At 31.6% G+C, this 72,089-nt stretch overlaps 2 protein-coding genes and 2 long non-coding RNA genes across 4 annotated transcripts; all 4 read left to right on the forward strand.

The window, feature by feature from the left end:
* The first annotated feature begins 9,149 nt into the window (after positions 1 to 9,149).
* On the forward strand, positions 9,150 to 18,543 carry LOC122599537 (DEAD-box ATP-dependent RNA helicase 28-like). Its single transcript, XM_043772063.1, has 19 exons — positions 9,150 to 9,553; positions 10,170 to 10,355; positions 10,434 to 10,502; positions 11,120 to 11,226; positions 11,692 to 11,773; positions 12,368 to 12,541; positions 13,056 to 13,204; positions 13,306 to 13,401; positions 13,632 to 13,734; positions 13,839 to 13,901; positions 14,028 to 14,089; positions 15,496 to 15,592; positions 15,694 to 15,812; positions 15,887 to 15,929; positions 16,388 to 16,489; positions 16,597 to 16,686; positions 16,763 to 16,837; positions 17,422 to 17,690; positions 18,263 to 18,543. Exons 1-19 carry the CDS (start codon positions 9,236 to 9,238, stop codon positions 18,276 to 18,278), a joined length of 2,220 nt encoding a protein of 739 aa, XP_043627998.1. The 5' UTR covers positions 9,150 to 9,235; the 3' UTR covers positions 18,279 to 18,543.
* Positions 18,544 to 39,342: 20,799 nt separating this feature from the next.
* On the forward strand, positions 39,343 to 46,995 carry LOC122600007. Its single transcript, XM_043772636.1, has 5 exons — positions 39,343 to 39,622; positions 40,380 to 40,509; positions 40,601 to 40,815; positions 44,705 to 44,878; positions 46,675 to 46,995. Exons 1-5 carry the CDS (start codon positions 39,437 to 39,439, stop codon positions 46,759 to 46,761), a joined length of 792 nt encoding a protein of 263 aa, XP_043628571.1. The 5' UTR covers positions 39,343 to 39,436; the 3' UTR covers positions 46,762 to 46,995.
* A 14,349-nt stretch (positions 46,996 to 61,344) lies between these two features.
* Positions 61,345 to 62,394, forward strand: LOC122599116. The gene is made up of 3 exons (XR_006323870.1): positions 61,345 to 61,374; positions 61,942 to 61,997; positions 62,380 to 62,394. It is a non-coding gene; the product is annotated as an uncharacterized LOC122599116 (long non-coding RNA).
* A 1,321-nt stretch (positions 62,395 to 63,715) lies between these two features.
* On the forward strand, positions 63,716 to 65,740 carry LOC122599050. Its single transcript, XR_006323851.1, has 3 exons — positions 63,716 to 63,775; positions 64,677 to 64,740; positions 65,700 to 65,740. It is a non-coding gene; the product is annotated as an uncharacterized LOC122599050 (long non-coding RNA).
* The last annotated feature ends 6,349 nt before the right edge of the window (positions 65,741 to 72,089 follow it).

Here is a 72,089-nt window from a genome sequence, read left to right on the forward strand (position 1 = left end):
GAGACATTCACATGGCTATTCCGGTCATCGCTTGCGTTTATGTATGGACGACCTCCTCAAGCCATTATCACAGATCAAGACCAAGCTATGAAGAACGCAATACAAAATGTATTTCCTGATGCACGTCATAGGTGATAACTATTTTCCCTTCTAACTAGCTGTATACTTTTTCTATTTATAAACTACTTTAATTTATAAATAAATGGCACTTAAAAGGTCGTCCTTTGAGTAAGAGACTCAAGTCCAAGTTGAAGAAATTATTACAAAAATGCCGAAAAAGAAGAAGGTATGTTATTAAATTATATACATTTCACGTTTTATAAGAGTAACTGTATGATTATGGCTTATTGTGATTTCAAAAATTGACTGAAGCTGAAGATGGAGAAATTGGCTGTGAAGTTGATAATGATTTACCAAAGAAAAAGCGTACAATGAAGGAAAAAACGGTAATCATGTTACACTTATATTTCAGTTAAAAAGTTCTCTGATCACTATGTTTGATATTTAATCAATAGTCGTTTCAAGTATTTAAGGTGTATGGTTTTTCTTGTAGAAAATCAGAATGAGGACGTGTACCCTGCTACGGGCGATACAAGTCATAGCGGGTACGCTAATTTCCAGCCTCACTATGGTGGATTTCTTCCAAGTTATCCTATGCAACATCATCAGTTTCATGTGCAAACTGGAGGCATGTTAGCCAAGTTTCTCCACAGTTGCAATATGTAGGATTTCAAGTGCAGAAATCATCACAAGTTAGTCTTCCTGATGCATCATTGAATCCTTCAAATACAACGACCAGCCCTCCAAATAAGACAATTAGTTTTCCATAGCCCGTTTGGATACTTTTTAATGTCCAGTACATTTTTATATGTGTATTTCATTATTTGGTGCATTTGTTTGGTTTGTTTTAGAAATTGGAGTATTATCTGAGTAAAAATGGGGACATATTGTGTGTGAAGAATTTGTTTTTGTTTGATTATTAAACTAGTGATGTTTCATAGTATTGATATTTTTTTTTACTGTCATGCTTTACTTTTATTTACAACTCTTATATGTAATTGATTTGGTTGCAATGCTTCCCAGAAAGCTTTGAAATGTATACATGGCTTCTAATGTTTGAGCCAACCAGAAATGCTACCCATTGGTTGAGAAAAATAAAACTTATATACATATAACGAGACTAAAATGGTCTCACAAAAACGTAAACTCACATGTACATGAATCTTTGTAGACTAAGAACTAATTTCAGTATATATACAATAGAAATGGCTATCTGATAATAGTCTTGATAAACTTTGTGTTCAGCACTATCCTTCACATCACCATATGGCAGCAGCATAACCCTTTCCAACATCGGCAATCACAACATTGGTGGCTGGCTCTTATCAAATCTTTATGCTCTGCACTCGTATACGTACTGAAGGACGTGCCAGGACATAAGAAGTTCCCGTTTATCAATCAACAAATGAGTACCATGATGTGCAAAATCGAGCTTTAATATTTGTAAACTAAAACTACCAAAGAACTAACTTCTACGCACTCACGGGCAGTGGACCCGATCGTTTGTAATATAGCAAAGAGATAAGTCTGAGTTCGTTCTCAGGGACTGTAAAATGATTAGTTGCTTGTTAAATGGTTTGGAAAACAGGTGTTGCTCGAAATTCCCTTTTACAATTAAACAAATTGATTTGCCAATTGATTGCATAAAATTAAAGAAAGATTCAGACGAAATAATTAAAAGTCATCCACCTTGACTTCCCTTGACTTCAAATGTGATTGCATTTGATGAGGAACAAATTCTTAAGAGTTTGAAAGGTAGTCGTGACAAGATTAAACTATTCACGTGGTACCACCATCCATGAATAATTTATCAAATCACCTAACTACTAGTTGAATTACCCAAGCCGGTACCACCAAGACCAAGACAATTCTCCTAACAATCAGTTTTTATCTACTTATCAAATTATCAATTAAACCTATGTGACAATAACGTGGTACCACCAACCGATATCAATCACGTTGACAAATTTAATCTTTTCTTAAAATGATATTCACTATCATACCATGAACTAGTGATAATTACTTATAGACAAGTAACCGTTTTAAAATCACATACACATTCGACTGGTACCACCAACGAAGAATCATATGCAACCAATATCGATTTTAATTAAATGAAAAGAATTAAAACCATCAAGATCACGGAACAATGATAATTAAATAAATCCTTTTGAATTAAATTATAGCAATCACATCATCTGTCTAGTTTCATCAAGGTGGATGATTAAACAGTTAGCCGCTCATGATCAATTCACAATAATCAAAGAAATGGAAAAGAAACATGAAGTACCAATTGTTTGAAGAAAATAAATTGCAAGACAGTAATGTAGATACGATCTAGATGGGTGCCCGTAATATCTTTGATGAGTCCGCCTAAGTGAAACACTTAGATTGGAGAAGAAAGAATCCTGATAGAGCAGCTCCTAGAAAAAGTTTTAATGCCTTGAAATTCGTGCCTAGGGTTTATATTATACCCTTTGAAAAATAAGGCTTTAAGTCGGCCGTTGACTTTTGTTGACCAGCCTCCCACTGCGGCGCAGTGGTCATGTGATGGCCTCCACTGCGTCGCAGCCAAATATCTCTGCCAAATCTTCGCGTGCAAAATGGGTGACTGCGGCGCAGAGGGCTCATACACTCCGACCACTGCGGCGCAGTCGTGCCCTACGACTTGTCTCTGTTGACTTGCTTGATCACTGCGGCGCAGTGATCCTCGATTACGACCACTGCTGCGCAGCCAAAACTCACTGGACAAAAGTCACTCGTGCATGAATAACCACTGCGGCGCAGTGAGCAAATGTGCATCTCCACTGCGTCGCAGTGGACACATAGACTTCGACAACTTCGTTTTCAACTTTCAACTCTCCACTTCCATCATTTCTTTTGCATAAATCAACTCTCGACTTCATGAATTATTGTATTAGCCAATAGTCTTCCAAATGTGAGCCAAATGACTACGTAACCTGCTAAGCGCCTAAAACTACTAACAAACACCATAAACGCGCCAAATGCACACAAAGTAGACTTAAAACATATAAATAAATGGCCAATAATGATGTGGGTAATGGGTATAAATTAGTCACATCATACCACAATCATGCTAGCAAGCACGGTTATCAATCAACAATTAGTTTTTCACTGTGGCTTTTAGTCAAACAGTTTGTGTGCATTTTGTTCTACAAGAAGAATCAAGCTAATTATCTAATGCATCCAGCCAAACACTATTACAAATGAAATGTTATACTAACAATTACACAAACTGATTTTCAACTCCGATTCAACATTCAAATAAAAAAGAGCAATTACGAACATATAAGCATCTATAAGCATCATCTTTATCAATTTATAACAAAATCACAGGTACATAATAAAGAGATTGTACCGCTTTGAAAGAAATTGTAACAAGATGCAAGAAATCGATAAACAGTATCACAAATCTTGAATGAGTTCTATTATTCCAGCCGTTAAATGACGAGTTAAATCTCTTGAAAACTTCAAAAAACAACAATGGAGGATAGAACTAACGAGAGAAACACAACAATTTTGAACCCAAATGAAGAACCTAAATGGAAAAATGACTGTCCCGAAAAATTAAGCAATCCTGGAAATATAAATACCCAAACGCTAATTCTTTGTTTACAGAGGATGATTTTGTGGATCTGTGTTTTTTAGATGAGATAGAGGTATATAGAAGATAGGAAAGGTTGACTTATAGCAGTTATGTACAATTTTTTCAAACCATGGTTGAGTAATGCTAGAGGATGTGTCTTGCCACATCATAGTCCACGTTGGTTTGTAAAATTTTTGTTAGTAAAACGTTAGTCGCTGTAGCATACCTCATAGTAATAAAGTTAGATAGCCATACAAAAATATTTTTAGAAAATCTCAGATCGAAATAAAAACCGTATAAAATAACCTAGATCCTTTACACTTAATTTTATTTTGGCAAAGATATTTTGTACGAATATTATCAAATCATTTATTAATTCAATTCAATATACACTATATAAAAATTTGGTTCACCTAGCTAACCATGTGCAATTGTGCATGATTATCATGATTTTTCATCTAAAAGTTGATCCGTGTCACTTTTTATTGTTAATATATCCTCTTAAAATTGATTTACACGGCCACAAAAAAGCACCGCCGTTATATATCTACTACTATACATTCTCCAGTCCGCTTCTTCTCTTGGATTTTCTAAACAAAAGGTGTGTTTTGTTTTATATGTTGTGTTTTCTATCTTTGTTAACATATTGCTATATAATATTTCAATTTATATGAAGTTTGCATTTTTTTTATCTTCTATATTACAGGCCTTCACAATCGTTCGCATTCCCACTTATTTATTTTATTTGAGGTATGATCCTTTTTTTATACATGTCCCCACCTCTGTGTTTTTACATATCGGATCGATGTTGTCATGCTTAATCATTTTGATCTTTATCCGTGGGGATCGATGTTTATTAGTAAAACATGGATTGTGGATCATATTGAGAAGAAAATTGAAAGACTACCATGATTCGAAAAAGTCATGGCGAGGTAATTATTTGTTAAGTAAATATTTCATAATATAACACAATTAGAAACAATTGACTAATGTGATAATTTGTATACTTTGCAAACTAGTCATTAAACAAGAATATAATGTCATGACTTTCTTCTTTCTTTTAACTTTTTGGATCGGCCACAAGGCCATGACAAATTTTGAGTTACACTAAAATGATCTTAAAGATCTCTTGAATGACCACACATCTCATACTTGAAAGACAAAAGTCTTACACACTAAACCTAAACCATTAAACTACTAACCTAATGTCCAGGGTCGGCCTTTGAGGTATGCAGAGGGTGCTAGCGAGCAGGGCCCGATATTTTTGGGAGCCCATAATTTTTAAAAAGTCCGTTTATATATTCTTTCTCCTATATAGTAAATGGTTAGATAAGTATTCGTGGGCCCATGACTGCAATTTGTACAAGCTTTGTCAAAGCCTTTTCAAACAAGTTCCTGACAACTTTGACTTTATTGAACTATTATCACTATATAATTAATTAAACAACTAATAACCCTTCTGTCAAATATAATTCTGCCGTGCTTTAGAGTCAAGATTCCCAAAACCCCATTTGTAGCCACGCAAACGCAGGTACGACCTATCACCCTCAATGTCCTATCACCCATACCAGCTACCCTTTATGAATATCCTTAAAGGTGAAGCCCGTTTCGAATCACAATTTTTCGTTCAACCTACACATGTATTCTCAGGTTATGTGTAACTATCAAAAAGAAAACGAAACTAAAAAGTCGTCAAAAGTATATCCAATTGCATCTCTAATGAAAGAGGACAAATTTTTAAGACTACTCATACTTTTTTTTTTATCTAACGATTTACGGTTTGTGAGATAAATCATTTTGAATGATTTGGATGAGTTTTCTTATTTAATTTAATAGAGAGAAAGGTATGGAAAATATGTGGTCCATAATTGTTTTCGCGTTCTTTTTTATTTGAGTTCTTAAATAACTCTTTCTCTGTTAAGATATGTATAAATAACAAGTCTCAATTAAAGAAACAGAGTCATGGCTCGCTCAACCGGGTAAGAAACCTTTTTAACATCAATTTCAAGCTCTCATCGAACTGAAAGTATGTAATGAATAAACATGTTGATGTTTTAGGACAAACAAAGGATCAAAAATGAGTGGTTTACAGTTTTTTTTTATTTAATTCAGACAAAGTATCAGTATCTTTTATTAGCCAACTGGTTCTGATACTTTGATTTTAAGGCATAAATCAAATAAGGTACTTCCGAATAAAACGTGTCAGAAAATTTTAAAACGTTGTAAAGTTGTTCGTATGAGTTGGATAGAAGTTGGGTAAACAATATGAAAAGTAATTATTATGCGTGATTCAAGCTACGTATACTGCTCAATTGGATGTTATTGTGATGTCTCGAATACTAAATATTATTTACCATCTACTACCTCGCTATTAAAATAAAATCAAATGATTGCGTATTAAATATAATATTGAATGGAGAATGTTAAACAAAAATTAAAGGTAAAAATTCAATAATAATATTAATTATCGATTTTAATTCGAAAGTATTAAAGAAAATCTCTATCCTTAATAAAGCAAGGTTCCTTGCATCTAAAATGTTTTAAAAAGTTGCCAAGTGGCAACCTCCCCCTTTCTTTAAAAAAAAAACTCCCCCTTAATTTAACTTAACAAAATTTACACGGAGGCTTTAAACAAAAGGATATTGGAAAATAATTCAATGTTTTTTTTTCAGGGATGTTTCTTCTTCACGACTTTACTATTTCTTCACCTTTCTCATATTTAGGGTTTCAATTTGAAGATGTTTTTTGCTCTTGGCCGGACGGAATTTGCACGGAATTTTCCCCGGAAAAATAGGTATCGAAAGTTTCAAATTAGGATTATGATTTGTTTTTCTTTTTGGCTTATAGTTATTTTTTTATATAAAATGCAAATTTAGATCTATTCTTTGTTCTTATCTTATTTCTAACTAATTTTTGTTGATTATCTGTTCCAAGCTCGCCTCCCGTCAAACGTATTTTTTTTTTATATAAAATGCAATTTTAGTACTATTCTCTGTGGTGGTTTTGTTGGATGAGATATTTGGGTTGCTTGGGATTAACGACATGGAGTTTTGTTGGATAAGTGTATTGTCAAAGGCTTTATTAATTGCAACCACGTCAAATTATTGTGTTTAACTTGTGTTTACCATCTGATTTGGCTACCCATATTTTTAATGTGAATGACACAAAAATCTTGCTAGGTGGACTGCAACAATATTAGATAACCTTATATGGTCGTATAATGTATCCGATCATATGTAGTCTATGTAACAATTCAAAATTGATCTTACTTATCACATTATGGGTTAAAACAACTTATTTCCACTACTGAGGGCATACTTTCTATTTGTGTATAAGCAACATACAAGTTGAACGGAAACCAACTTGTGGTTAGTGTTAGTCATTTCTCATTTCACTTATTTTGAATGTAAAGCAATTGAAACCTAAATCATTCGCATTCTTTCTTTGTAACTTTTGTCAGACTATTCCTACAAGATTTGTTTGAAGATATCAACTGAATTCATGTCTTCCAACTTTTGTGCCGTAGGGTAAACAAAACTGCGAGCTAAACAATACAATGACACTAGACGCTAATACTATTAAAAATATATAGTCAAGCACAAAAGATTTCCGCCTTCAGTAACACTTAACACCAATTTTATGCATTTGAAGGTGTTGACACATTAAGTATAAGGTCCATAAGAAAACTTGCTACCCTCTTTGTCTTGTCTTATGAAGTGTTTATTATCATGTACGATGTATGCATCTAACTCAATAATGTTGATTTATTTGATTAAATATACTACACTTTTAGCTCTCAATGGATATGTCGTAAGCAACATTTGTTTGCTACTGAGATTGTATATGTAATAAGCTGATTTTACTATAACATGATTGCCGATAACCAAGTTGTATGATTTCAGGAGACGCTTGATGAGATGAGAGTATAAGCTCATACAATTAATTAGTCGATTCTAGTAAACTCGGTGACAGTGTTGAGGTAAACTTCAATATGAACTTGAAATGTGTTGGAATTTTATTTATTGTGCTCGGTAGCTTTCATTTTTGAACTGACTTTTATTTTTGTTGAAAAGATCACTGTTATATACCGGCCTATGAGTGCGAGGATTGGTCAAACTCAGAGGATGTACTCAGAGGATGTGAACTCTTCAGCTTATTTAGGCTACTCTTTACAGGTGGATTCTGAACTTCATTTGCATCTACCTACATACGTACCAAAGGAGTTCTCCCTGAACTCTCCACTAGGTAAGTACATGACTTTGATCATTATTCATTAGTGACACAATGGACAAGTATATATCAATATGATTGTATCTTTTTCGTGTAACAGCTTCTTGAGCAAATATCTATCTTTTTTGGAGTAGTTGATCTTGGCGTTTTTCCAAATACAGCGGTTAAAAAGGAAGTCTCTTTTGGTGGGTATTGATCATTATTAATTTGTGTCCTAAACATGTTACTTCTCAGTTGACTTTTAAAAATGAATGTACAAGAATTCCTGTTTTTCCTGGGATGCATGGTGTAACCAAAGCTTCCGATATAACCAAGGTATTCCATGACTTTCATGTATTCAAATTAGATGGGTTAGGGTGGTCATGTCAGGCTGACATGATACGGGAAAGTGATTCCCATGCTCGGATTCGATTCTCCAAATGGATTAAGAAAATATATCTAGAGGCTTTCCGGCTTCTTGAAGTTGCCCTGCAGTAGCACATCACGCTACTGGTAAACATTGATTTTATAAAACAAGATATATATTGCCTCTACCATTAATATTACATGTAATCTTTATTTTGTTGTGAAAAGAGTGCTCTTTCAAAATAAATCTCTTCTGACATGGTGGTTCTCTCAACAGGAACCATGAACATGGACCCCATTACGAATGGTGTGTTAGAAAGTGAAAGAATGAGAAAGGATGCAAGTGAAAAAATGAGAAAGGACTATTTGGTTGGTGTATAAAAAAGATGCAGCTAGGAGGTTGATATATCATATATATAGTTTATTAAATGTTTTCTTTCAATTTTAGCAACATTGCGAACTTGACACAAAAAATGCAGATATTTTTACACTGTAATTGTTTTAGGATTCATGATAATAGATAAAACATTTTCATGGAATTGAAGTTTTGATATCTAATATTGAAACTTATTCACATGGCTATTTTTATATGAAATTAATTTTGATTCACTGCTTTCATATCAAATTCCCGTATAGCCACGACACATATAATATATTTATGCTTTTAATAAACGTATTTTGCGTAACTTTTATATAAACGTCCGGGTTGAACCCAGGTTAATTAGCTAGTTTTCATATATAGTGAGCTTTGTCAGATGTAGGCTACCAAATTTTTGGAAAAAAAAAAATAGTAAACTATCATTTTTACTTTTACATTTTCTTAGAAAGTTAAAACCATAGTTGATTTTTTGTTTTGCTAGTGGTAGAAAACTAGAAACCGAAACCCTAATGCAAATAAAACCTCTTTCTCCTTAAACCCTTTTTCAATATCACATATATGATATATATACATACACATTAATTAATTGTTTCAAAATCCAGACCTAAACAATAATGGATTTAGACTTCGAATTCGAACCTCCAAGCGACGAAGAAATCGACTACGAAGATATCGATAACGGCGGCGGAGACGACGAAAACAGCGATGTAGAAGAAGTTGAGAAAGGGAGGCTTCAAAAGAAGACACAGTCTCCGTGGGATTTTTCTTCTTACACGGAATCAGTTGCAGAAGAACACGCTCGCAGGAGCACAACTTCCATTGATGAAAAGATTTCGAAGTTTCGAAGTCGTGCCGTGGATGATATAGTGCCGGATAAGGAGAATGAAGAGGTCGTTGATGACGGTTCGTCTGATTCCGAACCTGACCGGCAGGTATACATATAACTAGTGTTGTTGTATATATATGTATATATATATATATGTTATATATGTATATGCAAAGTTGTATGAAAATGCGAAAACTAGCTCAGACTTAGTAGAACTTAACAAGTAGGATGAAAGACTTGTGTAATTTTTATCAGAATGTTAGAAAGGTGAAACCTTTGTGGTTCAGAGCGATTTTTATATACAGAATATTGAAAATGAGTAATATTACGCTAGTTTCTCAGTTCCCGCTTCGTGATCTGGTATGTCACTCGTGACTGGTAGGAGAATGATCTGGGTACGAACTTTACTATTTAATATTTTGGAATGCTTTACGAATGCTGATTGAAACAATATCTACTGATGAATATTAGACTTTGTAAGTATGGGCCTCTTTTGCATACCTAGCTAAGTACTGTAGTGCTATTTTATCTTGTAAACATATTTAATAGATTATGAATATGGAATGATGTAGTTATTAGATTTGGAGGTCTGTGTTGCTTAGTCATGAAATCATGATATTTCATTCAAGTATTTTGTTTATAGATCTCTTGTGAAAGAGTATTAGTATTGTATAAGGAGTATAGAAGGCACAATATTTGAATTAATTTACTGCAAATTATAGGAAGACTTTCAACCTGAAGAAGACGATGAGGTTCCTACTACAGCAGCTGGTGGAGATAGTAAATCATTTTTTTCAAAGGCGGATGGTGTATCCTTTCACGCAAATTCCTTTATGGATCTTCACCTTTCTAGGCCATTGCTTCGAGCATGTGAAGCCTTAGGATATACCAAGCCAACACCAATTCAGGTTATTATCATCTACTACTACTAAAATCGTGTTACATTCTTGACTCATCTTTCATAACCCAAGTGTTTACAATAATAGGCAGCATGTATACCATTGGCGCTTACTGGGCGTGACATATGTGGTAGCGCAATTACGGGGTCTGGTAAGGTATGTTACAGCTATGTCATTATTGAGGTGGCAATTTTTACCCATTCTCTTATGAATGGGTCAAATTTGGATGATGTTTTATCATTAATGGGCCAAATGGATAGTCAGACATTTTAGCTAGATAGGGAACAGATCAAATGGGTCAAATGGGCTGACTGTGACTTGCATTTTAATGGCATTTTTCGACATTGTTTTTTTTTTTTAAGTTTGTTTTATTGTTGTAATCATATTTATCACACACTACTTATATATAAAAGAAGTGCCAACTTTTTGTGTAAATGGTGTTTCAGACTCTCGGTTCAACCTGTACCCAATTCACCTCTTCCGATCTGGACCTGTTTTTAACTTCTACTTAACCTGTCCAATCTGCCTACTTTACCACTTCTAGTCATTACTTTCTAATAACAGTTCATATTATTGGTAGCTTGGTGCTGCTAATTTGTAAAGTAAAATACTTAATTTTGATATAAATAGAAGTTGCTAACTTTATTTTGTCGAGAGAATAGCTTGACTAATTCTTAGATTGCCTACATAAGCTAACCACTTAGTTTTATGTGTAGCAATGTATCTTTGATTGAAGCTAAGATTATTTTTTGGTTCAAACTTTGCACTTGCAGACAGCTGCCTTTGCCTTACCAACATTAGAGAGATTGCTGTTTCGTCCAAAACATAGACCTGCAATAAGGGTCCTCATCCTTACTCCCACGAGAGAGTTGGCTGTTCAGTAAGTATACTGTTTTTCTTTTTAACTACTGGTTGTCTTTCTCAGATTTCTCATTCTTATATATTCAAAAGTATTTCAGTTTTTTTAATCTGATAAATCCTGTTAGTTTAGCTGAGGAAGTTTTAGTTAGGATAATATTACACTAAATTTGGTGCATTGTAGTTTAAGATTTTGAGTCATATGTTTCCATTTATGCTATAATACTTGTAATAGGTAGAAGTTATGTGACAAGAAGTATCATGTATTTTGCTACTTCACGATGTGTTTTGTGTCAGAAGATCTTTAAATACTTCTAATGCTTGTGAGACACTTGGAAACTTGGGTAGCGCTTATAAGGTCTTCATTAAAGCTACTTCATTACTTTCCGTTATGGATGATAGTTATTCAAGTCATATTCCGTATAAACATCTGTACTTGGTTGTTTGATATTGAAATTGACTTTAACAAAACTGTGTTGACTTGCAGGATTCATAGCATGATTGGAAAACTTTCACAGTTTATTACTGACATTAGATGTTGCCTTGTCCTTGGTGGCCTTTCAACAAAGGTATGTTAACCGTCTCATATTTTCAGAACGAACCCACATCATCTGAGATCAGTAACAGGTTTCACTTGAATGATGAATCGCATGCTTTTATTATTTATTGATATTCAATAAGCACATGTAATATCATTGTTCATATCTGCCTTTTAATATCAGAAAGATGTTAAAGGAACACTTATATATCAAACCCATGTCAAAATTCCACCTTAGTATGCAACAAATGAATAACTTCTATAATTTAGAATAGGAACAACAGTAAACTGCATATTAACCTTCAAAATGTAAAAGTAAGCACACAATCCCGTCTTCCATGGTTTTTGGGTCCCAATACCTTGACAGTGTATGGGGGAGGTTAAGATGTAGACAACATTACCCCTACCATGATGGTGTAGAGAGGCTGCTTTCAAGTAAGATAAGTAAGGACCTCCAATCTTGCAAGGCATGAGGATAGAACCCTTGATCTCTGTCCCGAGAGACGAGTGTTAACCACTTATCAAACCTTGCTATTTTAACCTTAAAAATGTGAATGCTTATAATATTTTATTACCATTTATGTTTAATTTTGCTTTAGTTTGTTTAATCTGAAATACATATCAGGCTCAAGAAGCAGCATTGAGATCCTTGCCAGATATAGTGGTGGCCACTCCTGGACGTATGATAGATCATTTACGCAATTCTATGTCTGTGGATTTGGATGATCTTGCAGTTCTAATCCTTGATGAAGCCGATCGTCTTCTTGAACTTGGATTTGATGCTGAGATTCGAGAATTGGTAATTCAATACCCCTCAAGTTTCTTCTTTAAATGAATGGGTCTGTTTGAGTTAGCGAAAAAAAAGGCTACTTTAAAAGTTCTGACAAGGTCAAAGTCACTTGAAATGGTAGTTTCAGTAAAAAACCTTTCAAAAATTTACCCTTGAAATAAAGAAAACCCTATATTTTTTAATAACTTAAAAGGTCAAAGTTGCAGTTCAACTCTCGCCGACCGTTTTGTTCAATTATTGGTTTTCAGCTTCAAATATTATATTGAACATGTCCTCTGTGATTCAGATCTTTGGAGTAAGAAATGGCTTTTTTGATACATGGAAAATGGTTAAAAGTAAATATTGAGAGAATGTCAATCTGAGTATTAAGAAGATTTTCACATGTATAGCAAATATTAAAAACGTGCTTATTTATATCCATAGGAGGCGAGAAATGATAAAATTGATAAACATCTCACTAACTTCATAGGCAATGTTGTAGAATTTGGATTTCTTTTCTCAATCTTTTTGGTTCTTATTTTAGGTGAGACTTTGTCCCAAACGTAGACAGACTATGCTTTTCTCAGCTACTATGACGGAGCAAGTTGATGAGCTTATTAAACTATTGCTCAACAAACCCTTGCGTCTTTCTGCTGACCCGACCACAAAGCGTCCATCTACTTTAACTGAGGAGTATGTGCAATAATCTCTTCCATCAGCAGGATATATAGCTATTACATATCACTAAGGAAGATTTTTGATAAAGTTTGCATTTTTTGAAATGTCACTTACAGGGTTGTTAGGATACGAAGAATGCGGGAAGGAAATCAAGAGGCTGTTCTTCTTGCATTATGTTCCAAGACATTTACTTCTAAAGTGATCATATTCAGGTGAGTAAATAGGTCTGACACGGTGACACAGGCTATTTTGACTTTCCGAGTGACTAGTGAGTTAACATTACTTTCTCGCGAGAAATGTCAAGACTTAAGAGTTAAAAATTCAAATTTAAAATAATAAAACTTGATGAATTTTGCTTTTGAATTATGTAGAACTTTACCCTATGTATATTAGGTTGTTTTGCCTTCATTCTATGGACTGATATCTCTTGTTCTATTCATAGTGGGACTAAACAAGCAGCACATAGGCTGAAGATTTTATTTGGTTTAGCTGGTTTTAAGGCTGCCGAGCTTCATGGAAATCTCACCCAGGCCCAGCGTTTAGATGTAAGTTTTGAACCATTAGGCCTTATTGGCTTACTCTATAATAAATAAAACAGAACAAACAATTGATTAGTTGGTTACATGACTTGAAAATCTTGCTGTCACAGGCCCTGGAACTTTTCAGAAGGCAGGAAGTTGATTTTCTGATAGCAACTAATGTTGCTGCTCGTGTAAGTTATCATTCTTTTACTAAATATTTGTCTGATTGTCTCTGTATATGCCACATAAAAAAATCTTGGGAAAGATGCTACATTATGCTAAAATGGTGAATATTTATATTTTAATGGTACCTACAGGGGCTTGACATTATTGGAGTCAAAACAGTTATCAATTATGAGTGCCCACGAGACCTTACTAGGCAAGTTTCTCTTCTTTGCTGCTGTTTGGTGACATGTTTATGCAGTCTACCTGATTTCCTATACATTATCCTGCTCAGGCGTGTTTGGTTTTGCAGTTTGAAACTTATTTGTGTTTGTGTTAACAGATCTGCTTAATTAAATATCTTAATGTCTTCATTCATATAATCATTTTTGGATTAATAACTTCATACTACTTGCAAAGAAATAAAGAATCGGATTATTTAAGGATCAAACGAAATTTACTCATTCTCTAAAGCTAATTTCCCTTACTCCGGGGGTCCCGGTTCACATTATATCTCTCTTTATTCTCCTAAGCATGGAATATTTGGATTTATTATTTTTTTAGCATTTTAGGAACTTATTATTGCCAAAAACACAAACATCACCAATCAGATGACACATCACCGTCACTTCCCTTATTAAGAATGTGACTCATAGGCCTCTCTTTTGAGCTGTAACATTACCACACCCAGTCCCTGCCGGCCATTTATTGTGCCACATCACAATATTTTCCTAATAAGTGACTCACCGTCCTCTCTTTTCCTCTGTAACTTTCCCAATACCAGTTACCGTCAGCCACCGATAACTGTGCCACATTACGCTCTCTTCCACACCTGGTACGAATATGACAGATTGTTTTTCTTATCCTCTTTCACATTGCTGAAACTGCCTAAAAAGCAAGAAATACTCAGGGAACTTTTTGCTAACATCACAGTGCGTGGGTACCTGCTGTTTACTTTCAGAACACGCATCCCATCTTTTGAAGCTTTTCATTTCCTTTTTATTATTCATTATCACACTGCCAGAACACATCCCCTGACACCCCTCAAATAACTGTACTATGCTCGTGAGCTTAATCGAGCTTGTACTTATTTACAGTATTACCCTTGAATATTATATATTTTCACATAATTTATATTCTACCGAGTCGAGGTTGAAATTGTCGAGTTTATAAGACTAATTTGATTTAAAACTTATTTTTAATTCTTAATCGAGTCGAGCCGAGTCGAGCTCGAAAGTGTCGATTCGTAAAGCAAGCTCGAGCTTGAAAATAAAGGCTCGGTTGAGCTTGAGTTGAGTTTCAAGCTTCGAATTTTACAAACGAGTCGAGCTCGAGCTTGGCACTGTGTCGGCTCGACTCGGCTCGATTACACCCCTAATAAAAATATATATAAACCATGGAGGAGGTGTTTGGAAATTCATATATACTATTGCCAATCTGTTTAATAAGCACAATAGCACATGCGGAGCTGTTATAGAAACTGCTTATTCTTCTAAAGCAGAAAAGTGGTTTCCATCCAAAGACTTTAAACTGCATATACCCTAATGATTATTTGTATCTGTGATGCTTTTGATGTTATTTGTTCATCTAATGTTATACATGTATCAATGTTCCTTTTTATAGCTATGTCCATCGAGTGGGTCGAACTGCTAGAGCTGGTAGAGAAGGATATGCTGTTACTTTTGTCACTGATAATGATCGATCTCTCTTAAAAGCCATTGTAAGTAAATTTATCACTTGATTAAAATTTTGATGATAAAAAGTATCATCGTATGCTTGTTCAACCAACTTTGGTCCCAAAAGTGATTACTTGTATTGCAGGTAAAAAGAGCTGGTTCAAAGCTTAAGAGTCGTATTGTTGCCGATCAATCAATAACAAAATGGAGCGAAATGATCGAGCAAATGGAGGATCAAGTGGCATCGATTCTTAGAGAAGAGAGGTTTATCTCATCTTTCATCGGAAGTTAAATTTCTACTCTTTAACGTGAAAATTAATCATCATTAAATGATCCAGGGAAGAAATGGCACTAAGAAAGGCTGAAATGGAAGCAGACAAGGTTATTTACTTCCTGTCTATTATCTAGCTTAAGCCTGTACATTATTTTGCTGGAATTAGACCTCCGATAGCTACAAAAAAAAATTCTTGGTAGAGGTGACAAAATGGGTGGCCTGGTAACAAGTATATTCCTTGATTTGGGTTTAAATGAGTCCGGTCGGCGCCGGCCATTTTTGTCCATAATATTTAGTTTATTAATGAACAGGTAGTGTTACCGTTTGAAATACACTTTTGGCAATTTTTGACATATTTGAGCCTTTGCAATTTTCGCTATTTTATTTTTTCATTTTTACTGGTTTGGCATGTTACATAATTCAAAACAACCAAATAATCCATAAATGGGTCAAAATTGCCCTCTCTATTTTGTACTTAAGCTGCCAAGAAATGTGCATTCAAGCTGTTACTACTGAAATACTTATTTTTGATTCCAGTTTTTCTAATTCTACCAATAACTTGCAGGCAGAGAATATGATCATACACAGAGATGAAATATTATCTCGCCCCAAGAGGACTTGGTTTGTTACTGAGAAGGAGAAAAAACTTGTTGCAAATGCTGGAAAGGTAAGATTTACGGGCTATCTGCTCGTTTCATAAATATGCGGAATGTTATGTGAACTTGATTGTTCTGGTTTTGACATGGTACTCTGTCTTTTGAACTGGAACCTCAGGAGACTGAGAAAGGCTCTAAAAGGAAGGTCATGAGCGCTGAAGAAGCTGAAGAGCGTAAAAAGAAAGCAAAGAAGAAGCGAGAATATGAGGTCTGTATCTATCTTCCTTGGGTTTTGTGATACGTAAAAAGAAAACTGACCAAAATTTGCTACTTTTGTGTGGCAGAAAAATCTTCCTAGAAAGAAAAGAAGGAAGCTTGAAGCATCTAGAGAGATGTTGGAAGATGAAGCAGAAGCTGGGGTATGTGCCACACTGCCACACTTATCTCTTTCTGGTTTTGTTTCAAGTTGGGTGCGATTATTTACCCACCAACACTAATTGAATTATATAACTATTTAATATATGAAGTATTAAAATTGATTACAGAATTTATATCATATCAATACTAATTTTAGTTTTATAATTAATAAAATTATTAGGAGGTTGTCGAGATTCGAATAGACTTTAGCTACTCTTTTTCTTACAGAGTGTTTGCATTTTATTCATATGACCTTTATATATCAATAAGACAAAACCCGAGTCGACCAAATTCTATTTAAATTGGTGAAATTGCTGCATCTATGAAATTGCAGTTGATTTGATTAGAATTTTTCTGTTCAAGTAGTTCTGTGGACACATTATCACTAATGGAACAATAGATCTGTAGTTGTTAGGGAAGTGTTTTAATTTCACGTGAATTATTTTCTTTCTTTTTTATTCTATATTATGATTTGAGGTAAATATGATTTAAAAAATGCGATTGCAATTTGCTGTGTCATGGTGACTCTTATTTCTACTTTTTAAATATATTTTTATGCCAAATTTACTATCACTATGGATTTCAGGAAAATTCTAGAAACAACAAAGAGAAATCTGGCATTTCTCTTGTTGATTTGGCATATCGGCGTGCAAAAGCAGCAAAGGGTGCTAAAAAGGCAGCTGATGCTGGCAAGGCCGTAAGAACAAATAAGAAAGCAAAGAAGTCTTCTCATGTAAGTAAATCACGACCAGAAGAGATGAAGGAACTTTTCCAGAACGATATGAGTGAGAAGAAGCAAAAAAGAAGCGCTGGTGTAGGTGGGAAGAAGTCATCATCGTTTAAGAGCAAGTCAAGGTACTGATTGTTTTGGGTACTTGTCTTGGTTGGTTCTGCTCTAAGGGTGGTAAAGCGGGTGGGTTGGGTAAAAGGTGAAGCGGTTAGTTTATTGTGTGTTGAAATCTACTGGTTAAGTTGGTCATCTGCTGGTTAAGATGGTCTTGTGCATCTTTAGTTTATTTTTGAATAATCAATGTTTAATATGAGTGAAAACACTATTATTACAGATTTACAGTAATAATCCATATATTAAAATATTACATTTTTTGGCAACTTTCTGACATTTTAGGCTTGTTAAAGATAAATCATAACCCAAAATGATAATTCATAAGCAAATGGGTTGAACTCTCACTTTTTCTATTTAAGAAAAAAAAGAACACAGACCAAAACACATGCGAGAGATGAAAACTGTTTGATATTAAGTATAGATGGTAAAGTGGGCTGGTCAATCAACTCTTTTTGCCTGGTCTGTTGTTCCCTTTTTAAAAGATATAAGTGAATAAGCCACATTATATGTTTGACTAATATACATTCATTTGTTATTGGCACCGGTTTGTTATTTCTCCTAGGCTAATAATCTTGTGCTACAGGTACAAGCGAAGGTAGTGTTGTGATGCTTGGCTTTATGTCTACCCATGATATTATAGTGTCAAGAAGGATAATCTATTTGGCAGTACAAGTTTTTTGGTGTCAATTGCTTGCAATCATGATGGATGGTTGCTGCTACATTGTACTTGAGTGATTTCTAATTTTTGTAGGTAAAGGTAACGGAGTGACATATATATCATTAGAAAACAGTAAGATTTTAATCAAACTCTGTATTATTTATAATGGATTTTCCATACTCCACACTTTTGCTTAAAATTTTCTACATCTCACCTATGTATACATTCGTCGATGGGTTTTTACTATTCATGACAGAGTTTTAATACTACCGTGTTTCGCCAACATTTCCAAATGCGGTGAAGATGGTAAATCATTATTTTCAAAGGCGGATGGTGTATCTTTTCATGCAAATTCCTATATGGGTCTTCAAAGAATGTTGTTTGCAAAAGTTGGATAAATGGTATTCCTGAACAATATTGGTTCCAAACTAAAGGAAAATGCCAAACAAAATTGAGCAAGTGAGATTGGAAATTGATCAAGTATGTTTGTTCAAAAGATGATCAAGTGAGTTTTGAAAAATCAACAAATTCTGAATTTAGTAAATCAACAAATAGTTCGGAAAAATGATAAAATGATCGCGTGTAGTTTGGAAAAATGTAACAAAATTATTTTAAAAACAAAAAACACATGACGGAATGCCGGAATGGTATAATGATATTTTTTTACGTGTTTTAAAAAAGATTTTTAGGTTATTTCCATTTCAAAATATTCTAGCAATAATAACGTAGACGTTTATTAAAATGTGTGTCTAAAACCGATGGTCGTAAAACCGGCTGCCGGCAACCATCACATACCCTTTGTTGCATTATTGGGCTGTGGGCAGGTACATGTCTAGTATATTATCAACTTGTCACAACGCTAGTGATGCCATGAGCATTGTAGCATTTTCTTCGTAAGTAGTTTCAAACTATAGTTGTGTTTTTGAACAAATTGACTATTAGTAAGGATGGATAAGTGGTTAACATATTTATCTCTGAAGACAAAGTTTAAGTGTTTCATCCTCATGCCGTGTAAGGCTGTAGGTCCTATTATATCTTAGGTAGATACAGGAAGCAACTTCTCTATATCATTGTGGTAGGAGTAAGTTGTCTATATCTTAACCTTCTTCATACACCATCAAGGTATTGAAACCCAAAACTCATATAAGACGGTATTGGGTGCCTACTTACCCTTTTTTTCATTACATTTATATTTATATGATGGGAAGGTTATATTGATGTGATAGTACTTTTTCAATGTAATGGAATAATGAGTTACAAATGACCTTGGTCGTTAATTTACTTGAACCGGCCATTAAAATAAAATTTTTTGATAGGATAATTGTTACATCCGTTAATCATGGTGCATGAAATCTAAAAGAATGTTTGGTTTGGTTGTAAAAGAAAGCCAACATACCCTCAATGAAAAGGTTAAACATATGACCCAACTTGTTCTTAATATACAATCATGTGTGTTTCTTTGCATCAACAATTTACAAAAAAGGAGGGTGGAGATTGCAGAAAAGTAAAAAGACCATATCTAAACCTACAAACCAAAATATCAATGTAATTATTTCTAGGGGGTATTTGAGAAATGAGCTAGTGCTTCAAGATATTGTGTATGCTTTAAAGCTATAAATTTGTAATATATATTGTGTTGTTTTAAAATAGGTAATGAAATTGTAAAATACCAATTTAGATAACACACTTTTAATATAGTAATAAACTTACTACTCGTATTTATTATTGATATTGGAATAAGATTTGAAAATATATTACCTATATCTGTATTTTTCTAGATTTCATTACCTACATTGAAATAAACTTTGTATGTCACTTACATTAATATTTTTAGAAGTTCATTAGTTACATTAAGACATAGAAGAAAATATATAGTCAATTTATATCTAAAACCTTAAATGTAATTGTTTGACAACCTTGTGATATTCTATATTTCTATTTCAACTAAAATTATCTCATTGCCAACTTTCATCTAATGAAAGTACAAAACCGTGTAAGAATGCAATAAATTTTTCTATATATATGATGATGTTTGTTTGCTGGCGATCACAATCGTTGGCACAAACGTATTTAAGATTATTTGAGAATAATATGAGTTGTGTCAGAACACTACCGTTTAATAAATGAGTTTAAAAATGTAATGAAATTATTTTTTGTTACTAGCATCTTTTTAAGTAACTTTTTTTTTTTTTATGAATTTTCGGGACATCTAGCCGTTACATCAATATGAGCATACAGCCACTAGCGACCGATACACGAAGTCAAGGATCACAGGGGAGGAAAAACCCACTAATTTAACCGTTACAAAAGACACATCATTAAATTGGAGGTAAAACTTCACCTGGACTCGAACCCTGGTCTCCTAAAATCCAAAAATCATTACAAGATTTTGGAATGCCACTGGGGTTTTTAACCCATTGCCTTTTAAGTAACTTTATTAACTATGCCAAAAAAAAATGAAATTATTAGTTTTCAACACAACCATTATAACGCCCAATTTAGGTTAATTAGAAATTGAACCACCCTTTTATTTTTATTTTTTTGAAAGGTGAGTTTCGTATGAAACTTCGTATCGTGATTCGATAACGAGAGATCTAACAATAATTGTTTTAACCGGGTCCGCGTTAAAGAGCTCCCTCGACATAATATAATAAAATATATATTATAAGTTTTAGAATTTGCCTTTTGATGTCCTTTTTGGTCCTTTATTCGCTCTAACTGATGAGTACAAGAATCATAGCATGAAAGTAAACAAACTTTTGACCCCCTTTAAAAAGAAAATATTACAATCAACATGAAGCTACACATGAGCTTGTCAAACACATCACCATTGACGGAAAATAAAAAAGAAAAGCTTAAAAGTTCAATCAACGACAATATGAAGAGCTTCATGTTGATTTTACTCTTTTACATAATTTCATGACACTTAAAGGAAGAAAGAATTCAATCTAATCTATATTTTGGATAACTTTTATATGTACTTATATTTTTTGTTTACGAGAACGGTACCCGCGCATTACGGCGGCCGTGTAGTTAGCGGCAGTGAGATGGTGGGTGATGGGTCATAGAGTATGATAAGTCATAGGAGTGTGATAAGTCATAGGAGGTGATAAGTCATGGAGTTTGATAGCCAAATTCAATGTTTTAAATGCCGGTATATGCTAGCCGGTATTACCGGTATTGCTGGTATTGGAGGGTACTTCGGTATTTAAGCCCGGTATTTTCACTATTCAATACCAGCCGGTATTTCCGGTATTCCCGATATTACCATTCCGTTATTTCCGGTATTTTCATTTTCTTTTTATGAATTTCTTTTAAAAATTATTTTATAATGTTATTTCTTGTTATTTTTGAACTTTAAAATTTATATTTTGTTATAAAATACCTATTTGTTATTATTTTTGAGTGAATTGGAATTGTGTTTTGACTATTTTTATTAAATTGTAACAAGGTTTGTAGGTTTTTTATAAAACAACTGTAACACCCCAAAAATATAAAAGATAAATAAATCAATATTTTATGTATTTTAGCCGTTAAAATAATTTCCTAGTATTTTGTTTTAAGATAAGGGGTGAATTTAGTTGAAATTTTAGTGGCTAGCGGATATAATATCCATTTAAAATAAATAAAACGTGGCAGGAGAGTGGGATGTCCAGCCACTTTGTGTTGATGATTCATGTTTTCATCCTCTAACTCCCTTTCAAATTTTCTCTTCCACTAATTCTTCCTTAACCTTCTTAATTCACAAAATAAATATATGAAATTCACTCCCCAAATTCTCTAATTCAAATTAAAGATTAAAATTCAATTGAGGGTTTGATTATCCTTGGAGGGGAGTTCGAAATTGGCAAGGAAGAAAGGAAGGAGATTGGATTTCAATTGTATTATTGTTCTTTTGAGGTAAGAAATTCTTCCTAATTGTTAAATTAAGAAATTAGGGTTCTTGATCATTGAAATTGGGGTTTTTGTTATTTTTGGAAAAGAACCCTAATGGAATTAAAAGGGGAAAATTAGGGGTTAATGCAAAGAGTTTTTATGATAAAACCCCATAGTGATAAAGCTTATGTTTTTTGGGTGTTTGGCTAGAATTATGGTATGAAAATCATTATGAAATTGTGTTGAAATGTTTTGTGAAGCCAAACACCATAAGGAATGAGTTCATCGTGAATTTACTTTGGTAATGAAGGAAGAATTGAGATAATGGAACTCATAGATATGTATTGTATATGAATAGGTGATGGTGAAGACCACCTAATTATGCATAATAGTCAAGTAGAGCCTAATAGCCAAAATTAAGGTGAGTGTATATGCATATGATCAGGTTCTTGTTTTTAGAGGTCATAGGTGGGTAAATACCTATGACCCATATGTTTGTTGAATATGAAGACTAGTAGGTGAGTAAATTCCTACTAGTCAAATTGTTAATTTAATTAATGAAAGCTAGTAGGTAGGTAAATTCCTACTAACAAAATTGATGTTTGATGATAAAAGCTAGTAGGTGGGTAAATTCCTACTAGCCAAATTGAATGATAAAGACTAGTAGGTGGATAAAGTCCTACTAGCATAATCCATGGCCACGTTGAAAATGATTTAAGATGATTTTTGTGTTTATGATTGATATGAATGAAATGGCCATCAAAAGATAGGCTATGAATAATGCTTGATGCTTTAATGTTTTGGTAACTTGATTATGATCATATATATATGCATTCACTGAGCGTTGCTTAAAGTTTTAGTGTTTACCCTTTTATAGGAGTCGGTAGTAGCCGTGACAAAGAATTGAGCAAGTAACTATGCCTTGAGTGAAGCTTTTGGGTAAGAAGTTATTACCATTATGTATGATCAATTGGATGGTTAGTAGTCCCTTTTAACCCATGTGCTCCCAAGTACCTCCAAGTTGGTGTTTTGTATAAGATAATTGATGAATGAGGTTTTATGGTCATTGTAGTGTAACTTTTTATAAAATTTCAGTTTGGTCAAATGGTATTGAAGTATGAAGTCAAGGTGTTAAATCTAAATATTTGGCAAAATCGGTATGATGACTCACTTCGTGGTGTATTGTATTTTTGAACAATTGTAAGCTCTTGGAATGTTTTAATATGTGTTCATAACTTATTTGACTTGTTAAGTATTTTGGAAAACTTGGAATTGAGTCGAAAACATTGAAAATTGTTCGAAAGGCCAACATTTGATTCAGATCCCAGCGCGGACTCTGAGATGCTTAGCGCGGAAGCTGTCAGGCCAACTGCGGATGATGCAATCAGCATCTTCCTCCCTTCTCTGACTTTTTCACTTACTTTTCACGAAGCATTGTTTGATCTTTCCAAGTTTTGAAATTTATATACTAGTCTTATTTCATCATTTTAAGAACATTCCAAGTGCCATTTATTGATTTGGAACACTTTGATTTTTGACGAAAATTGGCTATATTTTTCTAAGTTTAAAGTTTTTCCCAAATTGTTCAATATTTATAGTCGATTGCTTTGATAATTTTGGTCATATAATTATGGGCGTTACAACAACAATATAATAAATTAAAATAGCATATCGTCCGGTATTTCCGGTCATACCGTCTGATAAAATAGACTATATAATTAATTTTGTAATTATTTGAAGACTGTGAGAAGGTCTACAGGTTTTTATGTATGGGTATTAGATTCGACTTTTTAAAGTGACAAGTCTGAGAGGTTTTTCTTTGCATTCCCCATGAGCATCTCATTACTCATAATATCTAAATCTAAACTATCTAATACTATCTTATAAAGCATTTTGCTATTTTTTAAGAAAAAATGATTTGAATTACCCAAAATACCCATATTACTTATTCACTAATTTAAATATCTCTACCTAATATACCTATAATAACCTTGAATCTCAACCACTCATTTTTTTCTCTCTTATCAAATCTCAACCACTCATTTTTTTTTCTCTCCCCCATAAATCATTTTATTTCTTTAATCATTCAAAAAAATTTATCTCAAAAACCGTATATCGATAAATTATAAAAATTGTATGAATGTTCTTAAAATTTCATGCTCTTTCATTAGAGATCTCATTCGATATACTTTCAACGAATTTTTAAATTCAAGGGCGGAGCCCGTACGGCTAAAGCATTTGGCTATCACACTCTATGACTTATCACCTCCTATGACATATCACCCCACCATCTTATCGGCGCAACGCGCGGGCACTATCTCTCATATTAATAAACAAACTATTTTTCCCCTTTCAACTCTCTACCTTTAAAATACCCAAAATATTATTAATTTTCAACACATTTTTATCCCTTACACTAAATCTACCCAATATATCCTAAAATATTTTACACCCATATTTATCCAAACTATCTATCTTTTTTATTAATTAATTAAAATATTTTCACCTAATATGTTTAAAGTATTCTTAATATTTACAAAAGATACATCTCCTAACCATAAAATAACTACACTATTATTTACGTCAATTACTTTTAGATTAATAACCACATCGTTACCACCACTGCCACTAGCACCACCCATTGCCACCACCACCGCCTTATTGCGCGGGTTGCGTAAGTTAGAAATCAAACGTTATTGATTAAAAAATCTCAGTATCAGTTATTTAAACCATAAAAAGCGAGACAAATAGTAATTATTAAATTAGAAATGTTTAGTGTTTTTTTAAGGCGTGAGAATCTGTTTGGTTAGTGGCATGCGAACTTATCGCCCAAAATAATGAGATGGGCCTCCTTGTAACTAAAAGTCCCTTTTGGGCTTCCCCAAGAAATTCCTTCAAAGCAAAAGGGTCACCATCACCATGGAATGATCTTTTTTTATACTTTATAAATTAATAGAATCAATAGAATAAATATATTATTAGTAGTTAATTCTCTTCTAATTATAAATAATGACCTGTTCTCAGTTTTTCATAGATTGCTCTCATGTACACCATAAAATATAGATTAGAATTCTTTAAAATTGATCAAACTTTATATTTAAAGTTAGATCAATTTTAACCATTGAATTAAAGCCAACAGTTAAGATTAAGATATAATATTTAAATTTTGACTATTGAATTTAATCCAATTTTAACTTTACTTATAAAATTGGATCAAATTTAAAAGATCTCAATTCATAAAATATTGTGAATCACGTAATAATATGATTAGAAAGGCATAACACAAGAGTTTACATATATATTTCTATGACCGTCTTTTACTATCACATATTCACATTATCGTCGTAAGATAATCCGTCTTTTATTAATAATATATATATATATATATATATACTTTATGTAATCAAATAATTATTGCATACACTACACTACAAATATAGCGCGTAGAAAACAATTTCGTGATATGATTTCATTATAATTGATATGAGTGGTTGGAACTATTAGTTAAGTTGTATACTACTTCAATATAAGATCTCTTAGACAATGCTTCATTCCATTTCATTTAAAAGTAAATCACATTATTACAGCACACCATAAAAGATCATTTTGAATTTTGATACGAAGCGAATCATCTAACAATAAACTAAAACATGATTCCTTTCTACGTGTCCTTTTAATTTATTTATTTTGTTAATTTAACTATCTTTATTTTATTTGTATATAAATTTAATTTCTTTATTAGACTTACAGTTAGACTCTAACTCTTAACTTAATTATTTATAAAAAAGACATTATAACCTTATTTAATTGATCGTTTTTCTATTAATAAATTGTCGTTTTTTCTTTTGTCAATTCTTCAACTCCTATTATTTATATTAATTACAACGAGCGTGGTACCCGCCCGATGCAGCGGCGATGGCTGTGATGGCGGATGGTGACGGCAGCGACGACCATTGGTGGCGGCAGATCGTCAAGTGGTATAGGTTATATGATATAAAAATATTTTTGAAAGAGTTGTGGATATCTTTTAGAAGATAATGGAATAGTTTTTTAAGTTAATTCTTTAAGGGGTAAAATGATAATTTCGCATGTCCTAAAAATCTTAACTTTTCAACATGGGAGTATAATTTTTATATAGTAGTATAGATAAGTTATTAATATGAATACTTAAAAAAATTGAGTTTACGATCCGAAATCATAAGGTTATTTGTCATCATCCACTATGCTTACAAGTTCCGATTTTGACATGGTTGTAAATGTTTAAGGTAAATCCAAAACTATAACTAAACATATATTATATTTATCACACTGTTTATTATGATTTAGCTTCGATCATCGATTTACTTAAACCACAATTTATTTCATACTCACGAATCATGTATGAGGCATATTCGAAATTTTTTTTTGATACAATATATATACCGTACATCAGAAGGACAAACATATATACAAACTGACGCGCATACACATATTCGAATCATGTATGAGACATATTCGAATTTTTGTAACATACATTTTTTTTATTAATGTACTTCAGAAGGACAAACATATATACACACACATATACATATATATATATACATATATATTTATCTATAAAACAGTAATTATCCTTTTTTTTAAAACCATCCATTTTAATTTAAAGTTATCTCTAAACATTACCAAATAGAGTATACATGCATGTAGTTAACAAATCTTGATCAGCAACATATTAAGATAGAGGTAAACAATCTCTTCACTCAATCTATACTATTATATATAAAAAAAATATGTAATATTTGTATTTAGTACCTTTAAAATATTTTCACATACATTACTCTTTAACATTAATGATTAAATTACACTATCAATCCTTTATTATTTAAAATTTCTTCATTAACCATTTAAATTAATTACTTTTACAACAATTATTTATATCATTCGATGCCGTCTCCACCACCAATTGGCACCCCCACCACCATATCATCGTCGCAACGGCCCCTCATTGCATGGGTTGTGCTAGTATAAATTAATGTAGTTTCACACAAAGATCTTTTTACTATCAAGGTCCAACTGACGTCCAAATTTCCCTTCTTTACTATTTCAAGAGGCCCCCACGTAAAATGTACGACTATTAAATACATACATATACATAATACTAGTGTTTAGGTCCGTCCAATGAACGGGTAGTCTCAAAATATATTAATCAAACCTAAAAAAATTGGAATTCAGGTATATTAAATAGATACCGAATAAAACTAAAATAGCTAAAAATAAAACATAAAACGATTCAAATAAGACAAAAGTTGCATTATCAAATAATAAACTAATCTTTCGGGGAAGGCTTATTATACATACCGAAATCATACTCATTATCAAAACATGTAATAATTAAAAAATAAAGAAGCTGCATTGCACACGAAGATCAAGTACTAATAGTCTAATACTAACGGTATGATTCGCAACCATCAATATGACCAATATCACAACTTAATCAATACGAAAACAAAAGAAGAACATATGAAAATTAACTCCATATAAATATTGATTTCAGTTTACCCCTTATTTTTCAACTTTAGTTAAATAAAATGAGAAACAAAAAGTGTACAATATATAATTTGAAAAATACATACCAATTCATCAACAATAATCAACTCGAACGTTTTGATTTTCTTCGGGTTGTTCCACTCCGAAACAGTCCATACATGCACAACACGGAGTCGTAGATGATGGTTAACATATGTTGGCTTAAGATTTTAACATGAACTAATGTAGTCTTATTTTTCGTTATTGAAGAAAAAGTCATAATGAATTTATAATGGACAACAATTAAACTAAAAAAGATAATAATAACAATAACATAAGAATTCAATGTTAAACATTAACAATAATGATTAAATATGAACAAAGTATATAAATAAAAAAACCTTTTTGGTAGTTGATCGTATGTTTTTTTTTTGATCGTAACTTTTTTTTTGGGTTGGGAATATGTGATGATTTTTTCTAGGTGGCATATATGATAATAATAATTTTAATATGATGTTTTATAAGATTTTTTTTTATTAAAGAGAGGATATTATTTATTAAATAAATATTAAAAAACATGTAACCTTATAATACTAAGCAATTTAACATACAATTTGATTATAAAGAAAAGCCATCAGTGTGAGGTTAAAGAACATAAAGAAAAACACGAATGATTGGGTTTCGTATTTGGAGCAAACTATTCTTAAAAGGGTAGCTATATAATTTAATTTGTATATATCGTGTGAAATTTTAATTAAAAAATATAAAAAATATAGGAATAATTAGAATGGAGAATTAGGCTAAAGAAGGGGAATTAGGGGTGCCAAATGTACTCCAACCCCTTCTTTTAGTTATATTATTATTATTATTATAGATAGTATATTGATATTATATCCCGTTAGAAAATGCAAATACGATTTCCCTTGTATTTAGTCCATTAAACAATTATTCATTTTTGTTTTGTAAAAGGGTTGTAAAAATTTGTTTTATGTATTTTGACCATTTTATATATTATGGTATCTCTTAACATAATTATCTACTAGTGTGAACACTCATGCACGGATTTGCCCATAATTATTAATATTAATATCAAAAATATAACATAGAAACAAAAATGGAGATATCAGATTAAACTTTGGAAGAAAAAAGAGTAAGATTGTAATATTATCTATATCTATATTTTTTTATAAAGAGATAATTTACAATATAAATCACTCAATCCATAAAATAAATACATTATTCCCTTTTAAGTCAAAAATTATTACATTAGTAATCACCCCATCACCGTCACGACCGCCGCCACCACCACCACCATCCGTCGGCGGTTACGGGTGGTGGTCGGCGGCAGTGGCGACGGGTATTGTATGTTATTGATGTAATGTAGTTTTGATAAATTGTTGAATGTTGAAAGTTAAAAATGTTATTTGCTTTATAATATAGTATATAATATACGTATTGTATGTTATTAATGTAATGTAGTTTGATAAATTGTTGAATGTTGAAAGTTAAAAATGTTATTTGTTTTATAATATAGTATATATATATATATATATATATATATATATATATTGGGGGATGAGAATATAAGGTTGTCGGGTATTTAAGCTTTGGTGTGGAATATTCACATATTATTTTTTTAATCCATAAAAATCATGGGGGGCCATGCATTTATATATTCATTAAAAAAATGATAAAATATTAATATGTGAGGGGTTCCACACCTAAGCTTAGGTGCCGAACAACCTTATATATTGGGGGATGGGAATATAAGGCTGTTAGGTACCTAAAGTTAGGTGTGGAACACTCACATATTGTTTTTATAATCCATAAAATTCATGCATGAAGCCCAAACATTTATTCATTAATCAAGAAATATTAAAAAATTTGTATGTTAGGGGTTTCACACCTAAGCTTAGATGTTGGACAACTTTATATTCACTTTCCCATATATATATATATAATGGATTAGGGTGCGCAAATAAATAAAATAATGGCTTAATGTGTAAATTAATTTATTAAGAGGATTAAGGTCTAAATTAATTTATTGAAAATGATAAATCCTCCTAAACATTAGTCTAATAATCATTTTAAAACTATAAGAAGGTGACATGTGTTATACATTTATTCATTAATCAAGAAATATTAAAAAATTTGTATGTGAGGGGTTTCACACCTAAACTTAGATGTCAGACATCCTTATATTCACTTTCCCATATATATATATATATATATATATATATATATATATATATATAATGGATTAGGGTGTGCAAATGGATAAAAGAATGGCTTAATGTGTAAATTAATTTATTAAGAGGATTAAGGTCTAAATTAATTTATGGAAAATGATAAATCCTCTTAAATATTAGTCTAATAATCATTCTAAAACTATAAGAAGGTGACATGTGGTATCCACTAATTTTTTTTCCTAATCTTGCCTTTTAATTTCCCATATGTCTTTATCTAATACTTAGGGTGCGTTTGGTTCACAGAATGTTTTGGGAGGGAATGAAATCTTTCAAAGGAATTGGAATTTGAAGGAATGGAATTTGACGGAATGTTTATGATTTTTTGAAAATTCAAGTGATGGAAGGAATGAAATTCCTTCCTCCATCCCCAAGGAATGGAGATTCCATCAAATGATGGAATGTTTACATTCCTATGGAATGAGATTCCCTCTTCTTTGTGCAACCAAACACACTAAGGAATGAAATTCAATTCCAATTCCATTAAATTCCATCAGATTCTGTGAACCAAACGTGACCTTAAAATGATTTTTAGACCATTCAATTAAACGGATTAATCATTTCCCTTCATTAATTTATTAAAAATAAAATGATCGTAACATTTTAATATATGTTCGATAATTATTATATAGTAGTCTCGTAAAAGAATTGGTAAAAAAATGAGTAGGAGGTGGGGTAGATCGAGAAAAGTGTCTCCAAATAAGAACACAAGGGTGGCCTCTATTGGCGCCGGTGTCTCCGCCAGAGAGTGTGCGTGTGTGCGGTACTACAACTTCCCTTCCCTGACATTCTGCACTCCTGTTTCCAACACACACACATTCACACTCTGACACACACTGAATATGAATGTTCTTTTCCTCTCATCTTGTCCCTCTCTCACTTATAAAGTAAATTCTATCAAAAAGTTATAACCAATTAACGACCAACATACACATACATTATAATATGACTAGTACGTACTAGTTCGCCTCTCATCACATTGTAATATTGTATAGGTCTTGCCATATATAACTACTCCACATAAGATAATGTATAATTAACTTTGTTTTTCACAGGTGTGATCGAATATAATAAAGGGTGAGGGGAGTCTAAATTATGTTGTCTTAATCAGCTCTATATTAAAAAGTCTGTCTCACACAATACATAGTAAGAGAGAAAATTCTTTATTAATTCGTTTAAAGACATGACAATTAGTATGAGTAAATATTATCTCATCAAGACTTGAACTCAAGTCTCTTTGAATCCAAATCTTCATTGGAAAGACTTTTATTTACCACTAGCTATAACTACAGCTATGATTTTAAAGTTAAAAAATATTCATGTCATTTTTACCTCAAGAAAAAAACCTAAGTTAACAATATTAAAATAATATAAAGTACCATTTAAAGTCAACTTAAACTGGACTTATATGCGTATATTATCACATAAAAGTAACAACTAACAAGATACAAAATTTTCCCGTGATGTGTAAGCATTTCCGGTATTCATTCTCGTTAAAAAGAAGTTAGTCTAAACAATTTAAATACTTATGTTAACTTCCCTCATGTGCAAAGCACATGAAACCATTTTCATCATTTTATCTCTATTTATGTGTTACTTGATCTATCAGATAAACTTTCTGATGGTTTTTATCAGATTTCTTGAAATTTTAAGCGGTTAAGGTGTCAAACTGTTTTATTAATGATCTACGTTGTCGTAAATATTTTGAAAAAAAATTAGTAATCAAATTAATGTTTACAGGATTTTAGTTTGAATAATTAAAAACAAAATAAAACATATATTTGAACCACTTTTAAATAAATTTTTATTGTTGAATGATTAAAAGAAAAGTTAATATTTGAATTGCTTTCATAATAATAAATTATCCATAAATAGATAGATACGTACTGGGGTTAATTAGCTAACTTGCTAAATGCTCATATCTTTTAGGGGGAAGTCTATAGTTCAATCTTGACATAGATGAATTTTAGGTTATTTGTGGTAATTTAGAAATTAAATAATAATAGAATTGTCGTTAACAAGGGAAAAAACTGTATGCATTTAGATATATGTACATTTTTTCGAATATTCCGTCGGTATATTACATTATAAAAACCTCACCGTATAATGATGAATCTTTATACGTACCTTAGACAAAGAAATGTTGATTATGGGTCGTTTTAAGTATTTAGAGAGAAAAATTCCAAGGCTTAACATCTATGAGGATCGAACTATATACATTTGATTAAGAGGTTATAGGTTTTCTATGTATAATATTCTAAGAAAAGTTAAACAACATGCCAGCAAGTGTTTATCTTTTTGTAGTGTGTAAAAATCACTCATCTTTTCCTTATAATAAACTTGCATGCTTAAAAGGTTACAAATAAGCCAATTTAACTATCATACATTAAGCATTTATTTAAGTACAAAGCATGCATGGACCATGGTCATATTTCATAGACTATTCTTATATGTTTAAACATTATATTATGCTTAAAGCTATTATAAAAAAAAAAAAAAGGAAGAAAGAAATTGGATTATGGGAAAGAATATTTTCAGGTTGCATGAGGGAGAGAGGAAAGAATTAGGGAGATTTGTGTAAGAGAGACATTTATGAGTAGAAACTAAGGCATGAGAAAACCTAAAGCAATTTTGCTCCTTTTTGAAATCATTTCAGTCACCACCTTCACTCTCTCATCCCAATGCAAACCCTTCTTAAGCCTCACCATCTCCATTCTTCTCTTGCAATTTCTCTCTCTCTCTCTCTCTCTCTCTCTATATATATATATATATATATATATCTCCCTCAATTCCACCATTAACATCAAGCTTTAATCATATATTAGAGCTACCTTTATAGAAGTATATATAGTTAAGTCTTCTTATATATATATATACCCTTGGTTTATAGAAAATTAGTGGTATCTTTTTATAGAAAATTAAACATGCATTCATATATAGTTTTGATGCACTCATTCATCATCTTTTCTCTTTATTTTGTACTCTAGCTTTTTATTGCGTCGATCAAACCATGTTTGATCACTCTATATATAGAAGTAAAATCAAAAAGAAAATATATGTTGTTATAACCTTGGTTTGAATTTTCAAATACTTTTTGTTGAACATCTATGTGTAAAAAGTTTCTAATTAAGCAAGTTGTTAGATAATGTTGCCACCTATATTACATATATAGCAACTACATATGGATTGATTTTCTTTTTGGATTATCAGTATAGTAGCAGAAAATCTAGTTTAGTTTGGTTATCATGGTTGATTGGTTTGTAATAATTTGCCACTTTCAGCATAAATTTATATTAAAACGGAAGATGGATTGATATTCCAATCCAACCAACTAATTGAGCTTGCTTTCCAAATTTTTTCCAATAACAATTCAATTATGAGAAACACCATTTGTTTGAAATACTATTTGCAAATCACTGTCTTTTATATTCATTTCTTGTGCTAATTCATTTTCATACATTTATTGGAACAACTTCATATATCATCGAAAACACTTGGAATAAATCATTTAGAGATAAGTTTTTTGGTCATCGGTCCTTCTACGATACGTACGTACATTTGTTCTTGTACTTATACAATTTTATAGTTATAAATTATAAAATAACAAGAACTGAAGATATATTGAAAGGTTGATCTAACTAAGTATTATGTTGATTTAATTGGGTTAATTACAATAATTTGATTTAAATGCTTCATAGGTCATTATTATTTTGGAGATTTCACAATTCTATATTTCGCTACACTAGAGGCTGCCTTTTGGTAGCAACAAAATTTAATTCGCCCCCGGCCTATAAATAAAATGCTACTACTTCATTTTCATTTTTTATTTTCTTCATCTTCTATTTTGATATCATGTTACTAAGAAAACCTATAGATTGAAAATGACTTTTATATATAAATTGAATATTTGGGAAGCAAATAGTAAAGCGATGTTGGTTAGGTTCAATCCGAAGACAAATTTACCAAGTTGTAAACGATGATCTCAGATTGAGCCGCGCCAATATCACTTTTATATCAAGTACGTTTTGCTTTTCATTATTCATTTTGCATGTAGGGTCAATCGTTTAATTTGCATAATCTTTATTAATTAATACCGATAGATTTTAGTACATAATATATATAGTGCTAGCAATTCAGGAAATTTAGACATAGCAAGATAAACCGAGTTTACAATTCATATTCATACTCATATATATATGCAAATTAATCAAAGGAAAGAGAACTATATATGGTGTCGAAGATTGCTTCCGGTTTTGTTTCTTTGAGATGGAAACACACTTGTGTTTGTGATTCTTCAATCCATAAAACGTCCAAAAAACAGTTTGTATCAGAACATGAAGTGAGAAGCCCTGATTTTCAGCCCACGTCAAATTAATGATGATAAACAAGCCTCTTTTGGATGGGATGCGGCCTTCTTATTTTTCTAAATGTGGTTCTCCATCGAGTTTTATACAGAGTAACAAATTAATAGGCACGTGGAAAGTGGAGATCGATATACCAAGCAGGATGCTAAAAGTCTCTCTTGATCGATGTTGTTGTTTCTAGCTAGCTAGCTAGCTGTATCTTATATCGACGTTGTTGTTCCTAGCTAGCTAGCTAGCTGTATCTTATACCAGTGACGGATCTAAGAATCAAAATGACATGGGTATGCCCGAGTATTCGAGGTACCATATGACTTAATTTATATCAACTTTATATTTTTTTCACATACCCTATATGTGTAATTTTTCGTTTGATGTGGTGTCATAGTACTGCCATGGACATCCATCCTTAACTACAAGGACATTGTCATTTTTGTTAAATTATTTGCACTTATATTAACTTATACCAACTGTCTAAATTAATAAAACGCAAACAAATTAATTTGAAAGTATAAAAAAGTGAGTTTACGTACAATTAGTGAAGATGAATGATTAATCCTCCTAATTCATTGACCTAAAAATCCTCCTAATTTATTCGATGTTGACATATGTAAATTTAAGTGGGAGATTAGAAAAGAGATTAAGTGGAATCCACTAGTTACATTAATAAGGTTTTAAGAGGATTTTTAGGCTAATATTTATAAGGAGGATCAAATATTTTAATTCCATTAATAAATGAGTACTTAATTTGTAAAAATCAATTTTTCGGAAGATTTCACATTCGGAGAATTTATATTTTGTCATACCTAGTGCGTACAAGCTAGCTAGGATAGGATTAGCATACATACAGTACGTTATCAGAGTCTCTTCACACTTTCATGTTAAACTTTTAAACTTGTTATATTGATGCAGAGACAATTTTTACATAGTGTGAACAACTCAACATGATCCGATACGTACCGAATTGGGGTACGTGTCCCTTGGGCTACTTAACTAGCTAGTTGGCTCTCTCCGAACTCGTTGCTAGCTACCTGATTTGATATATATGGTGATATATTCAAACATGCATCTTTATGGATTATACGGAAGAATAGGAATCAAGCTGCCAATGGGTTAAAAACCCCAGCGGCATTCCAAAGTCTTGCAATGATGCTTAGATCCTAGGAGACCAGAGTTTGAGTCTAAACAGACGAGGTTTTAACTCCAATTTAACGTCGTGCCTTCTGTAACGGTTAAATTTGTGGGTTTTCCCTCCCCTGTGGTCCTTGACTTCGTGGATCAGTCGCTAGTGACTGTCTGCCCGTATGGATGTAACGGCTACCCGTCCCCGTGACACGACCATTAAAAAAAAAGAAAAAGAAATCAAGCTTGCTTTGAAAACTTTGTATTCTGACATTGTCTTAATTGTTCATTTAATATACATATGAGCTTCTTTGTATTCTTCATCCTTTTATAAAAATCGATTGTTTTATGACTCATTTAGTCACATTGACTTCATATGTAACATTTGTATTAGAAATTCTATAATAATCATAATACTATTATTACAACATTGCCGTATTAAAATAATATACTTACTTAGTATTCAAACATTTTCACTAGTCAAAGTGTTAAACAAGATAGTCGCATAAAGTATTAATCCCATGACTACTAACTTCAAGACATGTTATATGGATCCGAGGTTCAACTGATCCCATATTTGTTTCCAAATGACGTTGCTTAAATAATCACGTTGCTTATATATAATAAGAAATATAGAAAGAAAAAAAAAAGTTAATTAGTTAATTATTCAAACTGTATATCAACATGTTTGATTCAGTGGTTTACGTGACAAAATATTTTATTACGTGACAAAATATTTTAACACTTTTATTATCTCATCGAATATATGGTTTACAATGCATAATTAACAATACCCACAATCTTTGAGTTGTCGAGTTGTCGTAAGACAACTTGTCTTTATTTAAATTTTATACCAACTCCAAGGCAAGTTATATGGCATAACTTTTGAGAGCTAACTGCTCCTTTAAGCTGCAAAAGATAAAATAAAACAATATAGATCATCTTTTTTAAAGGGAATATAAAATGAGTAACTTGCTTTATAAATATATGGACTTTAATGAGATATATATATCAAGGAAAATGATAATGACAGCCCTTGGGGCTGTTACTAATAACATATTACATGTTTAAAAACTTGTACATTATATATTAAAAACCGTCCCCTGATTTTTCTAACAGCAAGGTACAAATTTTAATGCACCCAATTAGTTTTTATTGACAACCCTAATGGCTGTCACTAACAAAAACCCATATACCAAATCTTAATTTATCCAGTGGTATTTTGCTTTGCTTGTCATTTTCTAATTAAGTTCAAAGGGATATACTAAGTACTAGTTATGTTTGCATACAATGAATTTCATATTTTGTAATTTATCAAAAGTTACATTTAATGCTAATTAATTTAATGTGATAATTAATATTTTTATATAAATCATAAATGCTTTATATTATATTTAAATAAAATTTGAATGCTTCATTAAATGCAACATAACTATTGTCGGGCACAAGTTATCAAATAGTTAATGTAATGATAGTTTTTTTTTTAATTTAAAAAATCAATTTGCATATTAATTTTGATTGTTTAATTTAAATTTGATAGCTTAAATAAATACCTAATTGTTTAAATTTGAATTGATATTTCAATAATAGTATAATGGATCATTTCATTAGACTAAAACAGTACTTACACAATGTGGTTGTCTTGAATATATCGTGTAATAATCCATGGTCAATTCTGATACTATAATATAATTGTAAAAGTGATAAGTTTGACTGAGATATATATTAAATACTAACGAGCATGGTACACGCATAATGCGACGACAATGTAATGTGGTGGCATCGCTGAATGGTGAGTTGGTGACGGCGTCAACGACCGTTGGTGGCGGTAGATGTGTCAAGTGATGTAGATATTCGATATAATGATATTGTTTTAAAAGAGTAGTGGATATCTTTTAAAAGATAATAAAATAATTGTGTAAGTTAATTTATTAAGTGTAAAATGGTAATTTCGTATGTCCCAAAAATCTTAACTTTTCAACATGGAGTATAATTTTTACATAGTAGTACGAGCATGGTACCCGTACAATTCGGTGGCGGTGGTGGGGACGACGGTCTAGTGGTGCTGGTGACGGTATTATTGGTGGTGGTGGTAGTGTAAAGTAGTATAGGTTGATGTAAATGTAATAGTAGAATATTTAAGGAGATGAGAGCTTAAAGTGTTAGTTATTAAAATAGGAAAATGATTCCCTAAAGTTATCCCAACTTGACAAGTTGGGATAACTTTAGGAAATCCTTTCCCATTAAAATAAGGATTTAAGGTGTAAAGTAATTCATTAAGAGCAAATTTGGTAATTTATAAAAACTTTTTTCATAGTGGATGTTTATTAAGGACAATTTAGTAATTTCGTATGTAACTATTATATAACACTTTCCAAAATTGTGGGGTTTGATAATTTTTATAAAGGAGTATAGATTAATACTTAGAATATAAGAATTAGCTAAAAATATATAATAAATGTTGGGGAAAGGACAGGGCTGTAAACGAACCGAACGAACACGAACAAGGTCTTGTTCGTTCATTTAACTTAACGAACGGTTCACGAACAGATAAACGAATATAATGACTTGTTCATGTTCGTTCATTTGTGTTCATAAACACAAACGAACGGACACTAATAAACGAACGAAATATTTATAAACTAAGCATTTTTATTTAAACTTTTTCTTAAAGAATTAGGTATTAATAATATATATATTATATAAAAATGTTTATATTTAAAATATTTTTCATAGTATACTTAGTTATATATATATATATAAATGAAAGAACATGAACAAAACTCTCGTTCGTTCATTTACGTTCATGAACGTTCGATAATCTGTTCGTGAACGTTCGTTCGTTTATGTTCATGAACCGTCGTTTGTGAGGTTTACATATATATATATTATATATATATATGCAAACGAACAAATATTCACGAACATTAACAAACTATTGCTCACAAACGACGGTTCATGAACATAAACGAACGAACGTTCACGAACAGATTATCGAACGTTCATGAACGTAAATGAACGAACGAGAGTTTTGTTCATGTTCTTTCATTTAACTAAAAGAACGAACTTCCCGCCGAAGGGTTATGAACTGTTCAGTTCATTTACAGCCATATGAAAGGTTAGGTAAAACATGCAGTACCTATCTTAGGTTTAATTTACAACTTTTTTTAAAATGACAGTAATTAAGCTTAGGTAAAATCTGCAGTACGAATCATTTTTTGTAAATGTTATAATGTGAATGATCATTGACAAAATAAACCCAAATTATAAAACATTACAGAGTAATATTTTGGGGAATTTTGAATATCCACAAGATTTTCTTAAAAATTCTTTTTAAAATATGACATGTGAATTACTTAATTTCATTATTTTTTTCTTTAAATCTCATTTATTAATTTAATATATGTGATAATTTTTAGTTTAAAATGATTTTTATGAGGATTAATATGAAGGATATAACATTTTTCATTTCTTTTACTCGTAAAAAACTTCTTTTCTTGTTTGTGAAACAAAGAATTTAGTCCGCGGTGGTTGGGCATAAAAAAGAAAGAAAAACCAATCTAACTAATACCGCTCAAACACACCACCGTCTCACAACCCACCTCACTCATCCAATTGAAAACCGCCATCTGTCTGAATCTCAACCAACCTACAGGTCACAGCACCGTCAATTTAACCCAACCCATAAACAAAAATTGAAAAAATAGTTGTATCTTTAATCATCCAAATCATTTAGTCGGATCCATTAATCCAAATCCGAATTCGAAACCCTAATAGTCAATTTGGGGATTAATTTGGTATCTGATTGAATTGTTGTATTTCCCTTTCAATTATCATAGATATAGATATAGATATAGAGAAACCTATAGATATACATATATATGATAGATATAAGAGAAATTATTAAGTGATTTATATATATATAGATATAGATATAGATATAAATAGTATACACACACACAGACACAGGTGGTGCAGGCAAGCACAACATGTCTGCGGTAGTGTGTGGGAAAAGATCATCATATTTTTTTGAAGATCATTCCACCACTTCATCCTCCTCATCACCTTCTTCACCTCCTTCTTCCAAAAGAATCCGTTGTTTTTCGCCTTCTTCGTCGTCTCGGTTTTTCGCACTCGATCGTCTCGTTGCGTTGTTTCCTGATATGGATAAGCAGGTTGATTGCTTTCTGTTTCTTTCTATTTCATCATGTTAATTTTTTTTTATTTGTAGTATATGTATATATGATTGTATGTTAAGTTGTTGTATATATAGATTTGGTTTTTTGATAGAAATTCGGTATAAAGGTTTAGGCTTTTTGATATTTCTTTAGTTGTAATAACATGTCCCACGTTGGAATAAGGGCGTTTTTGAGAGATTATCTGATTATTGCGTTTGCAAAATATTAAAAAAAAAATTGGTTTTTGAAAAAGTGATTATAGTTGTTGTCAAAATGATGCTTTTTGAAAAAAAAGAAGTTTTGAAAACGCAACTCGTGGTCTGCCAATACCTTCCAGGCTTCTACGGTTGTTTTAAGTTGTAATTTGAAGGTGTTTGGCCTGACAATGGGTTTGGGAGTTTGGGGTATTACATCTTAAGGGGGTCTTTTAGTTAAGCTAACTTAGCTTGTTGCAAATGGCTTGAGTTTGTTAGCTTATAGCATATCGAGTTGAAAAGCCCTTTTAAATTAAGCTTCTCGTACATGGATTTTCAAAAATGGCTTTTTCTTTTAGTCCAATGGATCTAAAATGTTATAAGAAGTTTGGATAAAAAACATGAGCTTATTGCATTCATATAACACAAACTAAAACAGTTATGTGAATAATCTAACCCAAACACCCCTTCGTGATGACTGGGTTTATGCATTGATATTATCGCTATGCTCTGTAATCTTTTACCAAATACTAACAATCAGAATTTTATATCTTTTTTAGGTCCTTGAAAGAACCCTCAACCAATGTGGTGATGATATAGAAACCGCTATTAAAAGTCTTACCGAGCTACGCTTAGCCTCTAATGAGAATGTTGTTAGAAACGAATCAGATTATCGTAGTCAAACAAATGGTGAATTTTTTTTAACCTTTACTATAGTATATGCCAGGACTACTTGAAAATCTTTTTACCTGTTATGGTGTTGTGGGTATTGATATTGCAGCTAATGGGTTGGCAAATGGTGAGGCTGTGCCTGTTGAGAGTTCAACGCTTCAGAAACAACCGGTAGATGGTGCAGATTGGGTGGATCTTTTTGTTAGGGAAATGGTGAATGCCTCGAACATGGATGATGCACGAACCCGTGCTTCAAGAGCACTTGAGATGTTGGAGAAATCTATATATGAACGTGTTACTACCGAGGCTCGTGGCATTCAGCAGGTTCCAACTCTCTGTCTCTCTCTCTCTCTCTCTCCACAAACACACACACGTGCACACATATGTAGGTGTGTCATGTGCATGATAATCAAAGCAGAAATCGTATCTCTTTCTCCTGTAAGCTTACCCACTACAGTGCTGGAATGAAAACAATCTCCATCGGGCATACATACTATATAGAGCTATAGTTCACGAAAATGCGGTCTCCTTTTTTTCCTTTCTGTTTATCAATAACTGACGTATTGTTTTACGTAAATGAAAGTAGGCGATTATCTCAATACTAATAGGTAATAGCCACACTACTCAAATCTTTTTTAATCCACCCACAATAACGTTGAAGGAAGGGGTGATCATTCTTTTTTAGCTGTGTACACCAACCACCAGAATAATTATTTTGACTTTTATCCTTTTCACAAATTGACCTTTGTCTTTAGCTGAACTTTACTGAAGGGATGTCCCTTGAATAAGGTAGACTTAATGACCAATATAGTAATCGAGAATTACATCAAGTGTGTATTCCCAAATTACAAGCTGTAACATGGATATAAACTAAAGGTAAAATGGACTGTACATGCCAAAGAAAAATCATGGCAGCCAAATGAAAGCTACGACATTACAAAAGGAAATAAGACCATAGGACTTATTGAATAAACGACTATACAATATGACAATTTGATCAAACCATCCATGATCACCTAATCATGGCTCTTGATTCTATTAGCATATATGTGTGACAACGTCATAAGTTTTGTATTTTAGTGACTAGCAGCAGCAATAGCAAAACCTTGGAACCACCATAAGTCTAACATCCAAAATGCAGTAGATAGGTAGCAGTTACATAACATGTAGGAACTTGAAACACATGAATGGTATATCCAAGTTATCACAGTTTATAACCAATCTTACAGTAAACTTTGACTAGTTTTTCTCTATCCCAGTCATTGCTATTATCAATTTTATTAGCTTTATTATTTCACGATGTTAATACACAACAATAAACACAATATCACAGGCTAATAAAGTATTAACTCCTCAAGAAGATAATTGAAGACTAAACCAGCCAATATGCATAAAAGATTCACAAGAATCAAACTAGTAACTAAAAAATTGAGTCACCAAAAATCTGTCTTGGATGAACAAGTCTTGAAGTAGTTTAAATGAAAACATAGTTTGATCATCATCAACAAACTAGAAAGCTCATACCATCAAACTGGATAATCTTTGATCTTTAGACTAACAAAAGTTATTATTCACTTGACCATAACTCACCAACCATGTTATTATTCAAGGTTCACGTGTTGTAGAAGTTTTTCTTTTTCATTTTTTGGACTTTGGTGGTCTTCCTTTTGGTCGTTGAACCATCGGCTCGAATAGTCTCAAATTGGTTAATAAAGTTAAATATTATTGAAGTTGTAAATTTTTTTCTTGTTAAGGCACACTTGGTACTTTGAAACCAACTCATCAAGTAACTTAGGAAATGTGCTATAACCGTCACAGAGTAAGGCAGCATGTTTTGAATTCAGGACAACGTATCAATCCTTCACTATGGAAGTACAAAGTTCCAATGAAAGTGTTTTTTTCTGATTACATGGAAGACCCATAGCTGTCATGAAATGACCTGTGCAAATAGTCATTGTGTAACAATATAAAATTTTAAAGGTTATATTATTCCAATAAAGCGTACAATCTAATAGTAAAGGTTATATTATTCTAATATAGAAGTAATAAAGGTTATAATATTCTAATATAGTGTACCAATCTAGAATTTAGATTTGAAAATATCAACGTTTTCTATTTTCTTATGTTGCATATATATCTCATGTAACACAAAATGGGACATATGGGACAAAAGATCTTTAAAATTTGGCATATCGCAATTGTGAGGAACTTGAATTTTCTCGCTTGCGACTTTCACTTAAATCTTGTTAAAAACGTGTTCAAGTACAAGACATATTATCTTTCACTTCTTTACCACCTGTAGAGACTTCTAAGTTCTAAATACTTGAAAGTACTTATCAGTTAAAGCACAAACAAACTTTTCTTTCTAAGACAATCATGTGGTCAGAAATGTACTCCACTGCATCTTTATTATCATTGTGAAACAACTAGAACTCAACTGAGTTAGTCACAAACACCACTTCTGTTATTGAATATACGGCATTATTACAACTTGACATGGATATATCAAACTCCTCATTCGAAAGGCTTCTTGCATTTCGCCAACACATTTTTTTCGATATACCAAACACACAAAAGACTTGTTACCGTTGGAAATGCATTCTCTATGGCATACATTATTGCTAATTCTCTATCTAAAATTTTCACAAAAGGTTGATCCCTTTCTAAAAGCATATCTTAAATGCATTAGGCTCCCAAATATACTTTTCATCCTCCTCCCTTTCCAAGAACGCAAACCCTGAATAAAGTGAAGTGTTGAAGCATGAAATTCCGTCAATATCAAGAAGGGGCATATTAAATTTGTTGGTTCTATAGGTGCAATCCAACGCGAGAGCCCCGTAGTATTTTAAACTTTCTTCATTTTCATTAGTGGCATACTAAGTTTAACATTTGGGTTATGTTTTATATCTCAGCTAGTAGATATCTTCTCATTATGTATATCTTGAAGATTAGTTCACACATTTTAGTCGTATTGCAAAACCCGACCAAATCTTTTTGGAAGGGTATATATATGGTTACCAACATAACTATAAGAATCATTTTACATGCCCAAATAGATAATATATCTACCATGAAATTGAAAGTGCTAGTTACCACCCATATAAGATTTGGTTTGCCAAGGATAGTGCTTATCACTTTTCTTATATCATATTTTCTGTGCATTATATATCTTGGATAATTTATCTCGTCTAGGGTGTAATAGTTGATATTGTGTTGGTAATTAAACATCAATAATAGCACTTTATAAAATAATGACTAGTAACTAATACCAGATGCATGGCTGCGTTTAATGTTATGCGCTTCGAATATGTCTGGTACAAAATTTGATTCTGTTTAGTCTATATATCAAACAAACTTCCACTGGAATTTATATTCTAAACATCAATTATAGAGTTTATTGAATAACCAACACATGCAGTTTGCTTAAGTTTAAACGAGCAATAAAGGAACACAAACACCGGTACGAACATTATCTACTCTGGACGTACTTTTGCTCTTGCTCATATGGAGTTTATTTGCATGGATGTCAAAGAAGACATACTCTGTTCTTTCTACTTGATGAAAGCATAAGCTAAGTCGATCGCTAAAATTTTCAGAATTCTGTTGCATGCTAAAAATAGGATTTGTTTGATAAGTTTAACCAGTACATTCTGTTATTGGAAGATTAAAACTTGCATCAATGTTTTTAAACCTGTTAGTTCCATCCTATGATAGAAGATACGTTGTAAGAGCTGTACTTTTTTTTGAATCCTTTCCATATCTAAGGAATGGGTGTTTGGTGTACCATAACAAAGACAGGCTAGTTATAGGGGGCTTTTGGATGTGTGTTTCTAAAACTGATTAGGTGATGCTGAATCATAATAAGATAAACAGCTGTAGTTGTTGAAGGTAGTTTTTGAATGTGCCTCTGCTCTTTAAAAGTTAATAATCAGATGCTTTGAGTGTTTTGTACTGATTGTTTATATAATTAGTATGTAAGATGACCAAGTAAGACATTAATGTAAGCGAGATCTTTTGTGATACCGAATGCAAGTCTTATTATATTTAGGATCAAGTAGGGCTGAATAGGTTATTTATTCCTCCATATACTCAGTTTGGAAACCGCATTGAAACACTCCTATAGTTTATGTTTTAATGCAGTAACACTTTCATCTATTTTTATCTCTACAATGGATTGCTTTCTAGGTCTTTTTTTAACGTTTTTCACTGGCAGGAAAATATGATTATGAAGGAACAACTCCAAGCTTTAGTTCAGGAAAACACGCTCTTGAAGCGAGCTGTTGCAATTCAGCATGAACGCCAAAAAGAATTTGAGGATAGGGGCCAAGAATTGCATAACCTTAAGCAGATGGTATCTCAATACCAAGAGCAGTTGAGAACTCTTGAGGTTAGTCTACCAAACCCCGTAACAATTCTATTAACTTCCGTTTTAATGCTTTTTGTTATTACTGAAGCAGTGGCAATTTCAATGTAATTAAAGGGTTGACGTTGTATCTCTATCAGTTCAAACAATCCAAAAGTTTTCAATGTGTATTGTAAATGCATACGAGTCCAACTAAAGGGTCTTTGGCGTAATGATACTGGATGTGATCCATGAACGACGAGTTTGTGGGATCAAGTCTCACTTGAGACAATTGGTATATATAATAGGTGGTCAGGAGTGTAATTCCCTTGCCTATTAAAAAACTGAAAAGCAATCCCTGTGTTCTATATAATAATTGATTAAATTTGAAGTCATGTAGTTATTAACTTATTATTATTATTATTATTATTATATCTTACACACTAATGGTCCTACTAATATTTAAATATTTAGGTAATAATTGTTTAGGGTCATACCCAAATCCTCACGCTCCGTCATTTATACTACAAAAATTACTGGGTTTTACCCGAGACCAAAGTCTCATTTGGTACCTTTATATGATAATATGATATCATCATATATTGGTTAGTGCAGCTGTCCTTCCCATGTAGCATCTTGGTCCCAACACGAGTGTTTTCTGTGAAATACAATAAGCGTTTTATACGATATAATGCGTGACACCTTGCTTTTGAACTACCATCCAACAAACATGTGCAAGTTGGCAGCAAGTAATGAACATTAGGAGTCTTTTTCGCTATTTTTTTGGCTAATACAGTACCCTTTTTGGTATTTTCTATCAATTGGTGGGTAATCATGTTTGTTTTAATAAAATGAAGTGCCAATTACAATGATTTTAGATGCCATATTAACATCATGCTAATTTAGTGGCAAGTACAAGCGTGTGGTTCAAAACATCTACAACCAATCTTCGTTTCGAGGCTGAATTGAAATTATGTAGAGTCTGTCTGATGTTGTATCAAGTTCATTTACTTATTAAAAGCATCAAATTTTCAAGTTCTGGAAGGTATAAATCGGCGGAGATACCCTTGACTCTGTGCCTTTTGGACAATAGTCCACCCTTCCCCACGGACCAGCCCATGGAAATGTTCACCTATCACTCGGTACCATCTTCTGTAGTTTATAGTGATTCATCGTATATTATAATAATAATAAAAATTAAAAGCATCAATCTTGTCTCTTGACGAAGGAATATATATGAAACATACTTCTTCGAAACCCAATCTTAAGACAATTGCGTTTATATCAGTTCACCTTATTAATTAATTATCTGGTTGCCAAATATAAGTTAAATTCTTCAGTGCTAAAGCTTTCATGATTGCTGGGTGTATACAAGCTGTTATGACACATGGAGTGTGATTGTGTGATATCTTACTCTAATTTAATTTAGGGGTTACATTATCAACTGTCTTAAAACGGATTGTAAGAGATGGTGCTGGAACAAAATTTTCATATTACCTAATTCCAATCAGATGCTAAATTATATGAGTGTTGAGATAATTCAATGAATAAATGCTTAGAATTGTCATAAAGAACTTTCCTGTGAAAATAGGATGGCCATATTGTCAAATGTTACCTAGATTAAAAGAAGAGGTATGTGGGTAATTTACTGTTATTGTTTGATAATCAGTTTTGTTGTGCTTGTCTTATGGTCTTGAGCTAAAAATGGAAATTTCTAAAAACTCGGAAGATTAGAAGTATTATTTACCTAGTTACTAACAGCATGTCAATTTATTATTTACATCCGGACACTTATTCCAACATCAATTTATTAGGGTCTAATATTCCTTAATTTTTTGCAGGTCAACAACTATTCTCTGACATTGCACCTTAAGCAGGCTCAGCAAGGTAGCTCCATTCCTGGGCGTTTCCACCCTGATGTATTTTAATTAACATAACTCCTCGATGAGGAGAGACCATACTGGGACACCTTATTAATGTGGTGAAAGAAGCTAATACACCAGTACACATTAATACACTTATCATTTTCGTTTTGTACCTTATAAAAGCCTAATCTTGTAATGATTATGATCTACAATAGATCATTTAATTTGTCCAGACATGTATTGTATGACGAAAATATCAATTACACATCTTTATAATACAAAGTGGCTGTTACATAACTGCTTTTGTGTTTCATTTATTATGTTAACTTCTAACACAAAAGTGTATACTTTTTGTTTCACCCACATAGAACTATTAAGGCGTCCCAGTTCGATCACAGCATACAAGATTAGTTTGCACACCAGCAGGTACTTGTGTGTGTGTGTGTGTGTGTGTGTGTGTTGCCAGCTCTATTGACAACTCTAGTTCAAGGACACGGGTTTTTATTCATTGTGTACTATGTACTCTACATTCGGTGTGTTTAGAAGGACCTTGTTGTCGTAGAATATGAAATCTTCCATTGAGGCTCTAACCTCTGATATTAGGCATCTAGAGTCTGGACTGTCAGAAACGCGAATGTGTTCAGTCAATTTAATCTATATCAAAATGGTAAATTGAAATCAGCAGTCATGTGTTCTTCGGTTTACGTATAAAAATGCAACAGACAAAAACATTTGCTAATCTATTAGTCTTGTTTTGGCGCGATATGTAGTGCCAGATAATGTACAACCCTCCGAATGGCTATGTGACAATATATATCATTCGAAATTGAAATAATTGGTACCCAAATTTTATGCTCCAATTGTTTAATTGGTCGATGCCATTTCTTGTTTGTACCTGTTTTGAGGCTGAATAAACACAAATAAGGAGGGGACCAAAAACACCCATGCTTATTATTCCGTTTAAAAGAAAGCAGAGTTTGCTCACATGGTGCATGTGATAAGATGGGTAGGAAGTTTTATGGTTCTCAATTGTTTATTTCTTTCTTATAATTGAAATTGATTTTTCTCACGGAATGAATACTGTATACTATGAACTGTCTTTGTCTAACGTATGACTGTCTGCATCGTACTGTCTTCCGATACCTTGCATATCAATGAGATCTAGTATTGGTGATGTATGAACGTTATTTATATACTTCATAGCTTATATTTCTTGGAAGTATAAGTCAAGTCGTTTTTCATAAGATCTATCATTTCGGTATGTTTAGTTGCCTTAGGAATTTGGTCACAACTTATACTTCTAAAAGTATATATGTTGAAATATGCATCGTTGGTGCTTCAACAATCATTGACGTATAATGTGCTTCAACAACCATTGACCATGCTTATCTAGGCCGAGTATTGTGCTTCTTATGCGCTGTTATTCTTTAACCCGTGTCTATGCAAGTAATAAAAGTAAAAAAAAAAAACTTGAGTAGACACATTAGATTTACTTCTAGTATTACTATTGTAAACTGTAAACCTAACATGTAAGGTGATTTCACATTTAGTTTTTGTGTGCAGGTTTGTGGTTGAGAATGTGGTAATCAACACATGGTTTGTAAGTAGTTAAGCTTTGTTAACACATACATATTTGATAACTTTATGGACCGTAGTATAAGCGTCAAAATTTGAAATTGCATCAGCAATACCATACTGTTAAGGTACGACAATCACTAGTTAGGCTGCAGTGTTACCATTTTAGATAGACCTAGCTGCTCATTTAGAAGATTATGAGTTATGATGCATCACTGGCAACTTTCTGACCACTTGGCATGTTTGTCTTTCAGCCGATATTTAAGATTGAATGCACTGACTGTGATGTATAACCCGATTAAAAATACTTTTGAGTAAATCGTCACCTTGCTTCAAATCATTACTACCCTTCCATACACATAGCTACTAGTAAAAAAGTATACGATGAGGTTTTCCATGTTTAGATTACTCGGTGATAATGAGTGTTTTTTGACTCTGTATGTGGCCTGACTAGAATATTCACGTGACTATTTCTGACCACCTGGCTACCCCCAAGATATCTATCTAGGAGGTTTGAGTCTCAGAGCTCTTATGAAGAAACAACAACGCCTAACCACTGGAACACCTTAATGGTAGTTTGTGTCCCGTCTATTAGCATTTAGAGTTAATTGCAGGATTTGTCCCTGTGGTTTACCCAATTTCGTGGTTTACATCCCTGTTAAGTTAATTGCAAGTTACGTCCCTGTGGCTAACGACGTTATTATTTGGCTGTTAAGTCGACGCACGTGAGGGCAGTTTTGTAATCTGCCACCCACAAACAACTTTGTAATTGCACGATTCGTCCCTGTGGTTTGTCCATTTTAGTGGTTTACATCCCTACTCATAAGTTTTTGTGGAATAGATCCCAAGTATGCAAATTTTTTACATGTTCCATCCCTGTGGTTGATGTAGTCAATTTTTTTTTTCGTTAAATGGAGTCACGTGCCACACATGTGAAGGTATTTTCGTACATTATCCCCAATTCTATACCTATTGTTTTTCTTTTTCTTACGACTCCACCAAAATCAATTCAGTTTTTCTTTCCTTGTTATATTCACCTATCTTTCACAGATCATCAAATTCCGCTTTATTCAATTTCCTTTTCATCTAATTATTTTTGAAATTAATTCTTGTGATATTTAGGTTGTTAAGGCTCGAACAAAAAGAAACTGCATATTAATACACATCCACATATAAAGCCAGAAGGCCCAGAATCCTATATATATATGAGAAAAAGGAATATAGGTTGTCCGACACCTAAGCTTAGGTGTAGAACCCCTCACATACTAATATTTTATTATTTCTTGTTTAATGAATAAATGGATGGGCCCCCATAATGGTTTAAAAAATTAATATGTGAGTGTCCAGCACCTAAGCTTAAGTACTTAACAGCCTGATATTCTCATTCCCATATATATATATATATATATACACACACACACATACTGGGTATATATGTTAATATGTATATGTAAATTGGTAAAATCCCATAAGTGTGTGTGTGTGTGTATATATATATATATGTAAACAACATACAAAGTAGTTGTTCGGGTAATAGAGGCGAATCAATTAAAGGCGGTCCGCGATTGGGTTTCAGAATAGCTTGGTTTGTGGTTTGTGGTGGTGGTGGTAATGGTGAGAGCTTGGTGGTGGTTGGTTCCAATGGGGAAGCTCATCAATGCCGATTTTGCATTTTTAACCAGCCCATCAACAGGTTTGCTTAGTTGTATACTCCAAACGTTGTTTAGTTCCACCGTCAAAAAATCAATGACGGTTTGCGAATTTTCGAAACACCCATCAAACTTTTTATGGCACGTGATCCCATTTAACGTAAAAAATTTGACGACATCAACCACAAGGATGGAACATGCAACAAATTTGCGTACTTTGGATTTATTCCATGAAAATTCTTGAGTAGGGATGTAAACCATTAAAATGGACAAACCACAGGGACGAATCGTGCAATTACAAAGTTGTTTGGGAGGGTAGTTACAAAACTGCCCTCACGTGCACCTCACACGCGTCGACTTAACGACTAAATAATAACGTCGTTAGACACAGGGACGTAACTTGCAAAGAATATGATAAGTTTGGACGGATTTGTTTAAAAAAACTTAACGGGGATGTAAACCAGGAAAATGGGTAAACCATAGGGACGAATACTGCAATTAACTCTAGTATTTATGCATATTGTAGTGCTTTGAATTCTAATTGCAAACTGGGTCCAAAGGGTACAAAGTATAGAGTTCTATAAGCCAATGTAATTCACGATAGATAGCGAAAGTCAAGGAAGTCACACCTCCTTTCAGGATGGCGGAGGCGATCTAACCAACTTTGGGGGGGGGGGGGGGGGTCAAGATGGTAATGCGAATGCGAGTTGTGTAACCAATGAAGGTCACACCATTCTTATGTAACTGGTTGTTTGTTATTGATCGAGAAAGATGTCACGTCTTGGACTTTAAAATATAAATAATATATATATATATATATATATATATATATTATAACCAACTCAAGATTATAGCAAAATCCTTATAAAAGGTCCTTTGATCGAATAGTATGCTAATTGAGATATCTTATTCGATATTTTTAAGAAAGAGATTTTCAATGACGGTAAAATTACTCTGATCAAAACAGTCACTTATTAAAATTTCACCTTTTCAAAGTCACATCTACAGAAGCTACCATTCTAGCGGCCAAGTTTTTTTGGGGCATTCATTTTCATATATTTAACTCGAATCCAGTGGAAAACCATGATGAGAAAACTTTTGTCTCTATTCCTGGCATCAGAATTTGAACACAAAACCTCTCAGTTTCAGGTTTAACCATATAAAAGTTTAGATAGCGAATAATATGGGAAATGATCCCTACACAACACAATTTTACCATACACAACAATATACGCATTAAAAGGTTGTACAGTACAATTGTCTGGTGCATGTATTGTTGTGTATGGCAAAATTATGTTGTGTAGGGATCACCTCCCGAATAATATCCACTTCTTTTAAATATGTGTCTATGCATGTTTTGTTAGATTTCTTACATCCTAAATACGTAAAATAACTAATATCTATATTACTTATATAAACAAACTACTCACTCCCTCATTCAACTCTTTACCTTTGAATTACCTAATATACCCTCTACATTTAAACTATCTCCACACACCTTATCCTTGAATTCCAAAATTACCCTTAATAAAAAAATCTCACAATTACCTAAAACCCCTATTGTTATAAAATCCCCATTAACTCTAAAATTATTGCTACGGATAAGAAAAAACATCTTAATGGTCATAGATTATATTACAAAATGTTTAAACAACAATTACTTTTTTATAACTAACGAAATTACGAACCAATTATTTCCTTTGTATATTCGTATTAAATTTTAATCTTTGAGTATTAATTTTTAATTGCCTTGGTTTCCTCCCATACAGTTGTAAGTGTTTACTTTTGACTTATTTTTAGAATAGTATATACGGTTAGATTATGCATTGACGCATCTCGTGAAAGTAAACTGAACGCTATAAACCGTTGCGATGTCTAAAGCGTTATAGACCGTCGCCGCTGCAACGCGCGAGCACCACTCTAGTACCTTAAAACTGATATTTTATTTAATATCTATCTAGTTTAGTTATTTTATATATTTAATTAGTTTATATATTATAGAATACAAATTTTAATAATGCAAAATAAATATATAAGAGTAATGTAAATAAGTGTAACTTATCAATGTTATATTATGATTGATTGAAAAAAAAAATCATTCTAAAAAAATAATGTAACAAATTACGTTGTATATATTCTAAACTATTAAAGCATCAATAAAAATTATCGTAAAAACTATCTGGACCAAAAAAAAAAGTACTCCAAAAATAAATTAGTATTAGATTTTAGACCCGTGTCAAATACACGGGTTTATTAAATGGTCAATATTGACACGGGTTTATTAAATGGTCAATATAGGATAGATAATATATGCAAGACAAAAATACTTGTAGGTTAAAATGTGAAACAATAGTTTTAAAAATTTGAGATACTCAAATGTAAATACTTAATGCTAAATCAAATGGTTACAAAAATCACATATCTTCTTTCATCTTTTGCAATACTTATTTGTAGACGACATTCATAGTAGTGTTTTTTGTCATCCTATTTTTGTCGCATATCAGCACCTTGAGTTCATTTTTTGACTTAACTTGAAAGATCGCAACATACAATTGTCCGTGTGTGAAAACTGGATGTTGTAGATACAGACCAACGGTCGTTAAAGATTGACCTTGACTTTTGTTGATTGTCATTGCGAAAGAAACAACTAGATGAAAATTGTCTTCTATTAAACCTGATCGGTATTTTTTTATCTGACAGTATTAGCTTCATTCTGGGGATGTAAGTTTTGTATCCAATGTTGTTGCTAGATATCACTTCCGCTTCAATCACAAGCTTTCCTAATTTTGCGGTTTTTCTATGTATATATTAAATTATACACAAATTTTACTAATTAGAGCAAACAATAATTGTTTATTATACATCTACTCAAATGATACATTAAAAAGATGATAGTTAAAAAAGCACAAGAAAACATTCTATTACACATTCGAAAACACAACTAACCTACTGATTAATGTGTCATATCTAATTCCTTAATTTAAAAGCTATATGTTATAATAATTGATTTATATAAACTAAAATGATGAAACCTATGAAACTATAGATAATAAGAATACCCTACAAAATTGACGGGTTATTAAAAAAAGTTGGCATATTGTATTTATCTCGAGATCGAGAAAGTTTAAATCTTTATATAACTTATATAATATATAATATAATACGGATGAATTAATAGAATTAATCTAATTAAGCTGACAAATTTTAATTAATTGAATTAAATCACATGTTTAATTTGAAAAATTAATAAAATTGAGAGTTTTGATTGATCAATTGAAGTTTCATCACTTGTATTTTAGTATATATCTAAAGAAAAGATAAAGATAATCGAATTAAGTTGACAAATTTTAATTAGTTGAATTAAATTACATGTTTAATTTAGAAAATTAATAAAATTGAGAGTTTTAATTGATTAATTGAAATTTTGTCAGTTGCTTTAGTATATATAAAGATTATTTACTGATTTACTCCACTTTTGGTCGAATTTTTGTGGACTTCTACTTTGAAGTTTGAAATGAAGACAACTAAGTATGATTTTAATAAGGTTATGATCACAGTATTAAAATGGTCAAAATCACCTTCCCGATACTATTACTTTAACATTCCCACATCCCAATGGATCTTTCCAAATAGCTCAAACTTTCCACCACAAATCAACCATTTTCCAAGTAATTGTCATCTAGCTTTTGCGATTACTCTCTTTGAATGTGTGCGTCAAATATTTCAATTGGCTAGCAATCTAGGTTGGTATTGTCATTAGCCAACACATTAATTGCTTTTTATATTATTTAAACAAGCATGATGTCTGAATGATACAATGGGATCCGCGAATATATCATGTTAGCTAGACAAACTACTACTCCGTATTTTTTTTCTTTTAAGAGTAAACTTCATTCACTATAACCCCACAAATGTCAATTTGCTTACATCTTAAATTGTGATCTATTTGTTTGTGTACAAACATCATGGGATGAAAGAAGATACAAGTTGTGTGGGCATATTAATTTGCTATTTCATATATAATACAAGCAATTACAGTTTTACATATATATATATATATAATATGAAAAATGATAATGACAGCCTTAAAAGCTGTCACTAACAACTTATTACATGCTTAAAAACTTGTACATTATATATTAAAAACCACCCCCTGATTTTTCTAACAGCAAAGTACAAATTTTAATGCACCCAATTAGTTTTTACTGACAACCCTAAGGGCTGTTACTAACAAAAACCATATAATATAATATATATTATATTATATTAAGGATGACCAAACGTTATTATCGACAAGCCGTGCAAATTAAACACGAATTTAAGAACTAAAAACCGGAATCCCAGTTGGGGTTTTCACAAAGTGAAACTTTTATTTTTATCAACTGTTCTGCTTTAAACCTAAGAGTATTTACGCAGAAAATTGTCTTGGTGAACAAGCTAACAAATCTCATGCAAAACGGATTTAGGAAACGTTACAAAAAAACGGATTTAGGAAACAAATCCTTAAATAAAATATATAAATAAATTAAGAAAATAAACATTATGGTCCTTAAGCAATCCCGAGATTTTGTTTACGAGCCTCCTACATGAAAGGGTCACGATCTCACATCGTCAAAGTATGGGTTGGTTGCAGGTTTATCAACTTAAGTCTTCCCTTGTTATTTGAACTAGCTCTTTGAAGTTAGTTTTACACTTAGCTTATAACTTGATGTTAACTTATTATGGGATGAGTTCTTATAGGTTAGTATTACAGACAGCCCTACCTTTCGAGGTTTTAACATTTGGAGTAGTAGCCTATGGAGTGGTGGCTTGGACCTGAAAAACGAAGGGTGACATAGTAGTGGTGGCTTGGATCCAAAAGAATTAGGGTGTAAACCGTGACCAACATAGTTGTGACCAATGAAAACGTTGACTCTTCAAAGAGTGGGGTATTTTTTTTACAATTCCATACCGGCTAAATATGGATTTGGTTGGAGGTTTATAAGTCGGGGTGTCCCCTATTCTCTTGAGCTAGCTTTTGGAGTGAATTCTACATCTAGCTTATGGCCTGATGCAAAACTTTTTTGGGTTATTTCGTATTGATAAGTAAATTATAAGCGAATATATACTTACTAGATTAAACCCGCATGTTATGCGAGATAACTGAGAACATAAATAAAAATAACTGATAGTTACATTATTAGTCATAGTTTATGATAATATAAATAACTGTTAGATTGCGAATGATACAAACAATAAAATTATAGTTTATGAAATATATGATATACGGTAAATATGTAAAATTATGACTAATGAAACATAAATATTTAGAAATCATAAAAATCTTTCTTTTGTGTCAGATTACGACTAATACAAACAATAAAATTATAATTTCTCAATATGTGATATACGTCAAATATGTAGAAATATGACTAATGAAACATAAATATTTATAAATCATAAAATCTTTCTTTTGTTATATAACTATTAAATATGATATAATTAATACTTTTCAAAGAAATAAACATAATATAATAAACAATTTTATTATAAAAGATAATTATTATTGAATTAATTAAAAAAACATAGTATAATGCATATAAACATCTTTGTACTTATATAAAAATAGAAAGATAAATATTAATGATCAGGATTATGATTAATGGTTAAGATTAAAATTGATGATTAATTATAATCACACATGACAACATAGATATAATAATATAAATGAGAAAATGACACCTAACTAAAAATCCAATGTGACAAAAACCTAAAAATGTCAAATAGGAGAAACATATCCTCACTTAATTTAGTTATATAAGGAGATTATTATATATCATATATGTTAAATATGTTAAATCATGAACATAATATTTATAAATTGTAATTTTATTATTTATTAATTAAATATATTATAATAAACAATCACATTAATGATTATCATTGAATTAATGTATAAACTCTTATGCCACATTAGCCTTAAATTATTCTCTTTAGTATATAGTTATTATTACCTCAGAAAAATACATTGCTTGATTAAAAAGGTAAAGCGTTTTATAATTTTTACTCGTGCAAAATAGTATATGATGAATAAATATCATTTAATTTAACTAACACATAAGTCATTATAATGCATACATGTACATCTATATCTAATATAATCTAATCAAAATATAAATAAAAAGCAATATTCTATTTTATGTGAGTTTTTTATTTTTAAAATTGATGTGTAGGTCTAATGTATATCTAAAGAAATTATATAAAAATCACTAGATTATTTTCCCGCGTAATACGCGAGATAAAACTAATTTAAAAATAATGATATAAATTAATTTAAAAATGATAATAATTATTATCAGTATTATTTTGTTTTGATGTTTGTAACATATATTTGTTATTTTGCTATACAACACCAATGTAAAATTAGTTATAACTATTACATGTTTATTTAGTGTAATATATAATTCTCAAAAAAAAAATATTATCTTCTTATTTTATAAAAAATCAAATATCAAATAACCACTATAAAATACAACAATTATCTGTTTAATAAATCAACATAATATTATAATAACCGAATGACATTAAATATTACCTAATCTGTTATAAACTAAATGTTAACTACAAAAATCAGACACAATTATTAAAAAAAAGTATAATCATAATATACTATTTGGTAAATGATAAATTTATCATTAAATTTTAGAAAAAGACTTTTAAAATATATTTGTGTGGTTACGACAATTATAGTTTAACAACATGAACATACGATAATATCGGTAATATAATTAAGTGAACATTGTTTATATAAATTAAATGAAAATGTAACAGTAATTTTGGGGTTGACAAAATAATATATATATATTTCTTTAATATAATAAAAATAATATTTGTATTAGTGATGCTTAGTAGTAAAAGTTTAGTATGTATCCATTATAAAGGCTTAAATTTTTTATTTTTTTTTTTTAAATGTTTGCTTTTCAATCATATAAGTGTATATTAAGTCTGGATACTTTTAATTTTATAAGTCTCGAGAAAATTATGTATAAAATTATGCGGTTTCAATAAAATTTACTTTCTAATTTGAATTTCATATTAAAATAGATGATACCATATATATATACCCTTTTATATCACAATTAACAAAAGATTAAAATGCTCATTTATATGAATTGTTTAAATTACATCTAAAGTTTTAATATAACTTTAACTTGTTAAATTTAAAGTAGTGAATAACATTATATGTCGACATTTTTTTTGAATATTCGATCGTAGAACCGTTCATCCTTAATGGTCTCTACGTGAATGCCACCATATGGATTATGGGGAAATCCCCATAATAACCCGCCAAAGAGCACAACAACTAATTAAGGGTAAAATCTTCGCCCTCTTCGGTTTGAACCAAGGTCTCCCCAAGCCAATCCTTCACCGAGGGACTTAGGATACCAATGGGTATTGACACAATGATATTATATATATAGGGTAAAGTTATTTTGAGAACCCTTTTCAAATCTCCACATAATTGTATAACGGATGATAATCCATGCCTCCATACAATTATAAACTTCAAATTTACACATAAGTTATTCAGAAAACAGTTAAAAAACAATTTTCATGTAAAGAACAATCATCGGTTGGGCTTGATTTGCAAAGTTCTCAAATGTTCTAGCAAAAAAAAAAGGTTCTCAAAATAACTTTTCACTATATGGGGATTAATATGTTTATCTCGCGTATTACACGGGAAAATAATCTAGTATATATATATATATACTAGGATTTTTTACCCGCACGATGTGCGGCTGCTTTAAAAAGGTGCTCAATAAAGTGAGATTTGAGTTAAACTTGCTTAAAAAAACATTTAATGAAACGCTTAATATGTGAACAAATGTGTTAATGGAATGAATCAATAATGATCGTAAAAAAAACATATGGACGAACAATCTATTTAGTTTCACTTAATTAAATTAGCAATAACGTATTCATTATCCAATTATTAAACTAATTGTTATATACACTTGTTTTGAACTAACTCTTCATCTACCATCAGAATATTTTTCTCATTATCACAATGAAAAATTATATTGTTAAAAAATAAAAGAAAAAAGAGATTATATTAACCATTATCATAAAATTCAAAAAAAGATAAAAGAATTAAACCAAAAATTGTACATAATTTCCATAGTGATATGAACGAAAGAATTAACATAACTCTTCAGAAAGTTATGATATTATACAAAGCTCTTAACTCATATAAGATGAATATAATTTAGTGGTGTTAAAAAAAACTTATAAACTTTAGATATTGCCACTAATGATTAATGCGATGAGAGTTCCAACTAACCAACGGCCTGAGCAAACTTTCATATAATCGCCATAAAAAAAACGAAAGGAATCTCATATAAATGTTGAATAAAAAAGATAATGAAATATCATTAGGTATAGACGTGACTTTTTAAACTAAAGAGAAATATCATTTTATCTAATGAGAAGATCTTAGATTCTTACAATATATATTTATTTATTTTAACACATATACGTTCATTTATTTTCTAAATATATAGTTTATTTAAAGAAAAATATGGAGTTGACACATAGGATAAAATCTTATGTGGCAATTTTTCAAATTAGTTTTATATTGCAAGAGGGCTTTAAAATGCCGGTTAACTATTGTTTTATAAGAGTTATAGATATATATTTGTTAGATATTAAATAATTCATTGATTGGATATTTAATGTTTACTAAATTTATTATATATTATATAATAAATCTTAATGAAAAAATAATGGAAACCTAGATGTGAACTTATAGATTTATTAAAAGGGCCATAAATTGAAATTGTATATCATACTACGTACGCAGCTTATTTGTGATTCAAATTCCCATTTACATATTATTTGGATAAATTATTTCCAAATTTATATGTATCTTAATAGATTTTGATTTTATTAAATACATATTGTTATTTGACTAATTATACATTGTAGAGGGACTAATGTCGTGTATACTTAATAATAAATTTGGTAATAATGTTAGTAACTTGATCTAATGGTTGTGATTAAAAGTTAAGGCTCATCTAACGGTCCTTATTGTTTCATAAAAGAATTTAACACCTTGTTATATATATATTGGTAGATACATATTAGATAAGTCTTACTCTTATAATTATTACCAAATAAACATCTATAATTTAATAATGTATATTTTATTAAAAAAAACCCACGTCTACGTATAGATATATGATGTTCATGTGTACACATATATTATCTAAATATGCCAACTAATGTCCATATAAGATTATTTTAAGTTTTTAAAAACTACAATTTATCTAATAATTGACAACTAAGTAAAAATCTTACTTGTAAAGGCATCTTCAATGGCACTTGATGAAAGACTTATTTTGAAGAAAATAAGCTTTATAAAAGGTTGATACCATTGGGCTAAATGACTTATTTGATCAATAGGTTGAGAAACATCAACCTTTTGACCAAAAGCTTTTTTTCTTTTTAGTGGTAAAAAGAAGTCATAGAAAATAGCTTATTGATAAGTTAAAGATAATTGAATACTTATGTGGAAAAATAAGTCATTAAGATTTATTAGCATTGTGTATGCTCTAAGCTAAATAAAAGTGACAAATAAATTTTTTTATATCCTTTCTTAGTTATATAGAGAGATTTAAACAAATAGTATGTTTTATATGCATTTACTACAACAATTAATAAGTATATAACTATTTATCGACATAATTGCATTTTAAGAAAAAAAAATAAATGATTAATTTGTTGCTTGTTTTTAACTATCTTTATAAATTTATAAATTTTTTTGCCTTATGTTAAAAAGTCTAAAAAAAACAAAATTGTCAAATTTTGAATTAGTTTACATTTCTTATCTTTTATGGTATATTTACTACCATTTTTATATCAATCATATTTACATTAACCTATACTACTTCACGTCACCATCACCACCACCAATAGTCGCTGTCACCACCAGATCTCAGTCATCGCCAGGACCACTGCATAACGCGGATACCTTTTATTATTTTTTTTTAGTTCATCATGTGATATATTTGAATGAAAGAGGAAGTGCTAACATCATGAAATTGCTAGTCGTTTTTTCCTTTTACAAATAATATTTCCTTTAAGTATATGTTTTTTTATTTTATATAATTACTTGAAAAACTTTTGATTCTTAGAAATTAGAATATCATAATATGGTATCCATGTTTCTAATAATATATTTGACCCAAACTCAAATATTTGAATAATTTTAATTAGCTGAATTCTATCTTATCTTAAAATCTTGTACAACTATACACGGTCACATGAATTACGATACGTTCTGATACGCGGAACAAAAACTGGTACAAGGTGTGTACATATCGAAAATCCGGTACAAGGGGTAGGTTCATTCGTAACGCCAAATTGATACGGTATACGTTGTAGCATATTTGGTACGCCAATTCGGTACAAAACATTTTGATAATCATAATATAAAATAGAAAGCCAAACATTTCATATTTTATACTCGGTGCAGAGACGTTATTGCTATCAGGTTGCTGATATTTTGTTTGGGTTTTGAAGTTGTGTTCGTTTTCGATTTGGAAGACTATGCCTTCTCGTGTGTTGGTTCAGCAAGGTGGTTCTTTTTCTTGGAACCTGGGTATGCTTATTTGTAATTGTACTTATCTTTGGAAAGAATGTAATCGAGTCTTAAAATTTATAACCAGAATCACATAGCGATTAACTACTACACACCTGCGGGTAGTGGACCTGTTCGTATACAATATAGTTAATTTGGTAATCCGATGTCGATCACAAGGACTATCTGTAACATCCCGAATTTTTAAGCCAATGAAAATTTACCTTTATAAAAGTTTCAACAATAAAATAATTTCCTAGTATTTTGTTTTTAGATACGGGTTTAATATAGTTGGCACTTTAGTGGATAACAGGTATTTTACCCATAAAAAATTAAAATGGGGCGTGGCATCATATGGAGATGTCAGCCAACCTCCTACTCTTTTCTTTCCTTTCACTAGTCAACTTATTCTTTTTCTTCTTCTTTATCAAATCCTCCTCACAATCCCATTTTAAGAATTTCATATCTTCAATTATTTGGGAGAAGTTGTAAGTGTGTTTGTATGTGGGTCAAAATACACAAGAGAGAAAAAAGAAATTGGTGATTTTTCATCTAGATCAAGAAATCCTCCAAATAAATATAATGATCTTGTTTAATTCTAGTAATTGAAAGTGAGGGTTTTCAGAAGTGAATGTGGCTGAAATTTACAAGAAAAATGGAGGAAGAAAATGAGACTTCTCATTCCTATTTAGTGTTATTCATTCAAGTTATAAATTAATTGTTATGTAATTGAGAAATTAGGGTTCTTAATACCCATTTGATTTGGGGGTGCTTTGTTCAAGATCATAAAAGGGAAGAATACAAGTTAGTGTGGGATTTCATTTCATCTTGAAGGTATTTCTAATTCTTTTACTTGTTTTAATTAGGGTTCATGAAAGTAATTAATTTTGGGTTTTGATAAAATGGGTCATTTAGATTAAATTCAATTTAGGGTTCTTAAATTAATAAGAATTGGGGGTTTTCTTAAAATGGATTATATATTTAAAATCAAGATAGGGTTCATGAAATTTGATAAAATTGAGAATGTTTGAATGAGTTGGCTATGTGGTAATGCTTTTATAAATTATTACTTGTAATGAAGCATATTGATGTGTAGTAATATGAATGTTGTGATAAAAGTGTTTTAGTGATTTTTATGGCCAAAGCAAGAAAATGAAGATTTTGAGTAAAATGTATTTGGTCATATTGATTAAATAATGAAATGGTGATTTTCGTATTAAAATGAATTATGGCCATGATATTGTGAAAGTAAATTGAGATTTTAAAAGAAGTCAATTCAAGAACGAGATAAGAATGAAAATGGGTTAAGAATTGCTAGTGATTTAGTTGTGTTTGGGTATGGTTAGATAGCCTTGGATATAATGGATGACCTTATATGTGTAAATTGTGAATTATTGCTAGGTGAAAAGCAATACGATTGTTAGATGATCATCATGGATTTGGTTGTCGCGAAGGAGGTGAGTGCTCTTGCATACGGTTATATGTACGTTGGGTCGATTACCATATGATGGTGGATTTCGAGTGTGGTAATTGATTTGGCGTTAGGGCCTAATTTGAGGCCGGGGCCTAAGAACCCCATAGTTGAATTAAGATGAGGCCTAAGAACCTCTTGTTGAATTGAGATAAGGCCTAAGAACCTCTTGAGATTATTGTTTAGCGTATATGGATCCATGTATGTGTTGTTAGCGCAAATGTGAGTACGCAAGTTATGGTATGACAATGCCATTGGCTACATGTGATAGTCCTTTGTGTGTTTTTGTCCTCCTTCGTGTGTATAAGCGTATGCAATGGTATTCACTAAGCTTTGCTTACTTTTTAATTGTTTACCCCTTTTTATAGGTTGTCCTGGAAGTGGAAACAAGATTAGTGCTTGAAGTGTATGGATGATTTGAATTGTGAAATCTTGACTTTCGCGGTAATAATGGTTTGAAGCTAGATACCGTAGTAGCCTTCTTTGAACTATTGGCTCTTGATACATTTGAGATGTTATTGGTAAAGTTTGGTCATGTATTTTTCTGTTTGAATGTTGGCTTTAAGTCATGATCTTTTGTACTCTAAAGTATTGAAAAACCCTAGTTGATGTCAAAATGGGTAAATGACCCGTTTCGTTGTAAACCTCACTCTTGAACAATGAAAACCTTTAAATGTTTAGTTAGATGTTTATGTTTTATTTGAATCGGTGAATGGTAATGAAAGTTTGGATTTGAGTCGAAATGCTTCAAAACATCAAAAAGGTCACTTTTGTAGTTCAGCAGGGAGCACAGACTCTGACACGCCTAGCGCGGACGATGTCAGTCCAACTGCGGATGATGCATTCAGCATCTTCCGCCCTCCACTAACCGCGGACTTGATTTTTACCGAGCCTTCGTTTGACCTCCTCGGGTCCTGAAACTTGTATAGTAGTCTATCTACAACATTTTAAGATTATTCCAGGTGTCATTTCTTGATTTGGATAACTTTGATTTTTCACGAAAAATATCGTATTTTTCTAAGTATAAGTTTTCAAGATTGGGTTTTCAATAATTATGCTTCATTTGGGTTAGAGTCCTTTCACTAGCGTTAAAGCAGTTGTTCAAATAATGCAATTCAACTAAAAAGGGGGTTTGTGACTGTAACATCCCAAACTTTATAAGATTGACTTATTGACTTGACCGTTAGTCAACGTTAAGTTTCGTCAAGTTTATATGCCTTAATTGATTTATGTGTGATGAAGGTTCTATAGGTGTAAGGCTTTAATGCCTTAATGGTAGATGTGAATAAGTGTTAAAGGTATAGTTTAATGCCTTTAGAGGTGCTAAAAGTGTTGGATGTGTTGTAAGTATTCCCAACATGTGATTTTAGCCTAAAATGAACCATACGGAAGTCTAGGGACTAATTTTGACATATGTGGAAAGTTAAAAACGTGATTAGGGATTTCTAATTAGATCATTAACCCTAAAATCTGATTCATCATTCTTCTTGGAGCCCTAGAACCGCTCCTTTGTCTCTTGAGCAATTCTAGAGAGTTTCTTGCGATTTCGGGTTGAATCGGAGTGATTAACCGCTTGTAGATCGAATCTATAATCATCTTTAAGGTAAAGATGGTAATTCCTACTGATTTTTGGTAATGTTCATCTATTCAATTCGTTCATATATGGTCTTGATCGATTGAATACGTTTTATTGATAGAATCGGTGATTTCGGGTGAATCGGTGATTGTTATTGCAATCATTTAGTATCTAAAGATTTCCTACAGGTATGAAATCATTGTTAATGTCATTTTAATGTTCAAATATGACCAACATAGGGTTCACACCTGGTCTTGAGGCTTGAGTTGGATTCGATTATGTTTGTGAGTCGATTTAGGTCAAAACGTGTGTCAAATCAATCGTCGGATGTGCTTATTGAATCCATGAATCAATATATGATTTCATAGTGTCAAATGATTTATATTTTGGTATATATGAACTGTAGAGGTCGTGGGGATCAGCCATGTATGTTTGATGATCGAAATTGCTTTCAAAACGATAAAGATTTCAAGGCCTGATTCTGTTGTTACATTGAAAAAATCATATCTTTTTGATCTGAATGAGATAAGAGATGAATCTTATATTTTTTAAAAGTTCTATGTGTCCCCTAAATTCGTTATGAACAAAGTTTCCTGTGAATTTGCCCAGAGATATGCGAAAAATGTCGATTTCCAGAAGTGGTCAGGTTTCGGACGAATTCTGCAGACCTGTCTTGCAAACATCATAAATCATTCATTCGAAAACTTCAAGAGTCAAACTTTATATCCCTGGAAAGTTCTTTGAATTTCCTGCATTTCATAACAACTAAGTTTTTACTCATTTGGTCATCTAGAGGTCGAAAAGTCGCCTGCAAGTGAAGGGTACGAGTCAGTCTTTCGACCAGCACCCCATATGCGGCGCATATAATTTATGTGCGGTGCATATCGGGGCCTGGGAGGGTTCTGGGTGATTTTTGAAGCAAATATGCGACGCATATTCAAAGCATGCGCCGCATAAAGTGTCTGTGAGTCCGTTTGAGGTTCGAAACAAGCGTTTAAGGGTCCTATAAGTGTACCTAAGTTAATAAATGGTTTTGTAACCTTATGAGGATGGATTTATGCAAATTTAATGACAATGAACTCGATATAGGTCACTCGGGATAATTGTGAAGCTTGTTAACTTGTGTTTGGTGTATCGTTGTGCTCGTCATCAGGTAAGATACACTACTTTGACACGCTGAGGGTTCAACATAAACATGGTTTTCATATAATAACTTCCCTAATAATAACTTGTTTACTTATGAGTATTCGGGGTTATACTGGAGGTGATATGGGCTATGTACATGACTATTAAGGCCTGAAATGCAGTCCCTATAATATGAAATGTTAACAATTTGTTATGCAATGATATGAGATGTGATGATATGAAATGAAATGTTATGAAATGTGATGTATGATGATGATATGTGAAATGTGCATGATTACATGGTTTGTTCATCTAGTTCACTAGATTTATTAAGTTGCCATGACACGTGCACGTTTAAGGGCCCAAACGTAAAAGATGTATATGTGATGATTGTTTAGGTTGTGTAAACACCTAAACTATATGTGATGTGAAATCGAGCTCGTAAATTTGATGTGAAAGTGTTAAGCTTAACCCGTACTTGCCCTAGCCCGGTTAAGTGCGTTGATGTGGTTACTTGGGTGGCTCCTTGCAACATGGTACAACGTGAAGAGTAATATGGGAGGTCTTACCAGCCCCATTGTCATTGAACATACGGATTACTCCTGGATTGGCTTGCCATTCCTTAACGACATTGATGTACTACTGAATGATGGTTCATCTAGTCGGGTGCGACTTATGTCACACTTAACGAGATGCATATGTTATATGAGATGCGTGACTTTTGTCACAATTATAAAGATGTTCAAATGTGACATGTGATGATGCAAAAGATGACTAGGCACATTTAGGATGACCCATCCTAATATGAAAGATGTTGATGCTATGATATGTATGTGAGATGATATGTTTGATGATATGTGCCTTAACGACTTAATATGACTTTTATATAATGTTTTAAATGGACAAACATTTTATAAACCATGTGTTATCTTACTTAGCTAATTCGTTAGCTAACACTTGCTCTTTTAAAATGTGTTGTGCCCTCAGGTCCAACAATAGTGAGCAGGTAGATGTGAGAAGATGTGAGGCATGGGTAGATGATCTTGAAGTTAGCTATAGTTTACCTATAGTGGTTGCTCGCTTAGACATTTGCTTTATGTTTAGATATTAATGACTTGTATTGATAATGTACTCGATTGTTTAATGTTGGGCAACCGATGGATTTCCATTTAGACTTATTTTGATGATATGACTAGTAACACCATTTAATGAATAAACTAAACAGATTTTACTGGTTTGGACTTTTAAAGTTAATTCCGCTTCTTTTAACGCCGTTAGGCAAAAGCTTTTGGAAATCCTTATTTTTAAATGTTGGGTGTTACAGTGACCGCATTGTCACGTTGCTTTTGAAAGTTAGTTAGCAAAAATGAAATCAAGTTAGTAATTCCGATGAATTAATCGAAAAGAGTTTTTGTTTTAAACAAAAAGATTAAAGGTCATCTACCTTGAATCCATTCGACAACAGTTTGGGTTGCACATAATTAAGCTCAAATCTAATTCAGTTGACAAAGATAATCGTGACCAAATAAAGACACAAATTGGTACCACCACGTTTGTAAGATAATTTAAATCACCTAATTAATAAGTTCCTTTGTAAAATTCGGTCAATGCTTATAATAATTTCCCTAACCAACTAGTTTATTTGATTATCGAATTAACAATTGTATCTATGTGAAGACAACGTGGTACCACTAACAGTTAACCAACACGTTGACAAAATGATTCCTTTTAATATATTAACATTCACTGTCATACCATGAACTAACGACAATTGATTAAAGATAAACAATTGAAATTACATATATATTCATCTAGTACCACTAACTAATAACATATATATCACCAATATTACAATAATAATTAATAAATAATTAAATCATCAAGATCTCGATACAACAATAACTGAAATCAACTTTGAATTAATAAAATAAAGCAACCATCAAATTATGTCTCATTTCATCTCGGTAGATAATGAAAAGATTAGCTACTCATAATGAAATAATGAAAACAATCAATAGATAAAGAAAACATAATGTAATGATCGTTGAAATTAATCCAAAAGATTGATGCAATCGTTAATCGAATGATGAAATAAATCCAAATATTTCTAAGGTCTTGAAAGATGATATTTTTGAAGAAAATAGCTTCCAAGAACCCCAAAAGTCGACTGTAACAAAAGAAAGGTTTTAGGGTTGGTTTAAGCTTGATATTTATAGTCTTCAAAAAGTCATCTCCTGGCCGATCTAAAATATGCGACTCATAAAATCCTATGAGTCTCACAACACAGCTTTTTCCAAAAAAAATATGTTAGACCATGCGACTCATAAGGATTTTTTATTAAACTTTCGCCATGGAAAATTTTTTTTATTATTTTTTTTTTTTTTACATTTTCCTTTTTACTTTTTGTCACATAACTTTTGTTTTTTAAACTTTCACCAGACAAGCTTTTTTTATTTTTCAAATTTAAGTTTCTTAACTTTTGTACTTTTTTCTACATAACTTTGCTTTTCTTAACTCTCGATCCGAAATTTTTCCTTTAATTTTTATTTTACCACATAACTTTTGCATTTCTAAGTTTTGTAACCAAAATTTCATTTTCTTTACTTTTGACCACAACTTTTATTTTCTTAACTTTTGCAATGAAAATATTGTTTTTCAACTTAATGTCTTTGTCACAAGAGTTCTGTTTTTTTCTTGGGGCAACACACAGATAAAAATACTTGTTTAAACTAATTTTAGGTGAACAAATCTCTAATTGTTTAAATTTATTAAAAAAGAAATTTATTTAGAATCTGAACTGGCTAAAAAACAACAAATTATCATAAATCAAGTGGTTTTATGCCTTGCTTGGGCTTTAGAAATTTTTGGGGGATGGGAGTTCAATACTCCCTATCAACATAAATGTGCTAATTTTTTAATTATCATCTTTTGTTTGTTTTTCTTACAGTAAAATATTTGAAAAATTATGGTTCAAAATCAATATTTAAGAACTAGTTGATATGTGCAAAGTTTTTTTTTTCCCTTTTGAAAGGTGTGGATCATTTGCTCGCAACAGTAGATCTAGCTTACATTATTTTAACCGGGTCCCCGTTAGACAGCCCCTCATGTTGAATACCTAGTAGGAGGAGAAACTCCCAAAGTTTTTCTCATGTCATGTTCAGATAAATAGTGTAGTTTTTATATTGTATTTTAAATTTATAGTGCATTTATTAGTTATACATTATTTTATGCTGGATGTCATTGATATAATAGGATTCGAGTCTTTCTCGTAATTATCTCTGACCAAAGGCCGAGTATAACTCTAGTTGGAGTAATAAATATTTGGAATCAATGATCAGGTAACAAACTTTTAACATAATAAAAAAAAGTTAAAAGAGTAAACATGCACAAAAGCCAAACTTTAACGATTTGGATTGCGGACCATCAACGATCGGGACGATATTGTGCCGCATTTCTGTATGGACGATTCGGATTGAAAATCGTGGCTCGTCGATCTAGTGTTTCCTCTGACTACGATTTTGTCACTATCAGACGTAGATCAAATTAAGCATAACTTTCTAAAGATGAGGTCGAACTTTACAATTTAACTGTTATTCTTTCCAACACATATATCCTTGCCAAGGATATATGTTAGAGGGGCCAACAAAATAATGATAGTTTTGTAGGTAGGTCAATTAATTTTAGATTAAATTATTACATAAAAATAATACTAAAGTTATAGACTTTATCTATGATGTGTCATAAAATTAAGTGTGTTACGATAGTTGAAAGGTGTTTGATATGTCAGAATTTTTTAAGAGTGCACGGTGGCTGCTCAACAATATTATTAATGTTTATTATTCTTTCTTTATTCAGAAATAACACAAAACAACTCAGCTCTCCATCTTCAAATTAGTTGGCACGATGCACTATAATGTATAATTAGTTAGTTGGTAAAGTTGTTCTCTTCGTTGTAATGTCCCCATCATAAGAAATTGTAGATCTAAACTAATCTAGAGAATAAATAAGATCGAATTTTGATGCACACAATTTTAAAGGATTGTATTGAAATGTTATTACATGCATGTTTGCCAAATAAATGATACTGTATGTTTAATAAAACATTGAATAATTTTGTTAACAACTCTTAAGATTGTTAATAATACATTATAACATGCATAAATTAACGATATCTTACATATAAAAGTACTACCTTTGAGTTTAGTGACAAAATATATGCACGCTAAAAACAAGCTATATATGAAAACGAAGATGGATTAACAATCTTTTGCAAATCATTGAGCATATAATAGGATTTGGCATTAAAACCCACAAAATAAAAACGAAAATGGAGAACTATAAATGAAGAGAAGATAAAAGAAAAAAATGAAAAAAAAGCTAGTAGCAAACTGCCCCGACAATGAGACCTTCTTCCGCTTATAACGGGTTACATGCCCTTTCTAACACTTATTCTCTTCGTGGGCTCCACACTCACATGCCTCCCATGTGATAACATCTTTTTGGCGTCGATTGGGTTGGGTTTGGATTGACAAATTTGGGTCATCAGATTGACGGGTTGAATCTCCCAAAGCATCAAGACACTTGGGTTTCTTTGGTTCAAAAATAGATCAAAAAATTGGAATGTATCATGGAATGATTGGTGTAGTTTTAAATTCGTGTAAATAAGCGTATATACGGACCGCCGGTGTTTTATCGGGGCATATATTAATAGAAGTTTAATTTTCAAAAAAAAGATTGACGGGTTGAAAACTTTCAACCTTTATGTGATGTATCCATTTCAAGTCAAAAATTTCAACCCTAACTAACAAGTCATGATGTGCCAATTGTGCTAGAGTGTGAGTTATAGTGGTAATTTGATGATGATAGTCAATAGCACAGTGGACATCTCCGTCTTGCAATGAAGTTTGGGCCTTAGGAGGCCAAGGTTCGAATCCGAACAAGTAAGGTTTTCTTCTAATTTAGCGTCGTGCATTCTGTAGCGGCTAAATTGGTGTGGTTTTCCATCCCCTCATGGACGGAGCCAAAAAATTTTTTGTGAGTGGGTAAATTTAGAAGTCGCATGTCATATTTATTAGAGCGTAAAAGAAAAAAAAAGTTGGGACCTGTTTATGGATAAATGGACTCTAAAAGAATTAGCTGATAGTCACCACACTGAACCATTATTATCATTAACACCGATATCAAAATCTCAACATATGTATCCATTTTTAATATTCCATTGGTAAGAAAGTCCATATATGACGGTTTGAATTTAAGGAAAATTAAGTTCAAGTCTAAGGAGACAAAACTTTTTCCTAATAAGTTTTTGTGCTTTTGGACGGACTATTAAGCGATTTTTCTTCCTACTAGGTATTGGTTGAGGGGTGTCTAGTGTGGACGTAATTAAGACAACATATTTTCAACCCTCCGTTATGATATTCGATCCATTCCTTTTAAAAAGGAAAAAAATTATAAATTTATCTAACTTCAAAACTAAAATTGTGATACTTTGTAATCAAATTATAAAAAATATAAAGTTGAAGGGCTGAAATAAAAATAATTAATATATGTTTTTTTGTACCGCCACATGCTGTGTATTCCACTCACATATATAATAATAATATAAAATATAATAATATATTAAAGAAGATCTCTTCTTCATAGTCTTTTATCCATCTTCACCATTTTAGGAGAAACTACCGGCAACCCCTTTCGAATCAAAATAATGTTTTGATGTTGAAACTTAAAGTAAAAGAGGTTTAAGCTTTCAAGATCAGTGAGTATTCTCTATTGTTTATGTATCTTTTTTTTTCTAGCAATTAAATAACAGATATTGTTAAAAATTGAAGTATCAAAATAAATAACTAAATATATATATATAGCTGTCACTTTCTAGGAGCGACCTGGGTTCGAATCTTGCCAGAGGCAGAATTGAATTTAAATGGTTAAATTACCTTGATACTATCCCTGCTGGGAATTATGTGGGTCGCAATTCGGTACATGAAATCAAACGGTTCCTATCAATTTACCTGTATATATATATATATATATATATATTTATATATGAAGTATCAAAATTGAAGTGGGGCAATTGCCCCCATGCTAAATCCGTCCCTACCTCCCATGCGTTTCTCTGACTTTGTGGATCGGTCGCTAGTGACTGCCTGCCCAATTGGATGTAACGGCTAGCCGTCCCGTAACACGAACGTTCAAATAAATATATATATTATATATATAATGATGATATATAGTTATTTTTTTACGAAGAAATAACATATACTCTTTTAAAAATTAGCCTAAGATTTTTCATAAATTATATAAAATAATGATATGTGGATTTTATTAAATTTTTCTTTTTATTTTATATTTTGATTTTCAATTTTCCATATCTCATCATTATTTAGTTTGGATGATTTTTAAGATATTCATATAGGAGGATATCATTTCTTTTCTCGTATTGGTATTCTTTTCCATTTATTATTATATATGTTGAATCCATTCATAAAAATATTGGACGTATATCTGTATGATGTAGCGGTGATAGTTGTAGAAGCGGCAGTGTGGGGACGACAGTGGTGGCGACGATAGGCGGGTGTGGCGATATAGTGATGAATTTAAAGTTAATTGATGTAAAAGAAGTTTATATAATTATTTAAGGGTTGGAGGATATATGTTATAAATTATCTCTTTAAGGATATTATATGTATATTAGGTGAAAAAGGTTAAATTAGTAAAAAGAAAACTAGGGTATTATAGTCATTTAAAGGTCTGAATTGCTTAAAAAGAGAATGAATAGTTTATTTTATATTATTAGGTTACCTACACGTTGCAACGACATCTCCTAAAGCGACAGTTAAATGATCTGTCGTCAAGAGCAGATGTGTGGGTGAATGTGTGGTGGTGAAACTATAAAGTATGTTTGTGTTTTTTGTTGTGTGCGTGAAATAATGTTGGGTTAAGCGATAAAAGTATTTTGGAATATTTAATGGAGTAAATAATAGTGATAGTTATGAAAGTAACGACACATTTAGTAATTTAAGGCTTAAAAGTTTTTAAAAAGAAGTGACGTTTGCTTTATTAAAACGTATATCTATAGATATTGTTATAGATATACATATAGATAGGAGTAAAGATATATTAGTTTTTTTTTTTTAAATCATTTTGGGATATTTTAAATTTGGATGATCCATGAATTTTGCATAAAAATACTTTTAAAGGTATTTAATGCATTTAGGTTGAAAATTTAAATTTTAAAACACCATATATTTAATTTAATATATATATACTATATTATAAAACAAATAAGGTTTTAACTTTCAATTTCAATAATGTACATATGATAATGCATGATATACCATACATCAATGTCCCACAATTTTCAAATTTCATTTTCATCTC

Source organism: Erigeron canadensis, chromosome 5 (assembly GCF_010389155.1).
Source record: "Erigeron canadensis isolate Cc75 chromosome 5, C_canadensis_v1, whole genome shotgun sequence".
Lineage (NCBI taxonomy): Eukaryota > Viridiplantae > Streptophyta > Magnoliopsida > Asterales > Asteraceae > Erigeron > Erigeron canadensis.

Excerpts from the sequence above, each read along its gene's own strand:
- LOC122599537 (XM_043772063.1), top strand. The coding sequence starts at position 9,236 with ATGGATTTAGACTTCGAATTCGAACCTCCAAGCGACGAAGAAATCGAC. Across the intron at positions 13,205-13,305 it reads CCATCTACTTTAACTGAGGA|GGTTGTTAGGATACGAAGAA; the intron begins GTATGTGCAATA and ends TGTCACTTACAG. Across the intron at positions 13,402-13,631 it reads TCTAAAGTGATCATATTCAG|TGGGACTAAACAAGCAGCAC; the intron begins GTGAGTAAATAG and ends TTCTATTCATAG.
- LOC122600007 (XM_043772636.1), top strand. The coding sequence starts at position 39,437 with ATGTCTGCGGTAGTGTGTGGGAAAAGATCATCATATTTTTTTGAAGAT. Across the intron at positions 39,623-40,379 it reads TTCCTGATATGGATAAGCAG|GTCCTTGAAAGAACCCTCAA; the intron begins GTTGATTGCTTT and ends TATCTTTTTTAG. Across the intron at positions 44,879-46,674 it reads AGCAGTTGAGAACTCTTGAG|GTCAACAACTATTCTCTGAC; the intron begins GTTAGTCTACCA and ends AATTTTTTGCAG.